The sequence below is a fragment of the Triticum aestivum genome, chromosome 2B (genome assembly GCF_018294505.1).
Source record: "Triticum aestivum cultivar Chinese Spring chromosome 2B, IWGSC CS RefSeq v2.1, whole genome shotgun sequence".
Classification (NCBI taxonomy): domain Eukaryota; kingdom Viridiplantae; phylum Streptophyta; class Magnoliopsida; order Poales; family Poaceae; genus Triticum; species Triticum aestivum.
Window position 1 is genome coordinate 192,156,141 of NC_057798.1, and position 72,089 is coordinate 192,228,229.

The 72,089-nt window shown below is 46.8% G+C and overlaps 2 protein-coding genes and 1 long non-coding RNA gene across 32 annotated transcripts; 2 read left to right on the forward strand and 1 right to left on the reverse strand.

Annotated features, from left to right (window-relative positions):
- Positions 1–15,314: 15,314 nt before the first annotated feature.
- On the forward strand, positions 15,315–20,162 carry LOC123044288 (uncharacterized hydrolase YugF). Its single transcript, XM_044466992.1, has 11 exons — positions 15,315–15,616; positions 15,720–15,817; positions 15,975–16,072; positions 16,178–16,227; positions 16,576–16,671; positions 16,860–16,949; positions 17,231–17,320; positions 17,847–17,942; positions 19,380–19,445; positions 19,556–19,733; positions 19,826–20,162. The coding sequence occupies exons 1-10, from the start codon at positions 15,401–15,403 to the stop codon at positions 19,730–19,732; spliced, it is 1,077 nt and encodes a 358-aa protein (XP_044322927.1). The 5' UTR covers positions 15,315–15,400; the 3' UTR covers position 19,733; positions 19,826–20,162.
- Positions 18,473–36,844, reverse strand: LOC123044289 (uncharacterized). Of its 30 annotated transcripts, none has more exons than XR_006419932.1 (10): positions 36,522–36,844; positions 36,317–36,433; positions 36,198–36,250; positions 34,371–35,119; positions 25,617–25,713; positions 25,377–25,531; positions 24,462–25,005; positions 23,474–23,902; positions 23,203–23,395; positions 21,137–23,126 (listed from the first exon to the last, which is right to left on the reverse strand). It is a non-coding gene; the product is annotated as an uncharacterized lncRNA (long non-coding RNA). The 30 variants fall into 30 exon arrangements; XR_006419936.1 differs by having other exon boundaries at positions 21,137–22,134; positions 23,021–23,126; positions 23,203–23,902; XR_006419934.1 differs by having other exon boundaries at positions 21,137–23,524; positions 23,823–23,902; positions 24,462–24,557; positions 24,859–25,005; positions 36,522–36,842.
- A 473-nt stretch (positions 36,845–37,317) lies between these two features.
- LOC123041020 (phenylacetaldehyde reductase-like) lies at positions 37,318–37,695 on the forward strand. The gene is made up of 2 exons (XM_044463718.1): positions 37,318–37,423; positions 37,498–37,695. Exons 1-2 carry the CDS (start codon positions 37,318–37,320, stop codon positions 37,662–37,664), a joined length of 273 nt encoding a protein of 90 aa, XP_044319653.1. The 3' UTR covers positions 37,665–37,695.
- The last annotated feature ends 34,394 nt before the right edge of the window (positions 37,696–72,089 follow it).

Below are 72,089 nucleotides of genomic sequence, written 5' to 3' on the forward strand. Positions count from 1 at the left end.
TATTGTACCGGGACCACCGGAAGGGTCCCGGGGGTCCATCGGGTGGGGCCACCTATCCCGGAGGGCCCCATGGGCTGAAGTGGGACGGGAACCAGCCCCTGGTGGGCTGGTGCGCCCCCCTTGGCCCCCCTGCGCCTAGGGTTGGAACTCTAGGGGAGGGGGCGCCTCCACTTGCCTTGGGGGGCAAGGCACCCCCCTTGGCCGCCGCCCCCCCTAGGAGATCCCATCTCCTAGGGCCGGTGCCCCCCTGGGGACCCTATATATAGAGGGGGGAGGGCAGCCGCACCCTTGCACTTGGTGCCTCCCTTCCCCCTTGCTACACCTCTCCCTCCCACAGACGCTTGGTGAAGCCCTGCCGGGATCCCTGCTGCATCCACCACCACGCCGTCGTGCTGCTGGATCTTCATCAACCTCTCCTTCCCCCTTGCTGGATCAAGAAGGAGGAGACGTCACGCTGACCGTACGTGTGTTGAACGCGGAGGTGCCGTCTGTTCGGCGTTAGGATCTCCGATGATTTGGATCACGATGAGTACGACTCCCTCAACCCCGTTCTCTTGAACGCTTCCGCTCGATCTACAAGGGTATGTAGATGCACTCCTCTCTCTCGTTGCTAGATGAACTCATAGATTGATCTTGGTGAAACCTTAGGAAATTTTTTATTTTCTGCAACGTTCTCCAACAGTGCCCCCCTCCACCATAATCCACCTCGGTCATATCGTAGTGGTGCTTAGGCGAAGCCCTGCGTCGATAGCTTAATCAACACCATCATCACGTTATCATGCTGACGGAATTCTCCCTCGAAGCTCTACTAGATCGTGAGTTCATGGGACGTCACTGAGCTGAACATGTGCAGATCGTGGAGGTGTCGTACGTTCGGTACTAGGATCGGTCGATCATGAAGACGTACAACTACATCAACCACGTTGTCATAATGCTTTCGCTTACGGTCTACGAGGGTACATGGATGACACTCTCTTCTCTTGGTGCTATGCATCACCATGATCTTGCGTGTGCGTAGGATTTTTTTTGAAATTACTACGTTCCCCGATAGTGGCATCCGAGCCAGGTTTATGCGTAGATGTTATATGCACGACTAGAACACAAGTGAGTTGTGGGCGATACTAGTCATACTGCTTACCAGCATGTCATACTTTGATTCGGTGGTATTCTTGGATGAAGCGGCCCGGACCGACATTATGTGTACGCGAGACTGGTTCTACCGACGTGCTTCGCACACAGGTGGCTGGCGGGTGTCAGTTTCTCCAACTTTAGTTGAATATTCGAGTGTGGCTACGCCCGGTCCTTGTGAAGGTTAAAACAACACATACTTGACGAAATATCGTTGTGGTTTTGATGCGTAGGTAAGAATGGTTCTTGCTTAACCCGTAGCAGTCACGTAAAACTTGCAACAACAAAGTAGAGGACGTCTAACTTGTTTTTGCAGGGCATGTTGTGATGTGATATGGTCAAGACATGATGCTATATTTTATTGTATGAGATGATCATGTTTTGTAACGGAGTTATCGGCAACTGGCAGGAGCCATATGGTTGTCGCTTTATTGTATGAAATGCAATCGTCTTGTAATTGCTTTACTTTGTCACTAAGCGGTAGCGATAGTCGTAGAAGCAATAGTTGGCGAGACGACAACAATGCTACGATGGATATCAAGGTGTCGCGTCGGTGACGATGGTGATCATGACGGTGCTTTGGAGATGGAAATCAAAGGCACAAGATGATGATGGCCATATCATATCACTTATATTGATTACATGTAATGTTTATCTTTTATGCATCTTATTTTGCTTAGATCGATGGTAGCATTATATGATGATCTCCCACTAAATTTCAAGGTATAAGTGTTCTCCCTGAGTATGCACCATTGCCGAAGTTCGTCGTGCTGAGACACCACGTGATGATCGGGTGTAATAAGCTCTACGTTCACATACAACGGGTGCAAGCCAGTTTTGCACACGCAGAAATACTCAGGTTAAACTTGACGAGCCTAGCATATGCAGATATGGCCTCGGAACACTGAGACCGAAAGGTCGAGCATGAATCATATAGTAGATATGATCAACATAGTGATGTTCACCATTGAACACTACTCCATTTCACGTGATGATCGGACATGGTTTAGTTGATTTGGATCACGTGATCACTTAGATGATTAGAGGGATGTCTATCTAAGTGGGAGTTCTTAAGTAATATGATTAATTGAACTTTAATTTACCATGAACTTAGTCCTAATAGTATTTTGCAAATAATGTTGTAGATCAATAGCTCATGTTGTTGCTTCCCTATGTTTTATATGTGTTCCTAGAGAAAACTAAGTTGAAAGATGATAGTAGCAATGATGTGGACTGGGTCCATGATCTGAGGTTTATCCTCATTGCTGCACAGAAGAATTATGTCCTTGATGCACCGCTAGGTGACAGACCTATTGCAGGAGCAGATGCAGATGTTATGAATGTTTGGCTAGCTCAATATGAAGACTACTTGATAGTTTAGTGCACCATGCTTAACGGCTTAGAATCAGGACTTCAAAGACGTTTTGAACGTCATGGACCATATGAGATATTCCAGGAGTTGAAGTTAATATTTCTAGCAAATACCCGAGTTGAGAGATACGAAGTCTCCAACAAGTTCTATAACTAAAAGATGGAGGAGAATAGATCAAGCAGTGAGCATGTGCTCAGATTGTCTGGGTACTACAATCGCTTGAATCAAGTGGGAGTTAATCTTCCAGATAAGATAGTGATTGACAGAGTTATCTAGTCACCATCACCAAGTTAGTAGAACTTTGTGATAGTATGCAAGGGATGACGAAAACAACTCCCAAGCTTTTCATGATGATGAAATCGATGAAGGTAGAAATCAAGAAAGAGCATCAAGTGTTGATGATTAACAAGACCACTAGTTTCAAGAAAAGGGCAAAGGGAAAGAAAGGGAACTTCATTTAGAATGGCAAGCAAGTTGTCACTTCCGTGAAGAAGCCCAAAGCTAGACTAAAGCCTGAAACTGAGTGCTTCTACTGCAAAGGAAATAGTCACTGGAAGCGAAAATGCCCTGAATATTTGGTGGATAAGAAGGATGGAAAAGTGAACAAGGGTATATTTGATATACAGGTTATTGATGTGTGCCTTGCTAGTTTTTATAGTAGCCCCTGGGTATTTGATACTTGTTCAGTTGCTAAAAATTAGTAACTCGAAACAGGAGTTACAAAATAAATAGAGACTAGTTGAGGGTGAAGTGACGATGTGTGTTGGAAGTGGTTCCAAGATTGATATGATCATCATCGCACACCCCCTATACTTTCGGGATTAGAGTTAAACCTAAATAAATGTTATTTGGCATTTGCGTTGAGCATGAATATGATTTGATCGTGTTTATTGCAATACGGTTATTCATTTAAAGTCAGAGAATAATTGTTGTTCTGTTTACATGAATAAAACCTTCGATGGTCATACACCCAATGAAAATAGTTTGTTTGATCTCGATCATAGTGATACACATATTCATAATATTGATGCCAAAAGATGCAAAGTTGATAATGATAGTGCAACTTATTTGTGGCACTGCCGTTTGGGTCATATCGATGTAAAGCGCATGAAGAAACTCCATAAAGATGGACTTTTGGAATCACTTGGTTATGAATCATTTGATGCTTGCGAACCGTGCCTTTTGGGAAAGATGACTAAAACTCCGTTCTTCAGAACAATGGAACGAGCTACTGACTTGTTGGAAATAATACATACCGATGTATGCGGTCCAATGAGTGTTGATGCTCGTGGCAGGTATCGTTATTTTCTGACCTTCATAGATGATTTGAGCAGATATGAGTATATCTACTTAATGAAGCACAAGTCTGAAACATTTGAAAAGTTCAAAGAATTTTAGAGTGAAGTGGAGAATCATCGTAACAAGAAAACAAAGTTTCTACAATCTGATCGTAGAGGAGAATATTTGAGTTACGAGTTTTGCCTTCATTCAAAAACAATGTGGAATAGTTTCACAGATCACGCCACATGGAACACCATAGCGTAATGGTGTGTCTGAACGTCGTAACCGCACTTTATTGGATATGGTGCGATCTATGATATCTCTTACTTTACCTCTATCGTTTGGGGGTTATGCTTTAGAGACGGCTCCATTCACGTTAAATAGGGAACCATCTAAATCCATTGAGACGACGCCTTATGAATTGTGGTTTGGCAAGAAACCAAAGTTGTCGTTTCTTAAAGTTTGGGGCTGCGATGCTTATGTGAAAAAGCTTCAACCTGATAAGCTTGAACCCAAATTGGAGAAATGTGTCTTCATAGGATACCCAAAGGAGACTGTTGGGTACACCTTCTATCACAGATCCGAAGGCAAGACATTCATTGCTAAGAATGGATCCTTTCTAGAGAAGGAGTTTCTCTCAAAAGAAGTGAGTGGGAGGAAAGTAGAACTTGATGAGGTAATTGTACCTGCTCCTTTATTGGAAAGTAGTTTATCACAGAAACCGGTTCCTGTGACACCTACACCAATTAGTGAGGAAGCTAATGATATTGATCAAGAAACTTCACATCAAGTTACTACTGAACCTCGTAGGTCAACCAGAGTAAGATCCGCACCAGAGTGGTACGGTAATCCTATTCTGGAGGTCATGTTACTTGACCATGGCGAACCTACAAACTATGAGGAAGCGATGATGAGCCCAGATTCCGCAAAATGGCTTGAGGCCATGAAATCAGAGATGGGATCCATGTATGAGAACAAAGTGTGGACTTTGGTGGACTTGCCCGATGATCGGCAAGCCATAGAAATAAATGGATCTTCAAGAGGAAGACATACGCTGATAGTAGTGTTACTATCTACAAAGCTTGACTTGTCGCAAAAAGTTTTTCGACAAGCTAAAGGTGTTGAATACGATGAGATTTTCTCACTCATATCGATGCTTAAGTCTGTGCGAATCATGTTGGCAATTGCCACATTTTATGAAATCTGGCAAATGGATGTCAAAACTACATTCCTTAATGGATTTATTAAAGAAGAGTTGTATATGATGCAACCAGAAGGTTTTGTCAATCCTAAAGGTGCTAACAAAGTGTGCAAGCTCCAGTGATCCATATATGGACTGGTGCAAGCATCTCGGAGTTGGAATATATGCTTTGATGAGTTGATCAAAACATATAGTTTTATACAGACTTGCGGTGAAGCCTGTATTTACAGGAAATGACTGGGAGCACTACAGCTTTTTTGATAAGTATATGTGAATGACATATTGTTGATCAGAAATAATGTAGAATTTTTTGGAAAGCATAAAGGAGTGTTTGAAATGAGTTTTTCAAAGAAAGACCTCGGTGAAGCTGCTTACACATTGAGCATCAAGATCTATAGAGATAGATCAAGACGCTTGATAAGATTTTTCAATGAGTACATACCTTGATAAGATTTTGAAGTAGTTCAAAATGAAACAGTCAAAGAAGGAGTTCTTGCCTATGTTGCAAGGTGTGAAGTTGAGTAAGACTCAAAACCCGACCATGGCAAAAAATAGAAAGAAAATGAAAAGTCATTCCCTATGCCTTAGTCCTAGGTTCTATAAAGTATGTTATGTTGTGTACCAGACCTATTATATACATTGCTCTGAGTTTGGCAAAGGAGTACAATTTTGATCTAGAAGTAGATCACTGGACAACGGTCAAGAATATCCTTAGTGAGGACTAAGGAAATGTTTCTCGATTATGGAGGTGATAAAAGAGCTCGTCGTAAAGAGTTACATCGATGCAAGCTTTTACACCGATCCAGATGACTCTAAATCTCAATCTGGATACATATGGAAAGTGGGAGCAATTAGCTAGAGTAGCTCCGTGCAGAGCATTGTAGACATAGAATATTTGCAAAATACATATGGCTCTGAATGTGACAGACCCATTGACTAAACTTCTCTCATGAGAAAAACATGATCATACCTTAGTACTGTTTGGGTGTTAATCACATAGCGATGTGAACTAGATTATTGACTCTAGTAAACCCTTCGGGTGTTGGTCACATGACGATGTGAACTATGGGTGTTAATCACATACAGATGTGAATAATCACATGGTGATGTGAACTAGATTATTGACTCTAGTGCAAGTGGGAGACTGAAGGAAATATACCCTATAGGCAATAATAAAGTTGTTATTTATATTTCCTTATATCATGATAAATGTTTATTATTCATGCTAGAATTGTATTAACCGGAAACTTAGTACATGTGTGAATACATAGACAAACATAATGTCACTAGTATGCCTCTACTTGACTAGCTCGTTGAATCAAAGATGGTTAAGTTTCCTAGCCATAGACATGAGTTGTCATTTGATTAACGTGATCACGTCATTAAAGAATGATGTGATTGACTTGACCCATTCTGTTAGCTTAGCACTTGATCGTTTAGTTTGTTGCTATTGCTTTCTTCATGACTTATACATGTTCCTATGACTATGAGATTATGCAACTCCCGAATACCAGAGGAACACTTTGTGTGCTACCAAATGTCACAATGTAACTGGGTGATTATGAAGGTGCTCTACAGGTGTCTCCGATGGTACTTGTTGAGTTGGCATAGATCGAGATTAGGATTTGTCACTCCGATTGTCGGAGAGGTATCTTTGGGCCCTCTCGGTAATGCACATCACTATAAGCCTTGCAAGCAATGTGACTAATGAGTTAGTTGCGGGATGATGCATTACGGAACGAGTAAAGAGACTTGTCGGTAACGAGATTGAACTAGGTATTGAGATACCGACGATCGAATCTCGGGCAAGTAACATACCGATGACAAAGGGGACAACGTATGTTGCTATGCGGTTTGATCGATAAAGATCTTCGTAGAATATGTAGGAGCCAATATGAGCATCCAGGTTCCGCTATTGGTTATTGGCCGGATACGTGTCTCGGTCGTGTCTACATAGTTCTCGAACCCATAGGGTCCGCACGCTTAACGTTCGATGATGATCGGTATTATGAGTTTATGTGTTTTGATGTACCGAATGTAGTTCAGAGTCCCGGATGAGCTCGGGGACATGATGAGGAGTCTCGAAATGGTTGAGCCATAAAGATCGATATATTGGAAGGCTATATTCGGACGTCGGAAAGGTTCTGAGTGATTCGGGTATTTTTCGGGGTACCGGAGAGTTACGGGAATTCGTCGGGAGAAGTATTGGGCCTTATTGGGCCATACGGGAATATAGGAGGCGGGCCAAAGGGAAGGAGTCCCCCCCATGGGTCCGAATTGGACTAGGGGAAAGGGGGCGGCGCCCCACCTTGCCCTTTCCTACTCCCTCTCTCTTTCCCTCTTTCTTCTCTCCTACTCCGGAAAGGAAAAGGGGAATCCTACTAGGACTTCGGAGTCCTAGTAGGACTCCCCACACTTGGCGCGCCCCCTGTAGGGTCGGCCTCCTCCTCCTTCCTCCTTTATATACGTGGGCAGGGGACACCCCAAAGGCACAACAGATACGCAAGTTGATTATTGATCTTTAGCCGTGTGCGGTGCCCCCCTCCACCATAATCCACCTCGGTCATATCGTAGCGGTGCTTAGGCGAAGTCCTGCGTCGGTAGCTTCATCAACACTGTCATCACGCTGTCGTGCTGAAGAAACTCTCTCTCGAAGCTCTACTGGATCGTGAGTCCGTGGGACGTCACCGAGCTGAATGTGTGCAGATCGCGGAGGTGCCGTACATTCGGTACTAGGATCGGTCGATCGTGAAGATGTACGACTACATCAACCACGTTGTCATAACGCTTCCGCTTACGGTCTACGAGGGTACCTGGACGACACTCTCCCCTCTCGTTGCTATGCATCACCATGATCTTGCGTGTGCGTAGGAATTTTTTTGAAATTACTACGCTCCCCAATAGTTCTGCATGAGCTAATCGTGTGTGGGCAAGTAAGGGCGGGTTGCCTGGTTCATATAACCGCAGTTCGGCGCTTCACCGCAGTGGGAGCCATGCGCCGACTGTTCTTCCGTGGGATCATTGCATGAGAAGACTTGGCACGGCGTTTGTGCTCGGGTCCGTCCCTACAGCGTTGATAAAACCAATGGCTGAGCTCTGTCTGACGGGCCGGCCCCGTTCATGTCACCTCCTGGGGTCGTTCTTGTCTGGCCTTCTCATGCGATAACCTCCGGAGGGTCATTCAGCGCATGACCCCCATTGCCCCATAGGTGTCTTACACGTGCCCCGTGCCGCAAAAATCAGGCGCAACCCGCCTTGAGGTAGGGCCTCGTGAGTCCCGCATTGGCTCACGAGTTCCTAGATAAACCTCCTCCGGTTCTGCCGTGCTAGCCACGTGTATGAACAGGGTTGTACATACCCCAGAGACTCCCCCAGAGGGAAATCCCACCCGCGCACCAGTGGAAGCCCCATGCTTTGCGCTGGCGGATGACATAGTCGAGGAGCAACTATGCCCACGCACCGGTGGAAGCCCCATGCTTCGCGTTGGTGGACGACACGGCCGAGGAGCAGCTATGCCCATGCTAAAGTGGAAGCACCATTCTCCGCACTGGTTAATAAACAACTGTGGGCACCCTCGCAGCCGCACCAACCTCAGGACAGCCTCTCGGCTCTTAGCCCGGCAACACCTCACAACTTTTCCCTTGGAAGGATCGCGCGAGGGGGCTGGACACGGGGGCTCCATGCTCAGGCCAGGCCTGGCACCCGCCACCCTACCAGGTCCGGGTACCTGGTCTTCTTGCGTTCCTCCCCAGGCGAAAGCTTGTGAGGAAAGGTATGGAGGACTCTGACTGCTCGCCTTTCCTTCATGAGGGTCGTTCATACGTCAAGGGGGACACATGGGCATCACGACTCAGGGGCCTCACTAGTCACGTAGCACCTCGCCCCTTGGTCTCATCCTGGTGATCCGGACGCCCCAATGGCGGTCGAGGTATGCGTGGGGCTGGGCCCTGCCGATGCAGAACGCTAAGGCCGTTCGTATGTCAAGGGGGACCCCTGAGCATCACGACTCAGGGGCCTCACTAGCCACGTAGCCCCTCGCCCCTTGGTCTTGTCCTGGTGATCCGAACGCCCCAATGGTGGTCGAGGTATGCGCGAGGCTGGGCCCTGCCGACGCAGAACACTAAGGCAAACATGAAGAAAACCAAGCACGAGAAGAAAATCATGGAGTTCTAACAGATTACAAAACACATAGTGTTTCAGAAATTTGAGCAGAAGTCTTACGCCTCCACGAGGCACGGTAAATGATTGCAGGAATAAAATCAGGAAGAAGCGCCACCATCGCCTTAGCCATCGCCGCCGCTCGTCCTGGTTGCTGGGAGCCCGTCGTCGACATCGCTGCCACCATCTTCGCTGCCACCGATCCCGGCCGCCATGGCCCCAGGGTCGGGAACGCAGAGGAACTTCCCCAGCAATGTGTCCACTGGCCCCTTCACAGCCTCGGTGGTAGCAGTATGAGACTCTGGAGCCACCGGTTCGATCATTGCGCTGATATCGAAGCCTGGGTCCCGGAGCTGGAGGTGCCTGAAAATGTGAGTCACGGCCCGGTGAAGAGTGAGCGGCACTCCCCCTCCACCCAGGAGTCCACTCCCGCGGCGGCACCTTCAAGTGCCTTAGCAAGCTTTGGGAAAAGCCCGGCAAGGCTGTCCTCACGAGTCGCCAGCGGCTCTTCGTACCCTCCCCTGCAGATGGAGCATAGCGCCTTGCGAGGCCTGAGCTCGAGGGAGAGGAAGACCTCACGTTCCATGGCCGCTGTTTTCTCGGCAGCGGTGAGGGTCTTCTCCCTGGCCTCCAGCTAGGCCGTCGCCTCGGAGACGTGCTGGGCATGGGATGCCTGGGCCTTGTCCACCTCCTCCCTCAGCTTGCTCAGGTGGTCCCACCCCACAGCTTGGTCGATGGTCACCTGGGCTAGCATGGCCTCGCGATCAGCGAGCTTTGCTTCGCTTTGCGGGCCTTGAGGTCCTCCTTGTGCTGCAAAAGCCATTGGGTGTGCATGGCATGCCCCTCCTAGAGGATCTTCAGCTCTGCCTCTACCTTGAAGCAACATTCCTTGGCGGACGTGGTGCTAGACAGCGCCGCGTCACGGGCCTTCAAGGCTCCGCCGGCCTCCCTCTTGCTCTTCGTGGCAGTGGCCTCGGCCTGGCCCCAGGCTGTCCTAGCGAATGTGTTAGCCTGGAGCCACCCTAATACCAGCCCCATGCGTTCCCTCGTGAGGCACCTGTCGGCGTCTTGGAGGTCGGCCTGGAGCTGATTTAGCACGGCATAGGCTTCCGCCAAGGCCCCGAGCCCAACGAGGGGGCCGCGGTCCGCCAACGCGAGGGCCTGGGAAGGAGGCGACACCAGCCCACCGGCTGGCGCCATCGTCGGAGAAGCAGCAGTAAGGACAACTTGCAACACTGGGGGCTCAGAGCCCCCCTCAGGCACGACGAGGACAGGAGGCTCCGTGGCCACCACGCGGGTAGACTCCTCCTGAGGTTTCACCACCGCGTCCTGGGGGCCCTACTCCGTTGTGTGGGGACGCGAGACGACCTCTTTTGCCTGTGCCGGAGCTGTCAGGGCTAGGGAGAGCGCTGGCGCCTCCGAGGTCCCGGATCCTTCCCTCTTCTTCTTCACCATGATGCCCACCCTGGTCACCAGGGGGAGCGCAGTGGGCACGACATCAAAGGACGACAAGCAAAACAAGGTAAGGTACTTACCTTGTCGGGGGCGATGTACGCCCTTGTCCTAGTCGGGGCTGGGGCACCTCCGATCTTCCTGGGCATGGCCTTTGCCGCGTCTTGGGGGTTGGCGAGGCGCTCGTCGGCCGGCCTCGATGTGATGCTGACGCTTGGCTAGGTAGGGGTGATGCCCTGAGGAGGGGGTGCCGCCCCGCCCTTCTTCGGGGTCGCTTGGCCTGATCTTCGCAGGGCCTGGGGAGTGGCCATCGACCTCGTGAGGACCCCGGTGGAGCGCGGGGGTTTCGCGGTCGGGGGCTCGTCGGCGTCGGTGTCGTCACCAAGCTTCTGAAGGAGCTCGCTCTGCGACAGACGGGATATCTCTGCCACATCATCCTCGGTCGCCTCTGAGTCCCTTTCGCTGTCCTCGCCAGTGCTGTCGCGGAGGACACTAGCACCGGAGAATTAGGGCGCTCGGGCGGCACGAGCCCCAAGTCGTTGAAGACAGGCATGGCGGCGCCCAGTGCCTCCCTGTCATCGCCGTGGTACAACAGGACATAGGAATCTGGAAGGTTGTCGGGGTCGCTGCCGAGTAGGAAATTCATGGCTTTGTCTAGCTCCTTGCCCGTCAGACTCCCTGAGCGCAGCCAGATGTCGTCCCACGCGCCTTGGAGCTCCCACATGGGGTGCGAATGCGACTGAAGAGGCGCCAACCGTTGCATCAGGAATACATTCACAAGCATACCCCCCGTCAGCATCCGGGGCTCCACGTCCGCGGTCATCTTCCTCATGACGGGCTCGGCCCGGGGGTCGGAGATCTTCTCATGACCCCATCCTTCAAGCTTCTCCGGCAGCTCGGTCGACAGCTCCAGCCGGTCGTTGAGTCCCCCGACGTCCATGAAGACCCAGCGATGGCGAAAGCCTTCTACCTTATTCCCGGCCCTCATGAGCACATTGCTCTTGTGGACCACGGCGAAGGATAGGCATCCAGAGCGCTACGCCGGGTCATGCAGCCGCAGGTAGAAGAAATGTCGAAGAAGCGGCACAGTGGGCCTCACGCCCACAAACGCCTCACAGTAAAAGGCGAAGATGGACAGAAGGAGGATAGAAATGGGCTGGAGGTGGAGAGCCTAGACCTGATAATGGTCGAGGACGGCGCCGAAGAACTCGGAGAAAGGTGGGATGAGTCCCGCGAAGACGCCGTGGAGGAAGAAGGGCTAAACCATCCGATGTGGAAGAAGAATGAAAGCAGAACTAACAACATTGGACACATCTATTGTGGAAGAAGAATGACTTCAAGATCCTTTGATGGACTTGCCATTGGTTGAGAAGTCAATTCCGGCTATCTTTGTGAACCACGACAATCAAACCGTTATTATCAAAGTAAAGAATTCAAAGGACAACATAAAGTCCAACATGCACATAAGAATGAGATTAAAAGTTGTCAAAAATTTAAAAAACTCTAGGGTGATAGCGTTGGATTACATTCAGCGGCTAAGAATCTGGTAGATGCCTTTACCAAAAGGCTATCACATGTTGTGATAGACAATGCATCGAGAGAGATGGGTATGAGGCCCACATGAGTTGCCATGGTAGTAACCCAACCTATCGGAGATCCCGTGAAGTAGGATCTGAGAAAACAAGACAGTGGTGAACTAAGGAGGATAGTAACTATACTAAGCCACTCCATTGGAGATGCAATACTCTCAAAATCTGTATGGTAGGTTGACTGATGTCTTAATGTGTTTCAAAGATGATACAAGCACGATAGTATCTTACATAGAGATCTTTGAAAGAACACACCTATATGAGCTCGACTGCTGGTCATAGTCTATGAGATTGGGGTGATCTTTAGCAAGCTCATGAATATGCCAGAAGTGTGACTAATATGTTCCACCTGAGGGGTCAGCCTTCAACATCTAGTACTAGTAAGACATGTGGTGAAACTTCTTTACGCCAAACTAACAATTTAAGGCATAGTCCATTGTTCAGTTATGAAGGAGTGTAGCTACTTGCTCTAGGTGGAGTTCAACCTTAACATGTCTCCACTGAAATACTGGTATGTCAAAATAGTGTTTGAAACAAAGGAAAAAAAAATGGGCCCTTGAGATCTGGTAGGGGATTGTTGAAATATTAGGGTAGTCCTAGGGCACATCTAACAATTTCTGAAAATCTCCGATGACCCATGTGGGCTATATGGCACTACGTGTGGTGTGTGAAGTTTAGCCTTATACCGCTAGTTGGAGAGGAGTTAGACCTCCTCATACGGGATTCTCTTCGACATGATATTGAAGCTTGAGAAGAGAAGTGGTTCCGCACGCTCCTCCTATGCCGCCCGCCTCGCCTCGCCTCGTCACGACGCACCGCGGGTTGCGGGAATGTGCCGAGACGAGCCGAGCTCATACCTATGCGCTTATTTTTGTCGGTCAGGAACGAAAAGTCTTTAACAACCAGGCCACGTTCTGAGACGTCGGATCGTAGGTTGTTACCGACTCGGACGTGAGTCCAGCCCACGTCTCTCCACGCGACTGCGCCTATATATGTGAGGTGTCTGCCAACCCTAGCCGTCACACGAGACATATCGCATCTGCCTTCACGGTCGTTGTCGTTCCTTTGTTGGTGATGCCGCCGGTGATCCCATCCCATCCAACGCGTACACCATTGATGGAAGACCAAGCCTCCGAAAACCCGCCTCTTCGGATTCTGTACGGAAAAGGCACGATTAGTTTTTTGGGGAGCGTCCCCTACGCGACTGCTTGCCGCCGTTCGTCCACATCCGCTGCATCCATGGGCGGAGCTACAGGGTGGCCAGGGTGGGCCGCGGCCCACCCTGGGATTTTGGGTTAACCTATATACCTATGGATCTGTTACTGGGCTAGAGAGAGAAAAAAAATAGCCCAATAACCCGAACGCAGCCCAACTGATGCAGCCACAACACACTCCTCGTCCAGATCGAGCCAGCGACTACATCGAGCTAGGAGGATCCCTTTCCCTTTTCCGCCCCCCTGCGAGCTGCTTGCGCGTGCGCGTGCGCCTCTGCCCTGCACGTATGCGGTGCCGCGTCCCTGCCCCTGCCTGCCTGACGCCCCTACTAAGCCGGCCGCGGCCGCCCAGTGCCCCAGTGCCCCTGCCTGTCCTACGGTAGCAACTCAGCTGAGCCCGATTTAAGGTATGAACTGCCCAATTTCCGATTCCTAATTTCTAATTTATGGTTTATTTGTTCTGTGCTATGCTATCCAATAGATAACCGAACACCTGCATAATTTTGCACATCATTTCTCCCCCAAATAGCTTTATTATTAGAAAGTAATTCTTATTGCAGAATTGTTGAAGAAATGAAGAGGACCAGATACATTGTTTTCTTTTTCAAAGAGAAGCTATGAAGAAAGGGAAGAAGAAGGCAGAGGCTATGCCAGATGTGGCCATCGAAATCTTGTTGATCTCTCGGTTGAGCTTCTTCAAACAGGGAGACATATTATTCATAATTGGGTGTACTTGCTGCTAAAGTTGGTACCGATTCTATTGGTGGCCACGACAAATATTGAGAGAGCATTTTTAGCTATGAGTTTAGTAAAGAGCAAGTTGAGAAATGAGATGGGTGATAACCTTTTGAATGATTGCCTAGTCACATACATTGAGAGGGATATTTTCTCCGAGGTAAATGAAGATGATATAATTTATACCTTCATGGCATTGCAAAAGCGTAGCCCAGAAATATAGTCTTTTTGAACTTCTCAAGGTATGTACTATGCTCCATCTAGTATACCATGTAGGCTTCTTTATGCAAAACTTGGACTTAATTGAGAATTACTTAGACTTAGTTGAGAATTTTAGTGTGTTTGTAAGACCATATTAATCTATTTCTATGTGATATTAATAATTAGTTAGAACATTCACATGTCATTTTTTTCGTTTTTTGGGAAGGGCGGACCACCCTGTTCTCAAATGCTAGCTCCGTCACTGGCTGCATCATCTACATTTGCATCGTCTTCATCGTCACCATGTCCGCTGAAGTCGAGCGTGTTGTCGCTGAGAAGCTTGAAACCGAAAAGAAGGCCATTGATGACGCCACCGCTGCTACCGCCACTGCCGCGGCCTCTACTTGGCCGAATGGAGGGCATAATTCGTTTATCCTGCTTTTATTGATTCTGTTTTAGCCATGCTAATGTTATACATAGATATATCTGCTATTAGCGTAGCATGCGCTTTGGTGATTCGATATCAACGTGTTTATTTATGCCAATGTCTATGTTAGTAATTTATTCGTTGATTAATTTATTAATGAAAAAATTGCTACTCAGCACACTCCACATACATGGACGTCGGTCGCGATCGTCGCCGGCCGCCACGTGATGCGTGCATGTTTGTGTGCCACGCAGCGTGGCACTTTCCGCGCCCATACGCTGGACGCGCGTCGTGACGGTGCTACAGGGTTCGTCGGCGGGTCACACCCGTGAAGGACCCAGCTCAGCTCAGCTCAGCTCAGGAATCGATGTGTCGGTACTTGGAGTTTGCCGAGAACGGTTAACGGCCGAAGGCTGATTGCACTGCCGAAGCAAAGCTCGGACGCGATCGCCGGTGGAAGGCCCGTTGCGTGCCACCGTTTCCGTGCAATTTTGCACGCCCACCACGCGTGTCGACGTAGCGGCAGCAGCACAGGCTGCCAGGCGGGGGCCACGAGGTGCCCACCGCCCCCTTGGCGCCCCATAACATCCGCTCAACCCACACACTCCAACGAGCGCGCGGGGCGACCGGCTAACTCCACCAATGCCGCCGCTGCTCACCCTCTCCACCTCGCCGGCGCTGCCGCCCCCGGCGCCACGGAGGGCCCGGTTCAGGGTCGCGGCCTCCGCCGACGTCGGCGCCACCGGCCGAGCCGCCGCCGCCAACGACTTCCCGCCGTTCCTGCCCAGGGCGGTCGAGCGCATCCGCGACGGCGCCGCCCTCCGCCTCACCAAGCGAATCGAGCGCGTGCCCGTCCAGGCGAGATAGCTTCTCCGCAAACTGCCGTAATTTTGCTTTTCTGTTGATAATCTGCCGTAGTAACACCCGTGCTGAATTTTTTCTTAACCGATTCCCACTCCAGACCGGCTTCTCCAAGAGCCCGATACCGAGCAGCTGCGTGAGGCCACTCAAGCAGCAGCAGAGCGCCGATCCGGTCGTGCTGCTCCACGGCTTCGACAGGTTCGTGCAATGCAACACCAAATTTTGGGGCGCTGCCTATCTTACCGTTCGACCTGCAATGTCTAATTCCGGTCTCAATGGGGTGCTGCCACAAGAGTCTTCTTCTACTTTTACCATGCATTTAGCAGGATGGACACTCTAAAAGTGTTAGATGCAGTTCTTGTTTAGAGTGGAGGTATACCTACCCTTTGCTGGAGGATGCTGGGTTGGAGACTTGGGCTGTGGACATTCTTGGATGGGGCTTCTCTAATTTAGGTATGCCCTCACTCTGCTGCATATCGTTGGAATTGGTTCTATAATTGTGCTTGCCACAGTTGCAAGTTGTGACAACTTCTGATATATTGATCGATTGGATCGTAGAAACAAGGCCACCCTGTGATATTGTGTCTAAGCGCGAGCATCTTTATCAGGTATACAAGTTAACTACTACTGCTGGTGTACATGTAGATAATGTCCATGTGATGAGTTCAGTTCCTACTTCCTAGTCTCCAAATGTCCTGTTTAATTCAGAGTGGGTTTGATAAGTAACTGAAGTCTCAGCCTTGCTCAGAGCTGCACAAAAACTAGCTTCTATTCCAAAATAAGGACTGGGTTTCTGGATTATGTATTACTGCGCTTTTTTTAAGCAAGTTTTCAGCTTGCCTTTCCTTGTTTAAATATGCTCAGTCTTTTAAGACCAGTTTTTATGATTTTGTAGTAAAACTGTTTTTATGATTACAGTGGTAATATCCTTACATCTTGATAAACTCTTTGTGTAGTTCTGGAGATCCTACATCAAAAGGCCTATGGTACTAGTTGGGCCTAGCCTGGGTGCTGCTGTTGCCATTGATTTCGCAGTCAACTATCCGGAAGCGGTACCAGCATTTTAAGAAATACTCTGTCCTCTTCATTTCTTACCTAGCAGTCTAGCACGTAGGAGTAGTACCAAAAACTAAAGATATATATTTTTAATGCTGTCACTGATGCGAATTGTATGTACTTTTCTGTAACTGGACAAATCCGCAAGCTTTGTTACAAGAAGCCAACTTCATCTTCATCGCAGGTATCAAAATTAATCTTCATTGGTGCAAGTGTATATGCGGAGGGCACAAAAGATATGACCAGAATGCCTAAATTTGTTCCATATGCTGGGGTGAGTGTTTTACTGAGCTGCATGCTTTGCTTCAACGTAGCTTTATTTCAGTGTCGAATCATTCTGTTTCTGTTGATATCTTTTGCTGTTACTGTTTAGTTTTTGTGTCCTGAACTCCTGATGCCCATGCTTACTGTATGCATATTTATTTTACTTTATGATGATTATGCTTGTCCTAAAGAATGCTCATATTGTATTATTATCTTTTGTTTGTGTCAAACCGATCCAGTGGTATGTTCATATGTTTTGGCTGGAATACAGTGTAATTCTTTGCTCCCCAGGTTTTTGTACTGAAGAGTCTTCCTCTACGACTATTCGCTACACGCTTGGCATTTTATAATATTCCAGATGGATTCTTTGATTGGGTGCAGGTAAGTATCTGTACATTCCTTACTGAACGGAACAACTATCATATTCTGGTTGTTGGTCTATCAGTTAACTCCACTTTATGAGGCGTACTCATACCTTTCTAGTATGCGGTTTTCTCTATCATTCTTCAAGAAACTTTTTTTTCTTGAACACACACGTAAATGCGTGTTGTTGTGTATTAGTAAGCTAAAAGACAAAAAATGCCAAAAAAATGCCCAATGTGCAAGTACTTAACAAGTTAACTGTCATGCTGCATTTGATGTGTCAAAAACATACAAACCTTTTTTTGCTTCATGCTGCAATATTGTAATTGAACTGCAAAAACATCTTATATTTAGTTATAGAGGTAGTGCTTTGCATCCCAATCATATATTTCTTGCCAGTCGAATTCTGCTTAGGTATACCTGATATCCTGTTTTTAACAGTGTGCAGGTATCACCGCGCGCAATTGGAACCATTTAGTTTCCTCTTTACTTTTGGGTTACAAGTCATGTGTTTTTTCTTGTATTAATTTATTATTCATTACAGATTGGCCGTCTACACTGCCTGCTTCCTTGGTGGGAAGATGCTACGGTTAATTTTATGATTACTGGAGGTTATAATGTCATAAACCAAATAAAGCAGGTTCTTTTCTATAAACATCCAAATTATGATTTTATCCTCTGTTCACATATGCTAAATGTTGCTTATTCCTTATCCAATTCCGTTGTCTTCATATCATTCATGGTGCTGTAGGCTCGTAGGACCTATCAGTCAGTAACCTTCTCGTTTTATTTAGATGAAGGAAGAGAACACTCTCCCTGTCTCTGCATCCAAATATGCACACAACAAACTTGTTACAAAATCATTAAAATATGTGTCGGATGACCACTGTTGGAGGCTGTAGCCTTGTTTGCTGCAACAAAACTTCAGTGATGTGAATATTACTGGTCATGCAAGACACCAAATAAATGCTATCGATGCTGATTCAGAGTTTCCCTTTTTCTCATTTTTTTCTGAAACATTCTCTTTTTTCTCAGTATTGTTCCTTTACTATCTGAAGTCTTTTGGTTCTTCTAATATAGATAGTTCAAGTGCTGATAGTGCTTCCTTCAGCACTAGCAGAATCTGTTGCATAAAAAATGGCAATTTTTTGTAAACAACGGGCCCTTCTGTTGATTTACACTAAAGAAACTGCCACGGTATAACTGCCTTACAGAGCTTAACCAAAGCAGAAATAAACACTAACATCTCCTGTTATTACAAAACATAGAGCATCAGCTAAGCTGCAAATGGGTCTCTAGCAAAGCTGTAAAAACATCACTTTCACCCTATGATCCTTCTTGTTGCCGGCGCCCATCAATGCATTCGTGCATATGCCTCCATGATCACCTTGGGCAGTATCACTCCAGCCTAAATGTTTATTCGGTCTTGTTCTTTCTGCAACATCGCCCAGGAGTCAATGTGGCTGCACAAGTTAAAGATGACAGCTAAAGATCATCAGGAAATTTATGTTTGTACATATTATTCGATCTTGTACTCCCTCCGATTCATTACTTGTCTTAGATTTGTCTAGATACGAATGTGACATGTTTTAGTGTTAGATAGATCCGTATTTAGACAAATCTAAGACAAGTAATATGGATATGAGGGAGTATTTTATTATGTTTGTACATATTATACATTAATGAAAATATACCGTAGAATAATTATTCTACAGTTTCAGGGTTAAGAAAAAGGATCATCAGGAACTTTATGTTTAAAATACACAGGTTTGCGTGTTTCCCTAATTGTTCAGCACACTGCAGCTACCTCACCGAGCACCAGTTTCTGCTGAGATAAAAGGAGAGATGAAATTCATCCCCCAACCATATCATCAATTGTATTAGCTTGAAGCTTTGTATATATAAACACCAATTCATAATGATATGTCATTCTCATTTGCTGATTATCAATTATAGACTCTATACTTCTGCTACTAGCATTTGAATTGCTGGATATCACAATCTGGCGCAGAAGAAAAATGAAATGGGTTGTACAACCGAGTAATAATTCTGACCAGTGTCCTGTTTTCGTGGACAGGTAAAGCAAAAATGCCTGGTCTTATGGGGAGAGGATGATGGAATTATTAGTAATAAGCAAGCATATGTAAGTTTGCCTGATGATGCGAAAATGCCATGCATGGTCTAATTTGCAAGATATATGCATGTCTCAGATACAAATGCACGCCATTCTAAACGTGTTGTGGCGCTCTGCAGCGGTTACAGCAGGAACTCCCAAGCGCAATTTTAAGGCAGGTAGGGCAGTGCGGCCACATTCCTCATGTCGAGAAGCCAAGGGAGGCGGCAAAGCATGTGCTCGACTTTCTCGGGGGCGATGGTGTGGACAAGGCGGACCAGGTTTCTTCCCTGTCATCAGCTCTGGTATCAACATGAGGTATGCCATTCCTCATTGAAAGCCCTGCTTCTCCACCGTCCTGCTGCCGGTGAGCCATCGACGTCTTACATGCACCGCCCAATGTGCTGCAGGACCCGGTGAACAGAGGACCGGACCCCTCAGGCTAGCGTGCACGAGGTAACATGTACATGGCGCACCTGTGCTGTTTACGCTCGCCCCAGCGGCATCCTGCCTGCGTTCTGGACCGGCTTGGAGCAACCGAGTTGATCAACATACTTACAGGCCCCAAATTCACCTCACCCGTGGAGATGGAAAAGGTTGCACTAGACTAGCGAACTCAAACAGCTATTCAGAGGCAGAAATGTGTCTCTGACTCTGCTCGTCCGTCAGCTCCTCTTCTTTAGGGGTGTGTCCGGATCTCAGCCGAATATTCGGCCGCAGGGAACGAGTGTGAAATTTTCCAAGATATTTCTGATGAGTTTTGAGCACTGAAATTAATCCTGGGTAGATTATGAGGGAGTAGAGGAGGAAGAGATATTCCAGTCATTTTCATTTTTTTATTTTTTATTTTTCTTTCAACCTCTACTTTGCTACTGACCAATTGGTCCCTCTCGTGAACCCACCAGTCAGGCTGGCAACGCCAGCTCGCGGGACGCGCGCACGCAACTCCCTGCCTCTTCACGTTTTACTCCTACTCCTACTCCACTACCTCCCTCCTCAATCCATTTCCTCTTCCTCCTGGATCCTCTTTCTGGTCGAGCTCGCCAGGGACACCGTCGCTCGCCGCTGCAACGTCAGCCATAGGAATAGGCGGGATCCACCAGCCCTCCGTCCGGCTCGACGTCCACGCCCCACGGTCCAACATGCAGGCCCGCAGGACGCCGCCGTGAATCGCTTCATTTTTCCAGTGAGTCCTTGATCCTAGGTAGTTTTCCTAACTCTATTCAGCTCCGGCTGTCGTTCTGGTTCGATTCCTGGACACCGAGCATGCAACAAACTTTTGGACCGAGGCCGCCTTCCTCTGTTTCGTCAGCTGCCGTTGCGACGCCACCGCGGTCGTCCTCCTCCCCGAGTAACTCCAGGAACCATGACGGGCTCTGCGTCTCCTCTGGACCAAGGATTCGAAGCCGCAGGTCTCTCTTACTTATTCCATATTTGCAGGGTGAGAAGCTGTCACTGCCTTCTTGTGCCTTCTTTTCTTTGTCAGCGTCGTTTTTTCTCATTCTAGCCGTTGCTGGAGACGGTTGTGGCGCTGCCACCTGAGACCATTTTGGTCCGGGCCACATGGTTAGGCCACAAGCTTGTTGCTGCTTACTGCTGTTTGATGCTGCTACTTTTGTTGTTTGCTGTTTGTTGGCCGCTCGCTATTGCTCTGCTTGCTACTGCTCGTGGGCTACCTGTACTTCAGAGAAAGAGAGAGCATTTTGCTATACAGAGTACTATGTTATGTTGAACCCTACTGTTCATCAATCCGGCAGTTTGCTTGTGTGCTTGTCTAGCTAGCTTGCACACGCGTAACTTTCCTGGGTGATTTGATCTACCAAGTTCAGAAACCAACATATTAGGCTAAGTCAAGTTGTCGCTGAGTACGAAAGTTTACTCTAATATTTGATTTATTAAGAAAATCGAAAAAAAAATGCTCAGCTTGCTGACTTTGTAAAATCCATAAAAAATATAATCATTCCAGTTCTGTTTGGAGTAGTACTGCTATGGAGTTGGGATGGTTTAACCTGTACTGTAGCCATAAAAATGAACATATCCAGGATTGTTGTTTAGAAACAAAAGATAATGTACTCTAAAAAAATACATGTATTTAAAATTTTAAAAGCATATTTAACTTGTACTGGTGAATAAGTGATTTAAACTCATCCAACTTAGTTTTGAAAATGAACAAATCCCTCTCATGACATAATTTAATACATCATATTTATGCATACATTGCCAATTCAATTTTCTGGTACGCAATAGTTAAAAAATAGGAACTGCTAGTACATCATACATATACGTAGTATATCAAAAAGCATGGCTAGAGTTCTTTTGTTATTAAAATGCTCCCATGTTCAAAAAATAATAAAATATTAAAATGCTCCCTCTTGTGAGTTTAATAGCAGCTTAGGATAAAATCCTGGATCGCTAGAGTTGCTGCTCAATCCATTAGTTATGAAATACCATTAACTTTTTGTGTTAATAGCTGTTTTGGTAGAAAATAGAAGCTTCAGCTAGCACCAAGTCATAAACTGATAGTAGATAACTCCAAGAAGAAGTAGGTTATCAGTTTGTCGTGGACCTTCTCATAAACAATGCTGCCATGCTCTGAAGCTTCTCTATACTTTACCGATCTGTACTTCTGGTGGGCAAATGCGAAGTGCCTCTCTTCATCACCAGCTACAGCCGCTCCTTCAGCTGCAGCCATGGAAATTGCAGCCCAAACAAACATGCCCTAAGTAGTACTAAGAAATTAGTTAGAAATAATATGTAATGTATATATAAAATAACCAAGAGATATGAAAATTCATATACATATTTTATTTTATAATAGTTCTTTATCTAAGAAGATACATAATTCCATGTAACCACATTTCCAACCACCATATAACAGATTATGGTGCCATTTCATTAATAATAATGAAGATTATCAAGAAATGACCGGAAGAGATGAACAATAAAATAAAGTAGCATCTCTATACGGGCATCAAACATATCATCCATGCTGACGTAATAAGCACATACATGTAGCATTTGCACTGAACAGAACATATGAAGATGAATAAACAATGTCATACAATATTAATGCAAGGGTATCATGGACAGATCGAAATGAAAATAGGGCCTATATAAAATCCTCTTTGAAATTATAATCGGTGACCTATCATTCAATAAGTTATGGTTGAAATAGTAAATGTATACTCCTTCCGTTCCTAAATATAAGTCTTTTTAGATATTTCAATAAGGACTACATACGGATGTACATAGACATATTTTAGTGTAGATTCACTCATTTTGCTCCGTATATAGTAGATACATTCATTTAAGGGACAAACTTGGGAAAAGCTTTTTTGGACAGAGGGAGTATATCGAAAAGGTGTGTATGATTGATAGTAGAGTCATGATGGCTTGTGTTATAATAAGCAAGCAGGGAAAAAGAATGAATTAGAAATAACAAGCCTGGGTAAAAGTTGTTGTTTTGTAGACCAGAAACAAAGGCGCCATACTGCAAATCAGATAAATGTTTTGGAATGGCTAAAGAGTAAAGATAACATGAAAAAAATAGTGACTTTGGGCCAACATAGCAGAAGCACGGGATTACTGATTTAGTGTCGCCTTACTTCTTAAAGCACAAAATAGCACGGCTACACAACCTTGCTTTGAGCAAAGTGAGCATAACAGCTACCCGCTACCCATTAAGCGTAGTTATGAAGGAAAAAGGACAACCTAACCATAATTGCATAATGAATTATTTTCCAGCAGAAACAACATCATGTTGGCCAACCTGAAAGAAAGGACTCACCTTTAATGAAGAAGGAAGCCGAACACACTCACATTATAACAGCAACAGGAGAATTTCCAAGAATTTCTGGACTACAAAAATTCATAGAAACTCCATTATGTGGGACAAACTCACAATTGGCGAGCTTGGTGAGCAATTACACAGGGACACGATTAAGCAAGCAGACTTAAGACCTGATTCTAACAATTGCCAACTGTGAAATAATACAATTAGTGAGTGAAATATTACATGCTAAGCAAGCCAACTCAAGAAACTGATTCTAACCAATTACCTTTAGACAAGTAGTCTAAATTTCATGTGACATGTGGTGTTCATTGAATAACTGATAAAAACAGAGGAAACAATAGAAGATGGTAAGAAATAATTTTATGTTGCAGAAATGAGAATACTTAATGAAGCATTGGGGCATAAGAATAGATAAATGAGTCCTTAGTTAACTCTTTAGCAAGATCTGCACATCAATCCAAAAGTAAGAGCTGTCTATTGCTGATCACTTGCTACACCGATGAAACATTCATCCGAATATTATCACTCACTAACCGGCAAATTGGCACACACAAAACACACATCATGCATGAGGTAATGGCTCTATAGGCATCGACAACATCACCGATCCATACCTGCGCACGAATTGATGAACAAAGGTGAGGGCACACATGGCTAGCATGGCAGGAGGAAGCATTGGCAGGGAAGGCAAGAGCTGCAACCAAGGGAACCGTAGAGAATATCAGTGACAGGCACAACAAATGGAAGAAATTAAATAAGCTAATTCTTTTAGCATTCAGCAGAACTGTACAAAGAACCGAATGCCACCACAAATTGAACCTAACAAGCCCACCATATTAGTATATACAATAATCAAGCGTCATTGCAACTTTCATTTAGGGGAATCTAAAAGAGAGAAATAAATATACCAATCAACATGGAACATCCGGTTGTGCTTGTTTGCATTTTCAAATCACCGTGTTGATCTTAAAATATTCCAGAAGATAAGAACGGAGGCATAGGCATCACAAAATATTTGAATGATGAGAGAGGGTCCATGCTAAAATTTGCCTTGAATGATTGGGGTGTAGAGAAATTTGGGAAGCTACATCATTGTTCAGGTTTACTTAGAAACCAAAGGATATTTCTCCCTATCATATCCAGCAAGAAGTTTAGTGCGGATGCACCAAACACCATGAATCTGATCCTAGTCCAGCATAAACTTGCCATTCAACAAGAGAAAATCGAAGAAGCGGCCTAGAGGGAGCACTCACCGGTATGGTACTTCTCGACCGACAGCATCAGCATGCACTGTCATGCCATCCCCAGCTTACGCATCATGCATAGTATCATCTTCAAACAAATTTAACCTGTAGAGAATAACATTTTTTGATCGATAGGTAAGAGCAGTGCTAAAATGTTCATGGGAAATCCTCTTTTGAGTTGTACAAATGGTGAGACATTATTAAAGACACAAAGAATAGCATTAAGTATACAAGCGTGACAAATGGCACCAAACTCTTGAGGTTTTCAATATCTGCTGAAATTGGGGTATTGGAGTAAAAACTCAGTTCTCACATAATTTTCAATTGCACACAAAGAAACCTTGACGTGGACAAAATAAGCGCTAAGACTCTAGTTCAAAGATAGGAGCACCGGAACTTAACTTACGGAAATTACTTCAGATATTCGGCTCAGATTGGCTGCTAGTTATGATGGAAAATATCCAAAAGGAAGAAATAACTCTGGCCTTCTTCTTTTGTGATGCTAAACAGCAGCATATGATGAATGATATGACAATGGAACAACCATGGTGACCTGCACAAATTGTTACATACATACTAAGGCATTAGTTCAAGTAAATTAGTCATTTTGAATCGGTACAGTACTGCATGTTGATACAAGAAAAACTGGTTCCTGAAGAAAAGAGTTGTGACCTCTTAAGGCAAGACAAAAAGAGAGGGAGAGACCAATAAATTACTCAATGATGAAAGGACAGACCCAGTGCATAGAAGCTCCCACACAAGGTGGGGTCTGGGGAGGGATTATAGGAACCTAGTCTTACCCCTGCAAAGTGCAATGCAGAGAGGCTGGTTCGAACCCAGGACCTCTTGGCACAAGTGGGGAGGACTTCACCACTGCGCCAGGCCTGCCCTCTACTCAATGATGAAAGAAGCCAGGTAAATTACCTGTGAGATTTGACCACATGACAATGTCAGCAATTGATAGACCATAATCAACAAAAAAGGTTCGAGTTGCCAAGTATCCATCAAGAAATGAGCAAGCAGATTCAAATTCAGAGCCCGAGAGAATGAGTTGGTGCGTACTTGAGCCATTGGTCAACCTACAGATTTGCAAACAATAGCAACTCAGGACACAGTGAGATCATAGTGAAAATCAATGACAAACACCATAAAACCAGAACATACTTGTGCTGCCTGAATATCGTCCTGGACATAGAAGCTGGAAACAAATGCAGCACGTGCAATGTACCGGAGAATTGTGTTGACACCATGTATAAAATCCCTGTGCACAATCATGATAGCTTCACTGAGATACTACAAAATACCATACAAAAATACTGTCATATCTCACAAATAAAACTCTTTTGGTTGACACATGATGTTCTAACAGTCGTCAGTGCCATCAACACAATTTTCTCGAACCAGGAATATTAGGATGAGGAGATTAAAATAAGAGCCAATCTTCAGAGTTAACTACAATAACTATTCAAACATATATAACTCTTCAAAAAAAAACTATTCAAACATATATCACCGTAATAAAGTGTCCACAGTTCGTGTATAAAGTAAAGGAAATGTGGTAATTAATCAGAGAGAGGGAGGGAACCTAAAAGGTATAATTGAACATTGATCACTTACCCAGAACTGAAGTGTAGTGTGGGCACTGAACCTGAGGCAAGGGTCGGATCAATGATTACGGAAACACATGCAATCTTTGCAGCCGAAATTGTCGGCGTTCTGGGAACGGGGGTCCCCAGACTTGTCTGCCTACGGCCTACGGCGTGGCTCAAGGGGCGGCCCAGCATGGCCCATCTTCAACAGCACGAACTCAAGACCCTCACGAGGGGCCAAGCCTCGTGGGATGGACGACAGGAGGCTTCCTCAGGCACAACCTTGTCAGGCTGGCTCACGAGGAGGCGGAGAGATCAAGGCGGGGTACCTCGCGAGGTGCCCATGACGCAAGCTATGACGACCAAGGGCGCCAGGCGGGCGCCAGCCCGCACAGTGTCCTTCTTTCCTCTTTGGTGCAAGGGGGGCAAGCGCAGGCGAGAGCATCAAGCAAAGGCATCCATTTCGGTGCAACAAGACCAAGACCAGCAGGACGGCAGGATGGAAGTCATCGTGGAGCCCAAGCCGGCATCACCACCAGAGCCATTGACAGGCAATGACCAACTTTAGTCAGGATAAGTGTACTAGATGTTCCCCTTCAAAATGGCCAATTGTTGGCGCCCTTCCTGCTCAATATTTGGAAAGAGGCTCAGGGCCTTTGCCTATAAATAGGACTAGCCACCCCCAGGGTAGAGGCATCAAAAGAGAGAGCGACTGAACTCCCCCTAGCAGTTTATCGCACCAGCCAAGAACAAACCCTCGCGAGGCTGTTCTTCCTTGTACTGTTCACCATCAGCCCAAGAGGCAAGCCACCACACCACAAACTAGAGTAGGGTATTACACCACAATGATGGCCCGAACTAGTATAAACCCTGTGTCTCTTATGTTATTCCCTTTTGTAGCTTAGATCCTAGCAAGGCGGTGAAGTGCAGGTAGGCAGAAGGCCAAATCTCCGCGCGCACCCCAGTGTTCGAATATATAGGGTCTGCCGGAACCCCAAATCCGACATTTGGCGCGCCAGGTAGGGGTGCGCCAGAATTTGTCTTCCACCGCCCTGTTCTTCACCGACCATCACGTCCATGTCGGACGCTCGTCGGGCCCGCACCGAGCGCCGAGCCGCTCTCGCTTCCCGCGTCGCCCAGACGGCCCCCGTTGGCGGCCACCCCGCCGTTCCTTGTCGCCCGCCGTCAACGCCACCACCGACCCGGCGGGGAACGAGCAACAGGCATCATCGCAGCATCCATCCATGAGGTGAGACGGCCGCACTGCCACTCCCTCACTCGCCCTGACCGGCTCTTCGTCCCGCGCGCCCCGCGCGGCCATGGAGGCTCGGGCTGCGCTCATCGCGGCAAACAAGCTCCTGCGCTACCGCCCGGTCAACGATGTCTACGAAGAATGGCTCGACCGCGTCGCCGAGCTCGTCCGTGCCGCAGGGGGCTCCCCCGCGCCGTCCTTCTCGCTGCACCACGCCCCGCCCTGCGCGGGCAATGAAGCTCCGGGGGCGCCTCAGCCGCCTCCCCCTCAAGAAGGCGCCCTGGCCCCAAAGCGCGTGGCTCCTGGACGGAACCCACCCCGTCCGACACCAGCGCAGCAAGAGCGGAGCTGCCAAGAGGTTCCTCGTCTCCAAGAAGCTGCCCGAGTGCTCCCTGCTCCTGTCCGTCGCGACCACGCTCCTGCTCCGGCGCACCAAGACCCCGCGCTGCTCCCAGCTGCAGCGCATGGGGGCCCGCAAGACCAAGCTCCTCGTTACCAGAGGCCTCCCGTGGCCACAGCAGGCTGCCGCGCCTTCACCACCGAGCTGCGCAGCGTCGCGTGGCCCTGCAAGTTTAAGCCAGACCTACCCCCTCGCTACGACGGCATGGCCGACCCTGCGGAGTTCCTCCAGCTCTACGAGCTGGGCATCGAAGCCGCCAACGGGGATGAGAAGGTCATGGCGAACTGGTTTTCCATGGCACTCAAGGACGGGGCTCGCACCTGGCTCCTAAACCTGGCCCCAGGCACAATCTCCTCCTGGGACGAGATGCGCACCCGTTTCATCGCCAACTTCCAAGGTACTCGGACCGGCCACCTGCCGTGAGCGACATGCGCCGCATCAAGCAGCAACTAGGGGAGACCCTGCAGAAGTACATCCAGCACTTCAACAACGCACGACTCAAGATTCCCAGAGTGACCGAGGAGGCCATCATCTCAGCCTTCTCCGACGGTGTGCGTGACGTCAAGATGAAGGAGGAGCTGGCGATGCATGAAGATCTGTGCACTTCCCTGGAGCTGTTCAACCTGGCAACAGGGCGCCTTTCCCTCCTCGAGCTGCCGGCCGCAGACCCGGAAGAGAAGAAATCCAAGGCCAAGGACGTGAAGCGCAAGGGGGCTGCCATGCTCGCGGCAGAACCAGACACCAAGCGGGGCAGAGATCAGCCCGAGTCTTTTAAGGGTAGCCGGTACTGTGTGTACCACGACCTCCACACCCACAACACCAACGAATGCCAAGAGCTCCGAGCCGTGCGAGAAGGAAGGGTCGGTCGGTGCCCCGACCGTAATGATCGTGGCTACGGCCGAGGAGGAGGAAGGAACGCAGGACGCTGGGAAGACCGCGACCCTCGCCAAGGGTGGCGCGACCGACCTCGCGAGGATCGCTGACAGGATCCGCCTCGCGAGGGAGACTGGAGGGATCAGCCTCGCGAAGAACGCCCGCAAGGAAACGCATGCCTCCCTCCGCTGCCTCCGCAACCAAGGAGGAATGAGGACCATCATCAGGACGAGGGGGCTGGGGGATTCCAGGAGCCACGCGCGATCGCCTGCATCCTGGGCGGAGCGCAGGCCCCAGCCTCTCAACGCATCTTCAAGCAGTTCGCCCGCAAAGTGAATGCAGTCCTCCCCAAGCTTGAAGCCACGCGCCCCCTCAGGTGGTCGGCGTGCACCATCACGTTCAGCTCAGCGGATCAGCTCAAGTGCGCGGCCACAGCTGGAGTCCTCCCAATGCTTTGCTCCCCGGTCATCAGTAACGTGCAAGTCACCAAGACCCTCATCGACGGCGGGGCAGGGCTCAACATCCTGTCCATAGAGACATTCAACAATCTCCAAGTGCTTTACGATCAGCTTCAGCCAACCAAGCCTTTCTCTGGAGTCACCGACGGCTCCACAGTCCCAATCGGGCAGGTCCGCCTCCCTATCACCTTCGGGGCCCGCAACAACTACCGCACCAAGCTCATTGACTTCGACGTCACTCACATCCGCCTGCCATACAACGCCATCCTCGGCTACCCAGCTCTCGCCAAGTTCATGGTCGTGACTCATCACGGCTACAACGTCCTCAAGATGCCAGGAAGCGGTGGAGTCATCACGGTCCCCCGTGAAGAAAGAGACGCAGTGTGCTCCTTGGAACGAGCTTTCCAACCCGCATCACTTGAAGACCCAGATCGCGGGAGCGGGATGCTCCCCGAAGCCGCTCCCAAGAAGAAGAAGACGTCACCAGGCCTGACCCCTCAGGAGGCAGGCCCCTCAGGGTTTGCGCCAGCTCAGGGGGCACCTCCTTCTGTCGCATAGGGAGGCGCGCCCGGCGCCCTCCTCAAGCAGGGCTCGGGGGCTCCCACCTGGAGGGCCACCGACCTTGAAGGAGCAAATCAAGGAGAGCCAAACCCTCAGGAGTTCGTCAGTCAGGGCACACAGGAATTGCAGGAGTCAAGAGTCATGAGTGGTAGCCGCCGCTTACCAGCCGCAGCTCCCCATCCAGGCGAGGATGGTGGGCTGCGCGTCTGCATCGACATCCCAGGGCTCAACCGAGCCGCCTCTCAGGAGCGCTTCTGGCCCTCACGCGTGGGGCACTGTGAAGGCCCACCCCACAGCTACATTTGCATGCCCTACGGCTTGCCGAACGCGGCTGCGGTGCGCCAACGCCTCATGAGGGGCATCCTGGAGGCTCAGGAGGCCAGGCGTTCCGCAGTCCTGGCGGAGATGGAGATGGTTTGCGAGGAGCCACCAGCGCCTCCGGAGCCCCCGAGGCTCCTGGGCCTGGGGGCTCGTGAAGATCGGCTCCCACAACCCGCTACGTTTGCTACTTCAACACCCCTTCATCGTCAACACTATCAGGTGACACCTTTCAAGTTTCATTTCCAGCTGGGAGCACCCCCAGGGCTGCATCATTCCCAGGCCGCGTGGGTCCGTCCCTGCGGCGTGTATCCCTTTTGTTCATGTTTTTAGCTTACCTTGTTGGGGGCGCCCCTCGAGCTGCATCATCCCCAAGTCGCTCGGGTCAATCCCGGCGGCATATATCCCTCTTGCAGTTATTCTCTATTTATGCATTCGACCCATCATGCTTGTTATTTGGTGCCTGTCCGTGGCACCCCTTCTTCCTTCGTGGCGGCCGCTTGCACGTTAAAGGGGGGCTACCTGAGCATCGCGACTCAGGGCTCCTACCGGCTCTCCAGCCCTCACCCTCTGGCTTTGTCCACGGCATCGCGCCCTGGCAAACCAGTGACGGTTGAGACTCACTCGAGGGCCGGGACCCGAGGACGTAGAGCGTCGACATCTAACCAAGCTTGCGCGTTAAAGGGGGGTACCTGAGCATCACGACTCAGGTCTCCTACCGGCTCTCTAGCCCTCACCCTCTGGTTTTGTCCACGGCATCGCGCCCTGGCAAACCAGCGACGGCTGAGACTAGCTCGAGGGCCGGGACCCGAGGACGTAGAGCATCGGCATCTGGCCAAATCTGCAGGAACACATCACCAGTTAAGGCCCAGTGCCAGGCGCAACCCACCTTGGGGTAGGGCCCCGTGAGTCCCGCGCTAGCTCGCGGGTGCCCCGATACACCTCATCAGGCCTTTAGCGCCTCGTCGCCTCTCCAAAGCAACTAACGGCTAACCGCCGCCTGTCATAGCGGACTTTCGCTCTTTTTGTGGTGGACCTGCAGGATCCCTCCAAGGAGAAGCGTCGGGCGAGGCCCTCACGCTGTCCTCTTCGCTCTCGTCCGCGTGAACCGCTTGCACGTTAAAGGGGATGTACCTGAGCATCGTGACTCAGGGCCCCTACTGGCTCTCCAGCCCTCATCCTCTGGCTTTGTCCACGGCATCGCGACCTGGCAAACCAGCGACGGCCGAGACCCGGTCGAGGGCCGGGACCCGAGGACGTAGAGCAGAAAGGGGAGTAGAGGCGAGAGGGAAGAGGCATGCAGGGACCTCGCCAGGCAACCCCTCGCTGGCCAATGTGCAAGCTTGGCACCGCACCAGGAAGCGTTTCCTGCCTCTCGAGATAAGTCACCCTCCAAAAACACTAGCCATCTCTGCACCGTCACCGCATCCAATGCGATCCCGTGTTAGCAACATCGCATTCCTTTCTCACCGAATGATAGCTGCTTGAGCGCCAAAGGGGACCTCCTGAGCATCGCGACTCAGGGGCTCTTACTGGACCCCGGGCCGCTCACCTCCTGGCCTTGACCACGGCATCGCGACCTGGCATACCAGCGACGGCTGAAGCCGCCTTGGGATTGGGACCTGTCGGCGCAGAGCACCAAGCCCTCGTGAGGTTCGAAAGGAAGAAACTAAGCTAAGACGGAATCAACATCTCACACTGCTTCACGATAAGGATCATATTAACAAAAGGGACTACAGACACCTTACAAGCCCCCATGGGGTATGTTCTTGGCTCCTCGCAGGGACAAAAGACGCGAATCCTAAAGAACCCTGACTACAGGAACTACGACGGCAAACGCCATCATCAACAGTGGGCTGCGTGAGGCCCGGCACCAGCCTCATCCAGATCAGAGGCGGTGGCGGTCTAACGAGCCCGTCCTGCTCCAAGAGCGGCGCAGGCTCGGGGGCTCGTAGCTGTCGTCGCTCGTCTCCGGAATCGCGAAGGGCTCGGCGGAGTCGCTGGATCCTTCGAGGCGTCCGCTGCCACCGGAGGAGCTGCTGGAAGGGCGAGCGGCAGGCCTAGTCCTCGTTGCTCCAGAGCTCCGGCCGCTGCCTCTGGGGCAGCACTCCAGCCGGCGCCCATCTTCGTCGAAGACCTTGAAGAGCATCATGGAAGCGCCGTCGAACTCCAACTGGATCACGAGGGCACCCCTCGTCCCGCAAACCCGGGCGATCTCGCCCCAGCCATGGGTCATGAAGACCTTACCTGGAGCTATGACCTCGACATCCGCATCGGTCGCGGGAGCTTGGCAATCGGCATGCTGCAGCCAGAGCCTGAAAGGCCCCCTCGGCGGAATCTCGAAGGCGAAGGAGGGAGGAAGGTGAATCCAAGATCGATGAGGCATGGCGGCATGGAGCACAAACTCTCGGGAGGAGCCCTCGGCGTGGACTCCAGGAGGGACAACGCGCACCGCCGTGACCCGCCGGCGCCGACGGCGGCGTCCTTCATGGCGCTCGGCATCAGCTCCTGCAGGGCCCTCAAGGTGGGCGTACAAAGGCAGCGGGAACCCTGGTGGTGGTCGCTCGCACCAAGTCCTCGACACCTCTTGCCGCGCGCCCTCATCTCGGCGGCAGAGGACCAACCGCTTCTTTGGCGGAAGCGGGTCAGGACCCTCTCAGGGGGCCTTTCCCTTCTCTTTCGCAGAGAACCGGCGTATCGAAGCCATTGCGGCAAGGCGAAGCAGTGGCGAAAATGGAGGAGAGGAGGAGGAGCAGCCGAGGAAGATGAACTGGAATGGCCCGCGCCGTTCCGTACTTATAGCCGGAGGAGGCCAACCGTCGGCCTCCATGATCGCGGATAATCATGACCAGTTTTTGCATGCAGGGACTTGTCAAGTCGTGTGGTTGCCGAGGCGTCGTGGGGAGCAGAGCCACCCACATCCAACCAACCGCCACACGGCGCCCGAGGCCGCAGGCTGTTAGGGCCCGCGACGCTTCGTGCTTGCCCCTTCGCCTCTCTGCTTAGCCAAGTCCGGGCGCGCCTTGGGCCCGGGGGCTACTGTCGGCATTCTGGGAATGGGGTTCCCCAGACTTGCCTGCCTTCGGCCTGCGGCGTGGCTCAAGGGGCGGCCCAGCATGGCCCATCTTCGGCAGCACGAGCTCAAGACCCTCGCGAGGGGCCAAGCCTCGCGGGGCGGACGACAGGAGGCTTCCTCAGGCACGGCCTTGTCAGGCTGGCTCGCGAGGAGGCGGAGAGATCAAGGCGGGGTACCTCGTGAGGTGCCCATGACACAAGCCATGACGACCAAGGGCGCCAGGCAGGCGCCAGCCCGCACAGTGTCCTTCTTTCCTCTTTGGTGCAAGGGGGGCAAGCGCAGGCGAGAGCATCAAGCAAAGGCATCCATTTCGGTGCAACAAGACCAAGACCAGCAGGATGGCAGGATGGAATTCATCGTGGAGCCCAAGCCGGCGTCACCACCAGGGCCTTTGATAGGCGAGGGCCAACTTTAGTCAGGATAAGTGTACTAGATGTTCCCCTTCAAAATGGTCAATTGTTGGCACCCTTCCCGCTCAATATTTGGGAAGAGGCTCAGGGCCTTTGCCTATAAATAGGACTAGCCACCCCCAGGGTAGAGGCATCAAAAGAGAGAGCGACTGAACTCCCCCTAGCAGTTCATCGCACCAGCCAAGAACAGACCCTCGCGAGGCTGTTCTTCCTTGTACTGTTCAACATCAGCCCAAGAGGCAATCCACCACACCACAAACTAAAGTAGGGTATTACACCACAATGGTGGCCCGAACTAGTATAAACCCTGTGTCTCTTGTGTTGTTCCCTTTCGTAGCTTAGATCCTAGCAAGGCGGCGAAGTGCAGGTAGACAGAAGGCCAAATTTCCGCGCGCACCCCAGTGTTCGAATCTATAGGGTCTGCCAGAACCCCAAATCTGACAGAAATGACGAAAAGTGGCGGTCTGTCCTGGAGGAATGCTAGTTTGACCTCCATTCGGACCATTGCCAGCCAAAGAGCAGAAATCTGCCAATGGCAGATAAATATTGTCAGCCAGACGGATCAATGAACAGGTCATGAGCCTACCTATAGGTTTAGAACCAGTGCTTTAGCAAGCAATTATTTGGCAGACATGGCAACCAACCACAAGGTCTTTAAGGATGACTGTAATGCATTAACACAACAATAGTTCAGTTTCTATAAGTGAATCAATGAAGCTTATTGTACAATCCTACATAATTTGGTCATAGTATATAACCAGAAGTAGTTATCTGAGAAAAACAGGGCACACTTTCTCTGGGCCTAACTTTCACAAATAATTTCATATTAATTACCGAATGCCAGCTACTAATGAAGTAAAACCAAGCACGGATGTGCTCTACCTTTCACAACTGCCATTAAATTAAGTAATTAATCATATTTAACAAAACATACAATGCTCCAAATTATCTAGGGAGACAAGCACAACAGAGGATATGCACCTGAAGCATGCTGAAGTTTGCTTTCCTCTCCCCCTCAAGGGCCAACCCAGAAACAGAATCAACAAACATATGTGCCTCCTCCATGTTAATATCAACATACGATAGGTAGCATCGGCATCCGCATTGGCACCCATGTATGTTGCAATATTTGTGTAGCATACAGTATATATGTGTAGTTTCCCATCTGAATTTTTCTTCACCTTGCAGTGTTCGGTGCCCAGCCGGTGTAACCCGAGGTTATCAGTAGTAGATGTCACGGAACTTGAAGAGCGCGAGGGCTTCTCGATACCGTGCAACAAGAATTCTTCGCATGCCGTCGGTCATGTCGAGGTAGTCATCGGTTAGCTGCACAATGTGGAGCTCATTGTTGCCCTTGGATGAATATATCAGGTAGGCCTTGAAAATGGTCATGTCTCTTCTTTCGTAGTTATGTGGGCGCTTACTGTAGAGATAAGTGAATGGTCCCATGGGAGAATCACTCGTTGCCACGCTGATTGAGGATTTGGTGTAGTTCGCATCGTCTATGTGCATCCACATCACGTATTTGCCGGTCCGGTTGTTATAGACCACCTTGGGTCTCTCCAAGACATTGGATTTGTGGAGGTCATGTGACAAATTATTTTCCTCGCCATGGAGCACAACTCCTTCGTTTCTCCAAGACAACAGGTCATTTGAAGAATAGCAACTTACTCCAACAATGTCAACCTCAAAAGTGGTTTGTCTTGGTTAGAATGACAAATTGGAAAATCCTACAGAAAATAAGTGTTGTATATAAGATGAAAATTGCAAATTACTACTTGGTAAGTTCAACTATTGAATATCAATAATTTCAGTATGTGAAACGCAAGCTAGATGTGTACGTAGTAGTGCATTTTCCCAACTGGGAAACATAAAAAACTATGTTGGTTCCCATGATCTATGAAGTGTAACTGCTCTGTACTTCAGGACCCAGGACAGTCAAGTAGAACTCTTCCAGAATTGTACTAAACTGAAATTTTCCTCACACCACATCAGAATCAGACCTCTCTGTTTTAGAAATATAGTACCACATCACTCATGAAATTGATTAGCTGATAATATTAGATGTTGTATCACTGGGAATAGGAGTGGCATTGGCATATGGTGGCTGACTTTTCATTTTCTTTAGCTACCATGCGAACCTAAATCTGGTGACATTGAAATGATATAGCTGGACAGAGTAGATACTAAATTCAGACAAAGTAAATAGTAAACAAAAAAGATCAGTCTTTTACAGAAAAGAATGGCATCAACCTATAAGTGTTCAAATAGTAATCATATTGCCACAATTTCATAAAAATGCAGTGGAGCCATGCTCGACTGTTTTGGGTTAAAGAAAACAATAATGATATGATAAATATGTCGAAGGTATTAGCTATTTATCATCTGCACATTTTCTATATTGTACTCCACTTACTATCCATCTTAGTTATCTCTGTTCATTGTCAAGGCCTTCCAGTAAGTTGTAGTAGCTAGTGGAAGATGGCATGTTGCAATGCTGGAGTTGTAAATCACACCAGTCCAATTTCGACAAAGAATATTTTTGTCAAGGCCTTCCAGTAAGTTGTAATAGCTAGTGGAAGATGGCATGTTGCAACGCTGGAGTTGTAAATCACACCAGTTCAATTTCGACAGAGAATTTTTGACTTTTAAATTTCCAGTTGGCCAACACTGTCTAAGGCTATTAACAATTGCAGGAGAACAATATCAATGTAACCAGAAAATGTACAAAAAATACATATGATTCTTCGCATATTGGATAACAACTTGTGTTGTTATATATATATCAGGTATCTAAAATACACTCACCTGGCCGTGCTGGGCTTCTTGGGCATGCATCCAGTGACTTCTGCCACCAAACCCTAAAACAATTAGAAAGAGCTCAGGGCACCATGGGAAGATGGGGAAAGTAGAAAGAAAGAGCTCACCTGTGCTGGCATCTCCTCCATGATCTGGGAGCTGTACTCAACCCCTCCTCACGAGGTGGGTGCTCGAGCAGCTGTCGTCCCGTGGCCCGCCTAGTTCGTGTACCCGTCTCCACGGTGCTGAACAGGAGAGATTGAAGGAAGAAGAGGAGCAGTGAGGAAGAAAAAATGATCGTGGAAGAGAGCAATAGAGAGAAGGAAATCTCACTGGCAACACACGAAGGACGAGCACGCGGCAGCAGAGGGTACTTCAAGAGGAAGCGCAGAGGAGGGCACGCCCGTGGCCGTTGCCTCACCAAGATGCGTGCCGCTGTCATCATCCGCACACTCCGACACACTACAGATGCCTGCCGCTGCTCACCCGATGACCCAACCGCGCTAACGTCGGGAGGAGGAGGAGGAGGAGGAGGAGGAGAGGCGGCGGCGGCACGGGAGAAAGAGGAGGAAGGTGAGGAGAAGCGGCGGAGGCACGGGAGAAAGAGGAGGAAGAGGAGGAGAGGCGGCGGCGGCTAGGAGGGAGGTCTGGAGGAGGAGGGAGGGTCGCTTGCGGGCTAGGTATTACTGGAAGAGTGTTGTATCCCACCCCTTCTCTGACCCGAACGCGCACGTGGAACGCACACTGCAGTGCTGGTCCATGCAAAAGGGTGGCCCAGTCGTCATCCACTCTAACCTGAATTCATAGCGTGCAGCAAAACGAACGTCCAGATGTTTAACAGCAAGGTGAAAAGGACGCTGCACGGTAAATCATTCGAACCAGATTCATCTCGCGATGCAGATGCGCTAGAACGGCGGGTACTCTAGGAGGTTTTATATGTTCAATATAATAGGCTGGCCGAGAAAATGCACCGGTGATGGGACTGGACATGTATTACGGCCTGACATACGGGCTCCACGAAACATCTTTGACCAACCAGTCCAGCGTAATTGCCCATGAACACTCTGGTCGGGAGAGTTGATAGCAGCAGGCAGCACCGCAAACCTATATACAGATGGCACCGGAGAAGATGAGCAAGGTGTGCGTCACCGAAGCGGCAGGGTACATATCTTCCTGGCTCGTCAAGAAGCTCCTTGAAAGAGGCTGCACCGTCCACGGGACCCTACGGAACCTCGGTATGCGCCCTCTCTCATGCCATGCCTGCCCCGTCGATCTTCTCTGTCTGAGCATTCTTGGTCCGTCGTGCCAGGGGATGAGAAGAAGACGAAGGCGCTGAGGGGGCTCACCGGCGCGGCGGAGCGGCTGGTGCTGTTCGAGGCGGACATCTACGACGCCGCCCCCTTCGGGCCGATCATCAAGGGCTGCAAGCTCGTCTTCCTCGTCGCCACCTCACTGCAGCACAACTCCGGCAGGTAACCCAGTCACTAGTTTCCCGGACAGTTGTGTCTTGATCATGAGGATAACAAGGGTACTGTTATTATTTATAAAAAATAAGGACTGTGCTAACTTCCTAACGTGATAAATTTAAGCAACAGATCCAAACACATTTCTATTTGATCCAACGAGAATTACTGGGGCATAAAAAATAGTTCCTCCAACCTTCTCTTCACATGCACATGCCTGCATGCAATAGGGGGAAAATTGATGTCATCTTAGATGCTTCGCTATTTCGAAACTTCAAATGTTTTATAGTGCAAGTTGATATATTCCGACGACTTTTTTATGCAAATAGTTATTAGTTTTGGGCTAAATAAGTTATCAACTCTGATGCATGTACATTATCATGCTCTTTATAGGTGAGTTACCGTAGTACATTTTCAACTTGTTTTCCGGGACAAACATTACCACCGTGTTTGTGCGTGAGTCACCATGTATGCGGTCCATATATTACCATGCTTTTTACAAATACGTTATCGAGGATATGTTTCAAACAACTTCTTTCCCCTTCCCCTATTTAAAGTTCAAAGTTACAACGGTGTTTTGTACGTGAGTTATCAAGTTTATAATGTGTACATTAACGGCTTTGCAGTGTGCTAGTTACCATGCCATGCACGAAAAAGTTATCGGGGGCATATTACATCACCCCCCTCCCGCCCATCAAAATTAATAGCACCAGAGTACATAAGTTATCAGGTCTATGATGTGTGAGTTACCGTGGCACTAACATTACAGTTACCGTGTGTATATTTCATCAGCCTCCCCCCTCGCCAAAGTTAACAAGACCGAGGCACATAAGTTATCAGATCTGCGATGTGTGAGTTATCATGTTATTCACACAATAGTTATCGGGGATACTTCATCCCCCTCCCCCCCTCCCCGCCAAAATAATCAAGAATGAGGTACATACATTTTCAGAGTGTCTCAAACTATGACATAAAAAAAGACTAGAAATCAAACTATTAATATATGCTGAAAAGTGACAAAGTATAAACAAGTAACTTCCTTGCTAGTTGGTTAGTGTGGTTAGTTTAGTGGTCTTAGTTGTTAGAGGTAGGCGCAGTTAAAAAGGGAATTAGGATCGCAAGTGGTCCGAGATTGTACAATCCAATCGTCATTAATTACGGAACATGGAGAAAACGAAAGGAAATCACGAAAAATCGTCAGATCAAAATAAAGAAGGTACTGTCACAGACATGACTCCGGTGGACACACGGTAACGCGACCAGCTACTATGGTGCCGATGGAAGCACACTCACCACCTGCAACTTTCACTTCTGGTTTTCGACAAGTCTATGTCTTTTTTACACAAACATTCAAAAATCTCTTCATCTTTCAGATTTTCCCAACAATTTTAGTAATTCCTAGCATCCAACCTTAAATAGACCCACATAAAGGAGGTACTCTTATCTATACCTACTAATAAAGAAGGTCACAGGGACAATTATCATCTGCCCCGAGCTCAAATACACCCACATAAACAATAAAATCCAAACAAGGCAAACATATATTTTAAAATCTGTTTTGTTTCTAGATGAACATCAACATATATCTTGTAGCATCCTATAGAAATTCACCTGGAAAGGACAGGCTTGGAGGCATGTACACAAAGCAAAAATTGGGACTCAAAAACAAACCACCATGGATGTCTTTGGTGGCAAAATTTTGCAGCATGTTAGAACACTTGTTGATTTTCATCCACAAAATGTTTCCAATTGTTTTGATTTTATTTTTCAGTTTTATCAAATTTACTGTTCATACGGGTGCATTTATGCTCAGGGTTAGAGTAACACTTTCGCCATCACATATACAACTCTGGTGGACATATGTTCACCAGGAAAAGCTATTTCGCGGTCAGCTGCTGACCAGCAAGGGTCTGGTCTGGTGGCACTATCGTAAGGACACTCACCACCCACAATTGCACTTCTTGTTTCAACAACAAAAAATTAACACAAACATTCAGAAATCTCTTCATCTTTCAGATTTTCCTAACAATTCTAATAATTCCTAGCATCCAAACTTAAATACACCCACATAAAGAAGGTACTCTTATATTTAACAAAATAAAGAAGGTACTATCACAGGGACATGGATCATCTGCTCCGACCTCAAATACACCCACATAAACAGTAAAAAAAGCAAACATATTTTTTAAAGAGTAAACAGTAAAAAATTCACCTAGAAAGGACATCCGTGGAGGCCTGTACAAAAAAAAAACAAAATTTGGGACTAAAAACACACATTTGGGGCACTCATTTTTTCTATTTTTTTGGTACAGACCACTATGAAAGCCTTTTGGTTGTGAAAATTTGCAGGATGTTAGAACACTTGTTGATGTTCATTCAGAAAACGTTTTAGATTATTTATTTTCTACATTATTTTTGGAATTTAAAATGAATACCGGGGCATTTGTGCTCGGGATTAGAGTAACACTTTCGCTGTTAGAGACACAACATTGGTGGACGTATGTTCACCTAGGAAAGGTTATTTCACAATCACCTGACCAGCAAGGGTCTGGTGCTCACTTTCAACAACTACCGTGGCACTGTCAGAAGGACGGTCCCAACACTTGCATGAAGTCAAAGTTCTTAGTTATGTGCTTTCACTTGTCACCATTGATATTGCCACCCTTCATATGATTGTCATCAGTTCCAACATTGCTTCTAGTGCCCTAAAAATGACCGTATTAGTGGTAGGAGATGAAATACCAGTGATAATGTAACGAAGTGGAAAATTTTCAAGGTACACAACAACATGCCAGTACATATAGATGATATATTTGTTTGCTAAATGTTTACACATTTACAACTTGCCAAAGGGATTACTTACACAACTCAACATATGGAAGGCCAAAAAGCACACAAAAACAATGGCAAAACATCTTGTGTAAGCAACAGGACTTCAGATGTTCTGATTTCTTGAGTTTCTCTTTGACATTCTTAGATTATAGTAAATAGCAAAGTTTGAAATCAAGATTTTTCAAAGTACCAAATTAACAACTTGGTTGCAAATATGTGAATATTAATGCGCATAGAATTGTGGTTCACTTTAACTATAGGGAAGGTGGGGAACGAGTCATTTACATGTACTCGTGAGGTCTCCCACCCTCGTGTCGCCCAGCTCGGGTGGCACGGGGGAACCCTAGCTGGAAAATTTGATCTTTTGCCACGCGCCGCCGCCGCCGGAGGGCCGGCCGGCGAAGCCATGCCGGACCCTAGGAAGGTGGCGGCGGGGCGGATCTGATCCTCACGCCCCTATTGTTGGGAAACGTGGTAATTTCAAAAAAAATTCCTATGCACACGCAAGATCATGGTGATGCATAGCAACAAGAGGGGAGAGTGTGTCCACGTACCCTCATAGACCGAAAGCGGAAGCGTTAGCATAACGCGGTTGATGTAGTCGTACGTCTTCACGGCCCGACCAATCAAGCACCGAAAGCACGACACCTCCGAGTTCTTGCACACGTTCTTTGCCTAGCACCGGGAGTAGGATTCCCCCCCTTCCAAGTTGGAGTAGGAGAAAGGGAAGGGAGAAGGAGAAGGAAGGAAGGGGGCGCCCCTCCCTAGTCCAATTCGGACTAGTCCATGGGGAGGGGTGCGGCCACCCTTTGGGCCTTTCTCTCCTTTCCCGTATGGCCCATTAAGGCCCAATACGAATTCCCGTAACTCTCCGGTACTCTGAAAAATACCCGAATCACTCGGAACCTTTCCGAAGTCCGAATATAGTCGTCAATATATCGATCTTTACATCTCGACCATTTCGAGACTCCTCATCATGTCCCCGATCTCATCCGGGACTCCGAACTCCTTCGGTACATCAAAAACACATAAACTCATAATATAACCGTCATCGAACTTTAAGCGTGCGGACCCTACGGGTTTTAGAACTATGTAGACATGACCGAGACACGTCTCCAGTCAATAACCAATAGCGGAACCTGGATGCTCATATTTTCTCCCACATATTCTATGAAGATCTTTATCGGTCAAACCGCATAACAACATACGTTGTTCCCTTTGTCATCGGTATGTTACTTGCCCGAGATTCGATCGTCGGTATCTCAATACCTAGTTCAATCTCGTTACCGTCAAGTCTCTTTACTCGTTACATAATGCATCATCCTATAACTAACTCATTAGCTACATTGCTTGCAAGGCTTATAGTGATGTGCATTACCGAGAGGGCCCAGAGATACCTCTCCGACAATCGGAGTGACAAATCCGAATCTCAAAATACGTCAACTCAACAAGTACCTTCGGAGACACGTGTAGAGCACCTTTATAATCACTCAGTTACATTGTGACGTTTGGTAGCACACAAAGTGTTCGTCCAGTAAACGGGAGTTACATAATCTCATAGTCATAGGAACATGTATAAGTCATGAAGAAAGCAATAGCAACATACTAAACGATCAAGTGCTAAGCTAACGGAATGGGTCAAGTCAATCACATCATTCTCCTAATGATGTGATCCTGTTAATCAAATGACAACTCATGTCTATGGTTAGGAAACTTAACCATCTTTGATTCACGAGCTAGTCAAGTAGAGGCATACTAGTGACACTCTGTTTGTCTATGTATTCACACATGTATTATGTTTCCGGTTAATACAATTCTAGCATGAATAACAAACATTTATCATGATATAAGGAAATAAATAATAACTTTATTATTGCCTCTAGGGCATATTTCCTTTAGTCTCCCACTTGCACTAGAGTCAATAATCTAGTTCACATCGCCATGCGATTCAACACCAATATTCACATCTGTATGTGATTAATACCCATAGTTCACATCGTCATGTGATCAACACCCAAAGGGTTTACTAGAGTATGATCATGTTTTTCTCGTGAGAGAAGTTGTGACGCCCGGGTAATTAAGCTACAGTAAACCACTGCTAAGGATGCCACGTCGCCTCGATTACAGTTGATAATCTCACGCCGGTTCGAAAACCAGTTCAAATTTCAAATTTAAAATAACGTCAAACGGTAAAGGTTTTCAAACATTAAAACTAAATTGTTCATCAAGTGGCAAATAATCCCTAACTAACTGAGGTGAAGAAACCACATTCGTTAGAAAGTTTAGATGCAATCGAATAATTAAAACAGCAGGTAAAAAAATGAAATAAATGTCTTTTGCATTTTATAAAATAATAAACTATTTATTTTGTTGCCCCTAAGTTAATGGGTCAGTAGCATAATTATTAACGCTAAATTAGTAACTACTTTTATAATTTATAAAACTAATACAAATGAGAAATTAAAAGAAAACAGGTAAGAAATAAGATAAGAAAAAGAAAGTAAAAGGAAACAAAAAAAGAAACACAACCCTCTGGCCCAACTGGGCCTTGGCCCAGCTACGCTACCAGGCCGAACTCACCCCCACTCCCCTGTTCCTTGTCCCCGTGGCTGTGGCCGATGCCCGCCACGGCACCGGCCGGCGCCGTGGCGGCCATCCGCCGGCGCTCGCGACCTACATAACCACGGCCACCCCCAAACCCTAACCTTTTCCCTCGATCCCCCTTCTCTCCTCGAGCCCGACGCCCGCCCGCGCCCCGGGCGCCCGACGCCAACGCCGTTCGTCCTCGCCGGAGTCGCCTCACCGCCACCGTCGCCCGTCTCCGCCGTCGTCCCCGTCTTCCCCCTCAACGGACTCCTTCGCGCCTCGCTTGCCTCCGTTCGACTACGACGATGAGCTCGAGCCGGGAAGGACTTCTCCGAGCAGATCGAGCGCGTCTTCATCCTTCGGTCGCCGGCGTTCTTCCTCAAATCCGGCCACCCCTGCGCTACTAACCTTTCGTCGGGCCATCCTGTGCCTTCCCAGTGAGCTGCCATTCTTTTCCCCCTATTTCCCTTACGCATGTATCGCCGTAGCCGCGCCTGTTCGCCTCGGTCGCCCTGAACCGGAGCTCTGCTCCCGCTCGTGCTCACCCGCACCTCGTCGCGCCCTCTGCCTCCAGTGCACGCACGCTAGCCTGTTGTCGCTCCCGCCCGCGTGCGTTCCCGCTGCTGCCCTGCTGCTCGCCGCGGTCGTCGCCCTCACCCTCCCGCAGCCACACCGGAGCTCTGCTCCCCCGCGCCCACTCGCCGCCCCGCCTCTGCGTCACCGCACCCGCGACCATTGGCCTCACCTGCCCGCGCGTACCGCCGCCCCTGGGACGCATCCGGCCGTGCGCGGCGTTGCCTGGCCGCGCCTGCGCCATGCCGTTGCCCGCTGCTGCTCTACTGAACTTGCTGCTGCTGTTGAATGCTACTGTAGGCATAGCTAGCTTGGCTACTTCTACACTGACTACCCCTCTTTACTGCAGCAAAACAATAACAAAAGGAAATTAAATGTGAATGAAAATTGTGTGAACTGAAAGTACACTTGACAAACTCTATTTTATCCCACTGAACCAAATCCTTTTGATGATTAGATTAAATCCTACAAAAATCACAAAATGGCATCTTATGTTAATAACTCCTAGCCTACTAACTTGTGTGTGTTGTGTGTGTGCGTCGTGTACGTGGCCGGAGTAGTGGCCGGCCCTTGCTTAGATTAGTACTACTTAGTGTTAATTAATGGCTAGAATAGTCTATATACGGATGACATGTGGCTCTTTCTTTTTAAAAAGCCTATGACAAGTTGGGCCCAATGCACTGTTCATTGGTTGACTAGTAAAGATGTTGACTGAGTCAACCCAACTCCTTGACCCCACATGTCTTTGAGTGTGACTAGCCCCTGCTGAGTTTAAAAGGACATTTCATTGTTTATTTTTCGAATTAAATAAATTAAAAAATTCTTTAAACTTTAGAAAATCATAGAAAATAAACCGTAAGTCGGATGAAAAAGTTTTATACATGAAAGTTGCTCAGAATGACGAGACGAATCCGGATACGCAGCCCGTTCGTCCACCACACACCTCTAACATATCAAACACGCAACTTTCCCCTCCGGTTCATCTGTCCGAAAACGCGAAACACCGGGAATACTTTCCCGGATGTTTCCCCCCTTCGTCGGTATCACCTACTACCGCGATTGGGCACACCTAGCATCGTTACTTGTCATGTCATGCATCGATATGCATTTGTTTGCATTGTATTCATTGTTTCTTCCCCCTCTTCTCTCCGGTAGACCACGAGACCGACGCTGTTGCTGCCCAGTTCGACTACGGAGTTGACGACCCCTCCTTCTTGCCAGAGCAACCAGGCAAGCCCCCCCCCTTGATCACCAGATATCGCCTATTCTACTCTATACTGCTTGCATTAGAGTAGTGTAGCATGTTACTGCTTTCCGTTGATCCTATTCTGATGCATAGCCTGACATTGTTGCTACACCTGTTGATACCTTACCTGCAATCCTAAATGCTTAGTATAGGATGCTAGTTTATCATCATTGGCCCTACATTCTTGTCAGTCTGCCTTGCTATACTATTGGGCCGTGATCACTCGGGAGGTGATCACGGGTATATACTATACATACATACATACTATACAGATGGTGACTAAAGTCGGGTCAGCTCGAAGAGTACCCGCGAGTGATTCACGGATTGGGGGCTGAAAGGACCTTGTCCCGACGGCCCTCTGTGTGGATCTTTGTGGCGGAGCGACAGGGCAGGTTGAGACCGCCTAGGAGAGAGGTGGGCCTGGCCCTGTTCGGCGTTCGCGGACACTTAACACGCTTAACGAGATCTTGGTATTTGATCTGAGTTGGCTACGAGCCTATACGCACTAACCATCTACGCGGGAGTAGTTATGGGTATCCCGACGTCGTGGTATCAGCCGAAGCACTTCAGACGTCAGCGACGGAGCGGCGCGCGCCGAATTGGACTGGAACGCCACTAGGCTAGGTCTGCTTTCGGCCGCCCTCGCAACGTGCAGGTGTGCTATGGGCGATGGGCCTAGACCCCTGTGCGCTTAGGTTTAGACCGGCGTGCTGGCCTCTCTGTTGTGCCTAGGTGAGGCTGCGACGTGTTGATCTTCCGCGGCCGGGCATGACCCAGGAAAGTGTGTCCGGCCAAATGGGATCAAGCGTGCTGGGTAAGTTGGTGCACCCCTGCAGGGAAGTTAATCTATTCGAATAGCCGTGATCTTCGGTAACAGGATGACTTGGAGTTGTACCTTGACCTTATGACAACTAGAACCGGATACTTAATAAAACACACCCTTCCAAGTGCCAGATACAACCGGTGGTCGCTCTCCCTCAGGGATACGAGGGGAGGATCGCCGGGTAGGATATGTTATGCGATGCTACTTGGAGGACTTCGACCTACCCTCTTCTGCCTGTTGCAAGACAAAGGTGACCAGAAGCGTAGTCTTCGATAAGACTAGCTATCCCCCCTTATTCTGGCATTCTGCAGTTCAGTCCACTGATATGGCCCTTTACACATATACCCATGCATATGTAGTGTAGTTCCTTGCTTGCGAGTACTTTGGATGAGTACTCACGGTTGCTTTCTCCCCCTTTTTCCCCCTTTCCCTTCTTTCTGGTTGTCGCAACCAGATGCTGGAGTCCAGGAGCCCGACGCCACCGTCGACGACGACCCCTACTACACCGGAGGTGCCTACTACTACGTGCAGCCCGCTGACGACGACCTGGAGTAGTTTAGGAGGATCCCAGGCAGGAGGCCTGCGCCTCTTTCGATCTGTATCCCAGTTTGTGCTAGCCTTCTTAAGGCAAACTTGTTTAACTTATGTCTATACTCAGATATTGTTGCTTCCGCTGACTCATCTATGATCGAGCACCTGTATTCGAGCCCTCGAGGCCCCTGGCTTGTATTATGATGCTTGTATGACTTATTTATGTTTTAGAGTTGTGTTGTGATATCTTCCCGTGAGTCCCTGATCTTGATCGTACACATTTGCATGCATGATTAGTGTACGATTGAATCGGGGGCGTCACAAGTTGGTATCAGAGCCGACTGCCTGTAGGAATTCCCCTTCCAACTCCTTGGCCGAAGTCGAGTCTAGGCTTTACAAAACTTTTACTGACATGGTTGTGCGGCCCATGGGCCCACGTCGTCATTGGGTGGTATTAGGATCTTTTACTCCTTGTCTATACTCTGGGACTCTGATCTCTCTTCTATTCGGGTTAAATGGATTTTTCTAAATCTAACATTAGGATCTCGTTATCACTTTCACCCGGAGAGCCCCTTATTACTGATGATCGTCTGCTGCACGTGAAGACCCTGAACATACTCCCCGCTGTAACCCGAGAATTTGTGTCCGTTGCTTTTGCAATTCCCTACCACCAAAATATCCCTATGGATAAATACATACATCTGTCATTCTTACTTTTGTTCCCAATTGATCTTGTCATTGGAAGATACCCTGAAATTCTCTCTATTGATCCGAGAATACTTTGTGCCTACTGCCTTGCAGTTCCTTTCCACCTGAATACCCCTACGGATAATTTCTCGCCCTTATCGAGTATCCACTCATCCCCAGTTGTTCATGTGTTTCACAATGGTCTTTGAAATACTATTTGATCCTCCAAAATTCCTCAGTAGCTTATTGCTCTGCAATACTTGTCTGCTTGCATTATGGATGCTTTCCATATGTCTGGCAATATTCGTTAGTATCCTTAGACACCGTCATTTTAATCCTATTGATTCAACATGTGTGCGAATGCACACAATCATCAATCGACCCTTCTAAATTATCTTTCCGGCTCAGACGTCATTCTGGACATGAGCTGGTTCTGGACCAAACTATTTGTCATCAATTGTGCCTCTGGTCTATTCAACTTATCCATCCTTGATCAGAGTGTCTGCTTCTGATCCCTTGTTTTGGAAATCATAATTCCTTTGTTATCTAAGCATCGAATTATTCAGATGTTCTATAATCTGATGCCCGTGCAATCTTTCTTCCTCTGATTGAGTACAGATACTCACATCAGCTCCGTTGTGGATCGCCCGATCCATTGTTGGATTTCATCCGACATCGTCCTTCATATTCAATAACCTTGTGAGCCTTTCCACGGGTGTATATTGCCTTTGGTAAATTGTATCCTCTGCTTGGCCAACCATGCTCTGCTTTCGAGCTTGTGTATTTACTTTTGAAACTTGTGGTATATGTTCTAAGATGCCCCGATGGGTTGAACCTATGCCTTCCTTAATATGTGTGAACTCGAAAGTTTTCACGAGTCATACTCTTTTGGTATTTTGCCAGATAAAATTTCAACACTACAGCTTCATCGAGCGTGAGAAGTGAATGAAAGATTATACATTGAAGAAGTGGGAGTCGACCTTGAACCTTGTGTTCATGCCCATGGACACGATGTAGATCTTATCATTAAAAGCTTCTCTTAAATTAATTATTCCCTTGGTATAAGTTCAACTTATATCTGGGATCTGGCCTTTTGCAATCATGGTTCCGGCCATGTTCTCCTTTTAAATACCATTTCTTGGACAAGTTGAAGTACTTGTCTTCTGCAGATCATTGCACCTGTCCAACCTTTACTTTGCTCTACCGTTGAGTATTAAACTCTGGTATCTCAAGAATATCATGGAACTGCATAACTTATTATGAGTTCTTCAAGTATTATATCTCACTGATTCTAATTTTCCCCGGGTTCTGAGTTGTTAGACACTCAAGGACATTGATAAGTGAATCAATTCCACACTCCGATTCAATAAAGTAATCTCCGTTGATTATGAGTTTAATAATCCTTCAAGTGATTCCTAGCCTGATCGGCTATATCATTACCATGTTAAATTTTAACTGTGCTACCCGGTCCTTCTTCCCGTAGCACAATTATTTGACGATGAGCTAAGCTTACGTTGATCTTCCTCCTCATATAACTTCGCCTTAAAAACAGTGAGCTTGATTTCGAGTTTGTGTCGTATCTGTGGCTCCAATAATCTTTTGTTGCATCAGTCCTTTTGCTTGATGCATTCGTTGTTCAATTGCTTCTTCGTGGATTCTCTCGACAACAAATTGTCGTGATCATCATCAACATTTTGACTCCTTCCAGGATATCAATGGAATTCTTGATGATAAGTGCCATCCTCGTTCCTTGGTAATTTCAGTTACCATCAACAACATCCTTACCTTCCTTTCATCACAAACTTGTTCATGTTATGGATGCAACTTACTATCCAGCCCGTATTATGATCTACCTTGAAGTATTACTGCCTTTTGTCAAGGATGTTGTGAGAATTTCACCACCTCTTAAGAATTCTTGTTATTGTGATGCTTCTCGCCATCACCATTCTTTTCTTGGTCCCCGTGTTGAGTGAACTCTGTTGTGCGAATTCAAAACTTCTAGCAACCCTATTGCTTTGAAGTGAATGGCCGATAGTTTCATTCTAAGTCTTTTGGTTATCAAATCACCATTCTAACATTGATCGTGCTACTTAGTCCATACTTCTAGGTGCACTTTCGATCAATTTTTAATTGTGGATGTTTTTCCTCGAGCATACATCATTGTATCATTTGATCTGACTAATGTTATCTCCTTGTTCACATAATTGTGGGAATCCATCTTTTTGGAAATCTCAATGAATTGTCGCTGAGTTCATCAGCCACCTCCCCATTCTCTCCTTGGTTTAATGATGAACTCTTGTCTCGGAACTCACTTCCATAGTTCATTTCCCGAGAATCTCACATTGTCATCTCGTTAATTGGTGTCGCACCTTCTCTTCTCAGGCATCCTAAGTCTGAGGTATCATGACACCAATCGGATCTGAATCTCGGTCAGATATGATGGTTGGGACAACTTTCCAGGAGTTATGATGTTGGTCCTTTGATGACCCAGTATTATGATGTCATGCCTAGCCCCCCTGGCTGGAGGACCTATCATTATAATTTCTTTTTCAAGGATAACTATTCTTCCATGAGGAAATAGTAAGACTTATTCTACAAGTTATTCCTGATGGATCCTTTGTGTTTCCAAAGTCTAATCTTCACTTGATGACCATGTCAATGCTATTTCGAAGCATGTCTATGGTACTCCAATTTTCAACAAGAACATTTGAAGCCCAATGCTAAATGTTTCTTGCTCAATTATCCAAACACCGCTGTATGGGTAATGTCATGAAATTTCTCTCCCCTTTCCTAAAGGGTTCTCTACAATTATATCTTGTCATGGATATCATGCTCTGTTTGACCTTGGGAAGGATATACCCCTGAATTATGTGTTTAAACCCCTTTTCCTTTCCATTGTTTTGTTTAATCTTTCTTGTGATCTATATGATCTAAGCTGCAATAATTCACTTCTTATGTAAACACCGTGTTGTGTCATTTTGTCATTAAGACCCTGTTACTATTGTTAATGACATTTCGGTAACTACCGATGGACGAGAACTTTGCCTATTGGTCTGCCTCGTTCAACGAGCAGGAAGATGGTTCTCTTTGTCCCTCACCCTTGGTATCGGCATTGTTGCCAACATAACTGATAGGCTATCCTCTGACATGCCTTGCTTACATGATCGTGCAAGACATCATCGCCCTTTCTACTTTTAACCCACATGGTGGGCCCATAACCCACAGTTCCACAGGATCGAAACCTGACTCTCCTGTACAACCTGTTGTCAAAGTTATTCCTCGTGCTTGACTTTGTATGTAATTCACGAGCCACTTGCCTATTGATCTATTCTGGTATCGGACACAATACTTATTCCCGTTGCTCTGAACCCCTTTCGCACTCTGCTTCAGGCAATGAACGATTGCCTATCCGCTTGAAACTTCTTATTGCATCGTCTTACTTTGCTCTCGATGTGTGTCATTTGTTCAACTCGAGAGATACTCATATGTTCATTCTTGGGATACCCCCAGATGAATTTCCCTTATAACATCCTATCATTGTAGAGTTGCCCCTTACCTATTCGTAAGTACGATGGAGTTCCCCGAAGAAAGGACGACAACTTCATCATGATGCTTTGGAATAAAGAATTGAAGACATCAACGAAAGGGATTAACTTCTTCGAGAAGAATCATTAGAATTTCGTAACCTATTCTTCCCCCTTACTCCCCTCTTAAATCTCGGGACGAGATTTCTTGTAGTGGAGGAGAATTGTGACGCCCGGGTAATTAAGCTACAGTAAACCACTGCTAAGGATGCCACGTCGCCTCGATTACAGTTGATAATCTCACGCCGGTTCGAAAACCAGTTCAAATTTCAAATTTAAAATAACGTCAAACGGTAAAGGTTTTCAAACATTAAAACTAAATTGTTCATCAAGTGGCAAATAATCCCTAACTAACTGAGGTGAAGAAACCACATTCTTTAGAAAGTTTAGATGCAATCGAATAATTAAAACAGCAGGTAAAAAAATGAAATAAATGTCTTTTGCATTTTATAAAATAATAAACTATTTATTTTGTTGCCCCTAAGTTAATGGGTCAGTAGCATAATTATTAACGCTAAATTAGTAACTACTTTTATAATTTATAAAACTAATACAAATGAGAAATTAAAAGAAAACAGGTAAGAAATAAGATAAGAAAAAGAAAGTAAAAGGAAACAAAAAAAAGAAACACAACCCTCTGGCCCAACTGGGCCTTGGCCCAGCTACGCTACCAGGCCGAACTCACCCCCACTCCCCTGTTCCTTGTCCCCGTGGCTGTGGCCGATGCCCGCCACGGCACCGGCCGGCGCCGTGGCGGCCATCCGCCGGCGCTCGCGACCTACATAACCACGGCCACCCCCAAACCCTAACCTTTTCCCTCGATCCCCCTTCTCTCCTCGAGCCCGACGCCCGCCCGCGCCCCGGGCGCCCGACGCCAACGCCGTTCGTCCTCGCCGGAGTCGCCTCACCGCCACCGTCGCCCGTCTCCGCCGTCGTCCCCGTCTTCCCCCTCAACGGACTCCTTCGCGCCTCGCTTGCCTCCGTTCGACTACGACGATGAGCTCGAGCCGGGAAGGACTTCTCCGAGCAGATCGAGCGCGTCTTCATCCTTCGGTCGCCGGCGTTCTTCCTCAAATCCGGCCACCCCTGCGCTACTAACCTTTCGTCGGGCCATCCTGTGCCTTCCCAGTGAGCTGCCATTCTTTTCCCCCTATTTCCCTTACGCATGTATCGCCGTAGCCGCGCCTGTTCGCCTCGGTCGCCCTGAACCGGAGCTCTGCTCCCGCTCGTGCTCACCCGCACCTCGTCGCGCCCTCTGCCTCCAGTGCACGCACGCTAGCCTGTTGTCGCTCCCGCCCGCGTGCGTTCCCGCTGCTGCCCTGCTGCTCGCCGCGGTCGTCGCCCTCACCCTCCCGCAGCCACACCGGAGCTCTGCTCCCCCGCGCCCACTCGCCGCCCCGCCTCTGCGTCACCGCACCCGCGACCATTGGCCTCACCTGCCCGCGCGTACCGCCGCCCCTGGGACGCATCCGGCCGTGCGCGGCGTTGCCTGGCCGCGCCTGCGCCATGCCGTTGCCCGCTGCTGCTCTACTGAACTTGCTGCTGCTGTTGAATGCTACTGTAGGCATAGCTAGCTTGGCTACTTCTACACTGACTACCCCTCTTTACTGCAGCAAAACAATAACAAAAGGAAATTAAATGTGAATGAAAATTGTGTGAACTGAAAGTACACTTGACAAACTCTATTTTATCCCACTGAACCAAATCCTTTTGATGATTAGATTAAATCCTACAAAAATCACAAAATGGCATCTTATGTTAATAACTCCTAGCCTACTAACTTGTGTGTGTTGTGTGTGTGCGTCGTGCACGTGGCCGGAGTAGTGGCCGGCCCTTGCTTAGATTAGTACTACTTAGTGTTAATTAATGGCTAGAATAGTCTATATACGGATGACATGTGGCTCTTTCTTTTTAAAAAGCCTATGACAAGTTGGGCCCAATGCACTGTTCATTGGTTGACTAGTAAAGGTGTTGACTGAGTCAACCCAACTCCTTGACCCCACATGTCTTTGAGTGTGACTAGCCCCTGCTGAGTTTAAAAGGACATTTCACTGTTTATTTTTTCGAATTAAATAAATTAAAAAATCCTTTAAACTTTAGAAAATCATAGAAAATAAACCGTAAGTCGGATGAAAAAGTTTTATACATGAAAGTTGCTCAGAACGACGAGACGAATCCGGATACGCAGCCCGTTCGTCCACCACACACCTCTAACATATCAAACACGCAACTTTCCCCCTCCGGTTCATCTGTCCGAAAACGCGAAACACCGGGAATACTTTCCCGGATGTTTCCCCCCTTCGTCGGTATCACCTACTACCGCGATTGGGCACACCTAGCATCGTTACTTGTCATGTCATCCATCGATATGCATTTGTTTGCATTGTATTCATTGTTTCTTCCCCCTCTTCTCTCCGGTAGACTACGAGACCGACGCTGCTGCTGCCCAGTTCGACTACGGAGTTGACGACCCCTCCTTCTTGCCAGAGCAACCAGGCAAGCCCCCCCCTTGATCACCAGATATCGCCTATTCTACTCTATACTGCTTGCATTAGAGTAGTGTAGCATGTTACTGCTTTCCGTTGATCCTATTCTGGTGCATAGCCTGACATTGTTGCTACACCTGTTGATACCTTACCTGCAATCCTAAATGCTTAGTATAGGATGCTAGTTTATCATCATTGGCCCTACATTCTTGTCAGTCTGCCTTGCTATACTATTGGGCCGTGATCACTCGGGAGGTGATCACGGATATATACTATACATACATACATACTATACAGATGGTGACTAAAGTCGGGTCAGCTCGAAGAGTACCCGCGAGTGATTCACGGATTGGGGGCTGAAAGGACCTTGTCCCGACGGCCCTCTGTGTGGATCTTTGTGGCGGAGCGACAGGGCAGGTTGAGACCGCCTAGGAGAGAGGTGGGCCTGGCCCTGTTCGGCGTTCGCGGACACTTAACACGCTTAACGAGATCTTGGTATTTGATCTGAGTTGGCTACGAGCCTATACGCACTAACCATCTACGTGGGAGTAGTTATGGGTATCCCGACGTCGTGGTATCAGCCGAAGCACTTCAGACGTCAGCGACGGAGCGGCGCGCGCCGGATTGGACTGGAACGCCTGCTAGGCTAGGTCTGCTTCCGGCCGCCCTCGCAACGTGCAGGTGTGCTATGGGCGATGGGCCCAGACCCCTGTGCGCTTAGGTTTAGACCGGCGTGCTGGCCTCTCTGTTGTGCCTAGGTGGGGCTGCGACGTGTTGATCTTCCGCGGCCGGGCATGACCCAGGAAAGTGTGTCCGGCCAAATGGGATCAAGCGTGTTGGGTAAGTTGGTGCACCCCTGCAGGGAAGTTAATCTATTCGAATAGCCATGATCTTCGGTAACAGGACGACTTGGAGTTGTACCTTGACCTTATGACAACTAGAACCGGATACTTAATAAAACACACCCTTCCAAGTGCCAGATACAACCGGTGGTCGCTCTCCCTCAGGGATACGAGGGGAGGATCGCCGGGTAGGATATGCTATGCGATGCTACTTGGAGGACTTCGACCTACCCTCTTCTGCCTGTTGCAAGACAAAGGTGACCAGAAGCGTAGTCTTCGATAAGACTAGCTATCCCCCCTTATTCTGGCATTCTGCAGTTTAGTCCACTGATATGGCCCTTTACACATATACCCATGCATATGTAGTGTAGTTCCTTGCTTGCGAGTACTTTGGATGAGTACTCACGGTTGCTTTCTCCCCCTTTTTCCCCCTTTCCCTTCTTTCTGGTTGTCGCAACCAGATGCTGGAGTCCAGGAGCCAGACGCCACCGTCGACGACGACCCCTACTACACCGGAGGTGCCTACTACTACGTGCTGCCCGCTGACGACGACCTGGAGTAGTTTAGGAGGATCCCAGGCAGGAGGCCTGCGCCTCTTTCGATCTGTATCCCAGTTTGTGCTAGCCTTCTTAAGGCAAACTTGTTTAACTTATGTCTGTACTCAGATATTGTTGCTTCCGCTGACTCGTCTATGATCGAGCACCTGTATTCGAGCCCTCGAGGCCCCTGGCTTGTATTATGATGCTTGTATGACTTATTTATGTTTTAGAGTTGTGTTGTGATATCTTCCCGTGAGTCCCTGATCTTGATCGTACACATTTGCATGCATGATTAGTGTACGATTGAATCGGGGGCGTCACAGAAGTTTAGTCAACGGGTCTGTCACATTCAGAGTCGTATGTATTTTGCAAATATTCTATGTCTACAATGCTCTGCATGGAGCTGCTCTAGCTAATTGCTCCCACTTTCAATAAGTATCCAGATTGAGACTTAGAGTCATCTGGATCGGTGTAAAAGCTTGCATCGATGTAACTCTTTACGACGAACTCTTTTATCACCTCCATAATCGAGAAACATCTCCTTAGTCCTTACTAAGGATATTCTTGACCGATGTCCAGTGGTCTACTCTTAGATCAAAATTGTATTCCTTTGCCAAACTCAGAGCAAGGTGTACAATAGGTATGGTACACAACATAGCATACTTTATAGAACCTATGACTGAGGCATAGGGAATGACTTTTCATTCTCTTTCTATTTTCTGCCACGGTCAGGTTTTTGAGTCTTACTCAACTTCATACATTTGCATCACAGGCAAGAACTCTTTCTTTGACTGTTCCATTTTGAAATACTTCAAAATCTTATCAAGCTATGTACTAATTGAAAATCTTATCAAGCGTCTTGATCTATCTCAATATATCTTGATGCTCAATATGTAAGTAGCTTTACTGAGGTCTTTCTTTGAAAAACTCTTTTCAAACACTCCTTTATGCTTTCCAGAAAATTGTACATCATTTCTGATCAATAATATGTCATTCACATATACTTATCAGAAAGGCTGTAGTGCTCCCACTCACTTTCTTGTAAATACATGCCTTTCCAAAAGTCTGTATAAAACCATATGCTTTGATCAACTCATCAAAGCGTATATTCCAACTCTGAGATGCTTGCACCAGTCCATTGATGGATCGCTGGAGCTTTGCACTTTTTTTAGCACCTTTAGGATTGACAAAACCTTCTCGTTGTATCATATACAACACTTCTTTAAGAAATATACATTTAAGGAATGCAGTTTTGACATCCATTTGCCAGATTTCATAAAATGTGGCAATTGCTAACATGATTCGGACAGACTTAAGCATTGTTACGAGTGAGAAAATATCATCGTATTCAGCACTTTGAACTTGTCGAAAACCTTTTGCAACAAGTCGAGCTTTGTAGATAGTAACACTACTATCAATGTCCGTCTTTCTCTTGAAGATCCATTTATTTAACTTGGCTTGCTAATCATCGAGCAAGTTAACCAAAGTCCACACTTTGTGCTCATATATGGATCCTATCTCAGATTTTATGGCCTCAAGCCATTTCGCGGAATCTGGGCTCATCATCGCTTCCTCATAGTTCGTAGGTTCATCATGGTCTAGTAACATGATTTCCATAACAGGATTACCATACCACTCTGGTGCGGATCTTACTCTGGAAGACCTAGGAGGTTCTGTAGTAATTTGATCTGAAGTTTCATGGTCATCATCATTAACTTCCTCACTAATTGGTGTAGGAATCACTGGAACTGATTTCTGTGATGAACTACTTTCCAATAAGGGAGAGGGTACAATTACCTCATAAAGTTCTATTTTCCTCCCACTCACTTCTTTTGAGAGAAACTTCTTCTCTAGAAAGGATCCATTCTTAGCAACGAATATCTTGCCTTCAGATCTGTGATAGAAGGTGTACCCAATATTTTCCTTTGGGTATCCTATGAAGACACACTTCTCCGATTTGGGTTCGAGCTTATCAGGTTGAAACTTTTCACATAAGCATCGTAGCCCCAAACTTTTAAGAAACGACAACTTTGGTTTCTTACCAAACCACAGTTCATAAGGCGTCGTATCAACGGATTTCGATGGTGCCCTATTTAAAGTGAATGCAACTGTCTCTAATGCATAATCCCAAAACGATAGTGGTAAACCGATAAGAGACATCATAGATCGCACCATATCCAATAAAGTGCAGTTACGACGTTCGGACACACCATAACACTGTGGTGTTCAAGGTGGCATGAGCTGTAAAACTATTCCACATTGTTTTACATGAAGGCCAAACTCGTAACACAAATATTCTACTCCATGATCAGATCGTAGAAACTTGATTGTTAGGATGATTCTCCACTTCACTCTGAAATTCTATGAACTTTTCAAATGTTTCAGACTTGTGTTTCATTAAGTAGATATACTCATATCTGCTCAAATCATCTTGTGAAGGTCAGAAAATAACGATACCCGCCATGAGCATCAACACTCATTAGATCGCATACATCAGTATTTATTATTTCTAACAAGTCAGTAGCTCGTTCCATTGTTTCGGAGAACGGAGTTTTAGTCATCTTGCCCATAAGGCACGGTTCGCAAGCATCAAATGATTCCAAAAGTCCATCTTTATGGAGTTTCTTCATGCGCTTTACACTGATATGACCCAAACGGCAGTGCCATAAATATGTTGCACTATCATTATCAACTTTGCATCTTTTGGCATCAATATTATGAATATGTGTATCACCATGATCAAGATTCAGTAAACCATCAACATTGGGTGTATGACCATAGAAGGTTTTATTCATGTAAACAGAATAACAATTTATTCTCTGTCTTAGATGAATAATCGTATCGCAATAAACATGATCTAATCATATTTATGCTTAACACAAACACCAAATAACATTTATTTAGGTTCAACACTAATCTCGAAAATATAGGGAGTGTACGATGGTGATCATATCAATCTTGGAACCTCTTCCAACACACATCATTACTTCACCCTCAACTAGTCTCTGTTTATTCTGTCACTCCTGTTTCTAGTTACTAATCTTAGCAACCGAACAAGTATCAAATACTCAGAGGCTACTATAAACACTAGTAAGGTACACATCAATAACCTGTATATCAAATATACCCTTGTTCACTTTGCCATCCTTCTTATCCATCAAATATTCAGGGCATTTCCGCTTCCAGTGACCATTTCCTTTGTAGTAGAAGCACTTAGTTCCCGGCTTTGGTCCAGCTTTGGGCTTCTTCACGGGAGTGACAACTTGCTTGTCATTCTACTTGAAGTTCCCTTTCTTTCACTTTGCCCATTTTCTTGAAACTAGTGGTCTTGTCAATCATCAACACTTGATACTCTTTCTTGATTTCTATCTTCGTTGATTTCAGCATCACGAAGAGCTCAGGAATCGTTTTCGTCATCCCTTGCATACTATAGTTCATCACAAAGTTCCAGTAACTTGGTGATGGTGACTAGAGAACTCTGTCAATCACTATCTTATCTGGAAGATTAACTCCCACTTGATTCAAGCAATTGTAGTACTCAGCGATCTAAGCACTTTCTCACTAGTTGAGCAATTCTCCTCCATCTTTTAGGCAAAGTATTTGTCAGAGGTCTCATACCTCTTGACACGGGCATGAGTCTGAAATACCTATTTCATCTCATGGAACATCTCATATGTTCCGTGACGTTTCAAAAACGTTTTTGTAGTCCCGTTTCTAAGCCATAAAGCATGGTGCACAAAACTATCAAGTAGTCATCATATTGAGCTAGCCAAACATTCATAACATCTGCATCTGCTCCTGCAATAGGTCTGTCACCTAGCGGTGCATCAAGGGCATAATTCTTCTGTGCAGCAATGAGGATAAACCTCAGATCACGGATCAAGTCCGCATCATTGCTACTAACATCTTTCAACATAGTATTCTCTACGAACATATTAAAATAAACATATGAAAGCAAGAACGCGAGCTATTGATCTACAACATAATTTGCAAAATACTACCAGGACTAAGTTCATGATAAATTAAAGTTCAATTAATCATATTATTTAAGAACTCCCACTTAGATAGACATCTCTCTAATCATCTAAGTGATCACGTGAACCAAATCAACTAAACTATAACCGATCATCACGTGAAATGGAGTAGTTTTCAATGGTGAACATCACTATGTTGATCATATCTACTATATGATTCACGCTTGACCTTTCGGTCTCAGTGTTCTGAGGCCATATCTGCATATGCTAGGCTCGTCAAGTTTAACCTGAGTATTCTGCATGTGCAAAATTGACCTGCATCCGTTGTAGATGGACGTAGAGCTTATCACACCCGATCATCACATGGTGTTTGGGCACGACGAACTTTGGCAACGGTGCATACTCAGGGAGAACACTTTTATCTTGAAATTTAGTGAGAGATCATCTTATAATGCTACCGTCAATCAAAGCAAGATAAGATGCATAAAGGATAAACATCACATGCAATCAATATAAGTGATATGATATGGCCGTCATCATCTTGTGCTTGTGATCTCCATCTTCGAAGCACCGTCATGATCACCATCGTCACCGGCGCGACACCTTAATATCCATCGTAGCATCGTTGTCCTTTCACCAACTATTGCTTCTACGACTATCGCTACCGCTTAGTGATAAAGTAAAGCAATTACAGGGCGATTGCATTGCATACAATAAAGTGACAACCATATGGCTCCCGCCAGTTGCCGATAACTCGGTTACAAAACATGATCATCTCATACAATAAAATATAGCATCATGTCTTGACCATATCACATCACAACATGCCCTGCAAAAATAAGTTAGACGTCCTCTACTTTGTTGTTGCAAGTGGAGCTGAGCAAGAACCGTTCTTACCTACGCATCAAAACCAGAATGGTAGTTTGTTAAGTTAGTGTTGTTTTAACCTTCTCAAGGACCGGGCGTAGCCACACTCGGTTCAACTAAAGTTGGAGAAACTGACACCCGCCAGCCACCTATGTGCAAAGCACGTCGGTAGAACCAGTCTCGCGTAAGCGTACGCGTAATGTCGGTCCGGGCCGCTTCATCCAACAGTACCGCCGAACCAAAGTATGACATGCTGGTAAGCAGTATGACTTGTATCGCCCACAACTCACTTGTGTTCTACTCATGCATATAACATCAACGCATAAAACCTAGGCTCTCATGCCACTGTTGTGAAACATAGTAATTTCAAAAAAATTCCTACGCACACGCAAGATCATGGTGATGCATAGCAATGAGAGGGGAGAGTGTGTCCACGTACCCTCATAGACCAAAAGCAGAAGCGTTAGCATAACGTGGTTGATGTAGTCGTACGTCTTCACGGCCCAACCGATCAAGCACCGAAAGCACGGCACCTCCGAGTTCTTGCACACGTTCAGCTCGATGATGTCCCTCGAACTCCGATCCAGCCGATTGTCGAGGGAGAGTTCCATCAGCACGACGGCGTGGTGACGATGATGATGTTCTACCAACGCAGGGCTTTGCCTAAGAACCGCTATGATATTATCGAGGTGGACTACGGTGGAGGGGGGCACCGCACACGGCTAAGAGATCCAAGGGATCAATTGTTGTGTCTCCATGGGGTGCCCCCTCCCCCGTATATAAAGGAGTAGAGGAGGGGAGGGTCGGCCCTCTCTTGGGCGCGCCATAGGGGAGTCCTACTCCCACCGGGAGTAGGATCCCCCCCCCTTCCAAGTTGGAGTAGGAGACAGGGAAGGGAGAAGGAGAAGGAAGGAAGGGGGTGCCCCCCTCCCTAGTCCAATTCGGACTAGTCCATGGGGAGGGGTGCGGCCACCCTTTGGGGCCTTTCTATCCTTTCTCGTATGGCCCATTAAGGCCCAATACGAATTCCCGTAACTCTCCGGTACTCCAAAAAAATACCCGAATCACTCGGAACCTTTCCGAAGTCCGAATATAGTCGTCCAATATATCGATCTTTGCGTCTCGACCATTTCGAGACTCCTCGTCATGTCCCCGATCTCATCCGGGACTCCAAACTCCTTCGGTACATCAAAAACACATAAACTCATAATATAACCGTCATCAAACTTTAAGCGTGCGGATCCTACGGGTTCGAGAACTATGTAGACATGACCGAGACACGTCTCCGGTCAATAACCAATAGCGTAACCTGGATGCTCATATTGGCTCCCACATATTCTACGAAGATCTTTACCGGTCAAACAGCATAACAACATACGTTGTTCCCTTTGTCATCTCAATACCTAGTTCAATCTCGTTACCGGCAAGTCTCTTTACTCGTTACGTAATGCATCATCCCGTAACTAACTCATTAGCTACATTGCTTGCAATGCTTATAGTGATGTGCATTATCGAGAGGGCCCAGAGATACCTCTCCGACAATCGGAGTGACAAATCCTAATCTCGAAATACGTCAACTCAACAAGTACCTTCGGAGACACTGATAACCCATAAGTGTAGGTAATCGCAACAACTTTCGAGGGTAAAGTATTCAACCCAAATTTATTGATTCAACACATGGGGAGCCAAAGAATATTCTTGAGTATTAGCAGTTGAGTTGTCAATTCAACCACACCTGGATAACTTAGTATCGGCAACAAAGTATTTAGTAGCAAAGTAGTATGATAGTAATGGTAACAGTAGCAAAAGGTAAAGATAGTAATAGCAATATTTTTGGCTTTTGTAGTGATTGTAACAGTAGCAACAGAAAAGTAAATAAGCGAAGTACAAGATGTGAAAAGCTCGTATGAAATGGATCAGTGATGGATAATTATGCCAGATGCGATTCCTCATGTAATAGCTATAACATAGGGTGAAACAGAACTAGCTCCATTTCATCAATGTATAGGCATGTATTCCGTAAATAGTCATACGTGCTTATGGAAAAGAACTTGCATGACATGTTTTGTCCTACCCTCCCATGGCAGCGGGGTCCTAGTGGAAACTAAGGGATATTAAGGCCTCCTTTTAATAGAGAACCGTACCAAAGCATTAACACATTGTGAATACATGAACTCCTCAAACTACGGTCATCACCGAGAAGTATCCCTATTATTGTCACTTCGGGGTTGTCGGATCATAACACATAATAGGTGACTATAGACTTGCAAGATAGGATCAAGAACACACATATATTCATGAAAACATAATAGGTTCAGATCTGAAATCATGGCACTCGGGCCCTAGTGACAAGCATTAAGCATAGCAAAGTCATAGCAACATCAATCTCAGAACACAATGGATACTAGGGATCAAACCCTAACAAAACTAACTTGATTACATGATAAATCTCATCCAACCCATCACCGTCCAGCAAGTCTACGTTGGAATTACTCATGCATGGCGGTGAGCATTATGAAATTGGTGATGGAGGATGGTTGATGATGACAATGACGATGAATCCCCCTCTCCGGAGCCCCGAACGGACTCTAGATCAGCCCTTCCGAGAGAGATTAGGGCTTGGCGGCGGCTCCGTGTCGTAAAACGCGATGAAACTTTCTCTCTGATTTTTTTCTCCCCAAGACGGAATATATGGAGTTGGAGTTGAGGTCGGTGGAGGTCCAGGGGGCCCACGAGATAGGGGGGCGCGCCCTTAGGGGGGGGGCGCCCCCCTGTCTCGTGGAAAGGGTGTGGGCCCCCTGGTGTATTTCTTTCGCCCAAAAATTCTTATTAATTCAAAAAAGTGCCTCCATGGATTTTCAGTACATTCCGAGAACTTTTATTTTCTACACATAAAACAATATCATGGCAGTTCTGCTGAAAACAGCATCAGTCCGGGTTAGTTTCATTCAAAAACATGCAAGTTAGAGTCCAAAACAAGGGCAAAAGTGTTTGAAAAAGTAGATACGTTGGAGATGTATCAACTCCCCCAAGCTTAAACCTTTGCTTGTCCTCAAGCAATTCAGTTGATAGACTAAAAGTGATAAAGAAAAACTTTTACAAACTCTGTTTGCTCTTGTTGTTGTAAACATGCAAAGCCAACATTCAGGTTTTAGAAAATATTATGAACTAACCATACTCACAATAGCACTTAGGTCTCACAATTACTCATATCAATAACATAATCAGCTAGCGAGCCATAATAATAAAACTCGGATGACAAGATTTTCTCAAAATAATCATAATAGGATATAACAAAATGGTATCTCGCTAGCCCTTTCCGAGACCGCAAAACATAAATGCAGAGCACCTTTAAAGATCAAGGACTGACTAAACATTGTAATTCATGGTAAAAGAGATCCAGTCAAGTCATACCCAATATAAACCAATAGTAATGAATGCAAATGACCGTGTGCTCTCCAGCGGGTGCTTTTTAATAAGAAGGGTGATGACTCAACATAAAAGTAAATAGATAGGCCCTTCGCAGAGAGAAGCAGGGATTTGTAGAGGTGCCAGAGCTCGATTTTGAAACAGAGATTGAATAACATTTTGAGCGGCATCCTTTCGATGTCAACGCAACAACTATGAGATGGTTGTATCTTCCATACTACATGCATTATAGGCAGTTCCCACGCAGAATGGTAAAAGTTTATATTCCCCCAACCACCAACAAGCATCAATCCATGGCTTGCTTGAAACAACGAGTGCCTCCAACTAACAACAATTCTGGGGGATTTTTGTTTAATTATTTTGATTTGCTTTGATATTTTTGGATCATGGGATTGGGCATCCTGGTTACCAGCCCTTTCTCGTGAATGAGGAGCTGAGTCCACTCCTCTTGAGAATAACCCACCTAGCATGGAAGATATAGGCAGCCCTAGTTGAAACATGAGCTGCTCGAGCATACAAAACAGAATTTCATTTGAAGGTTTGGAGTTTGGCACATATCAATTTACTTGGAACGGCAGGTAAATACCACATATAGGAAGGTATAGTGGACTCAAACGGAACAACTTTGGGGTTTAAGGATTTTGGATGCACAACCAGTATTCTCGCTTAGTACAGGTGAAGGCTAGCAAAAGACTGGTAAGCGACCAACTAAGAGAGCGACAACAGTCATAAACATGCATTAAAATTAATTCACACTGAATACAAGCATGAGTAGGATATAATCCACCATGAACATAAATATCATGAAGGCTATGTTGATTTGATTCAACTACATGCGTGAATATGTGCCAAGTCGAGCCACTCAATTCATTCAAAGGAGGATACCATCCCATCATACCACATCATAATCATTCTAATAGCATGTTGGCACGCAAGGTAAACCATTATAACTCAAAGCTAATCAAGCATGGCACAAGCAACTATAATCTCTAAAGGTCATTGCAAATATGTTTACTTCATAATAAGCTGACTCAGAAACGATGAACTCATCATATTTACAAAAACAAGAGAGGCCGAGTTCATACCAGCTCCTCTCATCCCAATAAGTCCATCATATGTCGTCATTATTGCCTTTCACTTGCACGACCGAACAATGTGTATAATAATAAGAGTGCACGTGCATTGGAGTAAGCTGGAATCTGCAGGCATTCAACTCAAGAGAGACCACAAGTAATATGGGCTCTAAGTTAAATAAATAATCATGCATATGGGAGCCACTAGACATTTTCAATATGGTCTTCTCGACCCCCAAAGGAAAGAAAAGAAAATAAGACTATTTACACGGGAAAGCTCCCAACAAGAAACAAGAAGAACTAGAAATCTTTTTGGGTTTTCATTTTAATTTCTACTACAGGTATGGAAATTAAACTAACTAATTTTTTTGTTTTTTCTCAAGGTTTATCAAACACACAAGAAGAAAACTAGAAAAAGGAATTTTAAACTAACATGGATAATACAATGAAAGAGTATGAGCACCGACAACTAGTGTGTGAACATGAATGTAAAGTCGGTGAGAAATACGTACTCCCCCAAGCTTAGGCTTTTGGCCTAAGTTGGTCTAATACCAGGGACCGCCTGGCTGATATCCATAAGTGAAACCGGGGTCGTACTGAGATGCAGCGGCAACCGCCTCCTGAGCTGCAGCGTGTTGGCGAGCTGCCTCCGCTCTCCTCTCGTGTTCAGTTGCTTCCTCCCTGGTGACAACATATCTTCCTTTTGCCTGATAATAAAAAGGTAGGGAGCAGGAAGAGTAACATGGATGACGTTGCGTCTGTCATAGGCTAGTCGATACTGGAGGAATTGTTCGTTCCTCCCAAGAAATTGATGACTGACCATAGCTTCATAATCCAAATAAATAGGAGGTATTATCATATCTCCCTCTCATGGGGCTATACCAAGATAATTAGCCACACGGGTTGCATAAATTCCTCCAAATAAATTTCCCTTTCTACTATTATTCTGCAACCTACGTGCAACTATTGCCCCCAAGTTATAACCTTTATAACCTAACACAACACTCTTGAGGATACTCAGATCAGGGACACACATGTGACATGCTTCATCCTTACCATTAATACATCTACCGATGAAGAGAGCAAAATAATGTATAGCAGGAAAATGAATGCTCCCTATGGTAGCTTGTGCTATGTCCCTAGATTCTCCTACTGTAATATTAGCACGAAAAGCTCTAAATTCAGATTTGTGAGGATCATTAATATTACCCCACTGCAGGAGTTTCCAAGCAGTTGTGAAATCCTCTAAATCCATGGTATAAGATGTTGGGGAACGTTGCAGAAAATAATTTTTTCCTACAGTTTCACCAAGATCCATCTATGAGTTCATCTAAGCAACGAGTGAAAGGAGAGATGCATCTACACACCACTTTGTAGATCGTGAGCGGAAGCGTTCAAAAGAACGGGGTTGAAGTAGTTGTTCTCGTCGTGATCCTATCACCGGAGATCCTAGCGCCGAACGGACGGCACCTCCGCGTTCAACACACGTACGGTCAGCGTGACGTCTCCTCCGTCTTGATCCAGCAAGGGGAAGGAGAGGTTGATGATGATCCAGCAGCACGACGGCGTGGTGGTGGATGCAGCAGAACTCCGGCAGGGCTTCACCAAGCTGCTGCGAGAGGAGGACGAGGTGTAGCAGGGGGAGGGAGGCGCCAAGACTTGGGTGCGGCTGCCCTCCCCCCTGCCCTCCTTTATATAGGCCCCCAGGGGGGGCGCCGGCCCTGGGAGATGCAATCTCCCAAGGGGGCGGCGGCCAGGGGGGTGGAGTGCCCCCCAAGGCAAGTGGTGCGCCCCCCCCCACCTAGGGTTTCCAACCCTAGGCGCAGGGGGGCCCAAGGGGGGCGCACCAGCCCACTAGGGGCTGGTTCCCCTCCCACTTCAGCCCACGGGGCCCTCCGGGATAGGTGGCCCCACCCGGTGGACCCCCGGGACCCTTCCGGTGGTCCCGGTACAATACCGGGTGACCCCGAAACTTTCCCGATGGCCGAAACAGCACTTCCTATATAGTTTTCTTTACCTCCGGACCATTCCGGAACTCCTCGTGACGTCCGGGATCTCATCCGGGACTCCGAACAACATTCGGTTTGCTGCATACTCATATTCATACAACCCTAGCGTCACCGAACCTTAAGTGTGTAGACCCTACGGGTTCGGGAGACATGCAGACATGACCGAGACGGCTCTCCGGTCAATAACCAACAGCGGGATCTGGATACCCATGTTGGCTCCCACATACTCCTCGATGATCTCATCGGATGAACCACGATGTCGAGGATTCAAGCAACCCCGTATACTATTCCCTTTGTCAGACGGTATGTTACTTGCCCGAGACTCGATCGTCGGTATCCCAATACCTCGTTCAGTCTCGTTACCGGCAAGTCACTTTACTCGTACCGTAATGCATGATCCCGTGACCAGACACTTGGTCACTTTGAGCTCATTATGATGATGCACTACCGAGTGGGCCCAGTGATACCTCTCCGTAATACGGAGTGACAAATCCCAGTCTCGATCCGTGTCAACCCAACAGACACTTTCGGAGATACCTGTAGTGCACCTTTATAGTCACCCAGTTACGTTGTGACGTTTGGTACACCCAAAGCACTCCTACGGTATCCGGGAGTTACACGATCTCATGGTCTAAGGAAGAGATACTTGACATTGGAAAAGCTCTAGCAAAACGAACTACACGATCTTGTGCTATGCTTAGGATTGGGTCTTGTCCATCACATCATTCTCCTAATGATGTGATCCCGTTGTCAACGACATCTAATGTCCATAGTCAGGAAACCATGACTATCTGTTGACCAACGAGCTAGTCAACTAGAGGCTTACTAGGGACGTATTGTGGTCTATGTATTCACACGTGTATTACGATTTCCGGATAATACAATTATAGCATGAATAAAAGACAATTATCATGAACAAGGAAATATAATAATAATCCTTTTATTATTGCCTCTAGGGCATATTTCCAACAGTCTCCCACTTGCACTAGAGTCAATAATCTAGTTACATTGTGATGAATCGAACACCCATAGAGTTCTGGTGTTGATCATGTTTTGCTCGCGAGAGAGGTTTAGTCAACGGATCTGCGACATTCAGATCCGTATGTACTTTGCAAATATCTATGTCTCCATCTTGAACATTTTCACGGATGGAGTTGAAGCGACGCTTGATGTGCCTGGTCTTCTTGTGAAACCTGGGCTCCTTGGCAAGGGCAATAGCTCCAGTGTTGTCACAGAAGAGTTTGATCGGCCCCGACGCATTGGGTATGACTCCTAGGTCGGTGATGAACTCCTTCACCCAAATTGCTTCATGCGCTGCCTCCGAGGCTGCCATGTACTCCGCTTCACATGTAGATCCCGCCACGACGCTCTGCTTGCAGCTGCACCAGCTTACTGCTCCACCATTCAACATATACACGTATCCGGTTTGTGACTTAGAGTCATCCAGATCTGTGTCGAAGCTAGCGTCGACGTAACCCTTTACGACGAGCTCTTCGTCACCTCCATAAACGAGAAACATGTCCTTTGTCCTTTTCAGGTACTTCAGGATATTCTTGACCGCTGTCCAGTGTTCCTTGCCGGGATTACTTTGGTACCTTCCTACCAAACTTACGGCAAGGTTTACATCAGGTCTGGTACACAGCATGGCATACATAATAGATCCTATGGCTGAGGCATAGGGGATGACGCTCATCTCTTCTTTATCTTTTGCCGTGGTCGGGCATTGAGCCGAGCTCAATCTCACACCTTGCAGTACAGGCAAGAACCCTTTCTTGGACTGATCCATTTTGAACTTCTTCAAAATCTTATCAAGGTATGTGCTTTGTGAAAGACCTATGAGGCGTCTCGATCTATCCCTATAGATCTTGATGCCTAATATGTAAGCAGCTTCTCCAAGGTCCTTCATTGAAAAACACTTATTCAAGTAGGCCTTAATGCTGTCCAAGAATTCTATATCATTTCCCATCAAAAGTATGTCATCTACATATAATATGAGAAATGCTACAGAGCTCCCACTCACTTTCTTGTAAACGCAGGCTTCTCCATAAGTCTGCATAAACCCAAACGCTTTGATCATCTCATCAAAGCGAATGTTCCAACTCCGAGATGCTTGCACCAGCCCATAAATGGATCGCTGGAGCTTGCATACTTTGTTAGCATTCTTAGGATCGACAAAACCTTCCGGCTGCATCATATACAGCTCTTCCTTAAGATAACCGTTAAGGAATGCCGTTTTGACGTCCATCTGCCATATCTCATAATCATAGTATGCGGCAATTGCTAACATGATTCGGACGGACTTAAGCTTCGCTACGGGAGAGAAAGTCTCATCGTAGTCAATCCCTTGAACTTGCCGATAACCCTTAGCGACAAGTCGAGCTTTATAGATGGTGACATTACCATCCGCGTCCGTCTTCTTCTTAAAGATCCATTTGTTTTCTATCGCTCGCCGATCATCGGGCAAGTCAGTCAAAGTCCATACTTTGTTTTCATACATGGATTCTATCTCGGATTGCATGGCTTCTAGCCATTTGTTGGAATCTGGGCCCGCCATCGCTTCTTCATAGTTCGAAGGTTCACCGTTGTCTAACAACATGATTTCCAGGACAGGGTTGCCATACCACTCTGGTGTGGAACGTGTCCTTGTGGACCTACGAAGTTCAGTAGCAACTTGATCAGAAGTACCTTGATCATCATCATTAATTTCCTCTCCAGTCGGTGTAGGCACCACAGGAACATTTTCCTGAGCTGCACTACTTTCCGGTTCAAGAGGTAGTACTTCATCGAGTTCTACTTTCCTCCCACTTACTCCTTTCGAGAGAAACTCTTTTTCCAGAAAGGATCCGTTCTTGGCAACAAAGATCTTGCCCTCGGATCTTAAGTAGAAGGTATACCCAATGGTTTCCTTAGGGTATCCTATGAAGACGCATTTTTCCGACTTGGGTTCGAGCTTTTCAGGTTGAAGTTTCTTGACATAAGCATCGCATCCCCAAACTTTTAGAAACGACAGCTTAGGTTTCTTCCCAAACCATAATTCATACGGTGTCGTCTCAACGGATTTAGACGGTGCCCTATTTAAAGTGAATGTAGCTGTCTCTAGAGCGTATCCCCAAAATGATAGCGGTAAATCGGTAAGAGACATCATAGATCGCACCATATCCAATAGAGTGCGATTACGACGTTCGGACACACCGTTACGCTGAGGTGTTCCAGGCGGCGTGAGTTGTGAAACGATTCCACATTTTCTTAAGTGTGTACCAAATTCGTGACTTAAATATTCTCCTCCACGATCCGATCGTAAGAATTTTATCTTTCGGTCACGTTGATTCTCTACTTCATTCTGAAATTCCTTGAACTTTTCAAAGGTCTCAGACTTGTGTTTCATCAAGTAGACATACCCATATCTACTCAAGTCATCAGTGAGAGTGAGAACATAATGATATCCTCCGCGAGCCTCAACGCTCATTGGACCACACACATCAGTATGTATGATTTCCAATAAGTTGGTTGCTCGCTCCATTGTTCCGGAGAACGGAGTCTTGGTCATTGTGCCCATGAGGCATGGTTCGCATGTGTCAAATGATTCATAATCGAGAGACTCTAAAAGTCCATCAGCATGGAGCTTCTTCATGCGCTTGACACCAATGTGACCAAGGCGGCAGTGCCACAAGTATGTGGGACTATCGTTATCAACTTTACATCTTTTGGTATTCACACTATGAATATGTGTAACATTACGTTCGAGATTCATTAAGAATAAACCATTGACCATCGGGGCATGACCATAAAACATATCTCTCATATAAATAGAACAACCATTATTCTCGGATTTAAATGAGTAGCCATCTCGTATCAAACGAGATCCAGATACAATGTTCATGCTCAAACTTGGCACTAAATAACAATTATTGAGGTTTAAAACTAATCCCGTAGGTAAATGTAGAGGTAGCGTGCCGACGGCGATCACATCGACCTTGGAACCATTCCCGACGCGCATCGTCACCTCGTCCTTCGCCAGTCTCCGCTTATTCCGCAGCTCCTGCTGTGAGTTACAAATGTGAGCAACGGCACCGGTATCAAATACCCAGGAGTTACTACGAGTACTGGTAAGGTACACATCAATTACATGTATATCAAATATACCTTTAGTGTTGCCGGCCTTCTTGTCCGCTAAGTATTTGGGGCAGTTCCGCTTCCAGTGACCCTTCCCTTTGCAATAAAAGCACTCAGTCTCAGGCTTGGGTCCATTCTTTGACTTCTTCCCGGCAACTGGCTTACCGGGCGCGGCAACATCTTTGCCGTCCTTCTTGAAGTTCTTCTTACCCTTGCCCTTCTTGAACTTAGTGGTCTTATTGACCATCAACACTTGATGTTCTTTCTTGATTTCAACCTCTGCTGACTTCAGCATTGAAAATACTTCAGGAATGGTCTTCACCATCCCCTGCATATTGTAGTTCAACACAAAGCTCTTGTAGCTCGGTGGGAGCGACTGAAGGATTCTGTCAATGACCGCCTCGTCCGGGAGGTTGATCTCCAGCTGGGACAGGCGGTTGTGCAACCCAGACATTTTGAGTATGTGCTCACTGACAGAACTGTTTTCCTCCATCTTACAACTATAGAACTTGTCGGAGACTTCATATCTCTCGACCCGGGCATGAGCTTGGAAAAACCATTTTCAGCTCCTCGAACATCTCATATGCTCCGTGTTTCTCAAAACGCTTTTGGAGCCCCGGTTCTAAGCTGTAAAGCATGCCGCACTGAACGAGGGAGTAATCATCAGCACGTGATTGCCAAGTGTTCATAACGTCTTGGTTCTCTGGGATGGGTGCTTCACCTAGCGGTGCATCTAGGACATAATCTTTCTTGGCTGCTATGAGGATGATCCTCAGGTTCCGGACCCAGTCCGAATAGTTGCTGCCATCATCTTTCAGCTTGGTTTTCTCTAGGAACGCGTTGAAGTTCATGTTGACATGAGCGTTGGCCATTTGATCTACAAGACATATTTTGCAAAAGTTTTAGACTAAGTTCATGATAATTAAGTTCATCTAATCAAATTATTTAATGAACTCCCACTCAGATTAGACATCCCTCTAGTCATCTAAGTGTTACACGATCCGAGTCGACTAGGCCGTGTTCGATCATCACGTAAGACGGACTAGTCATCATCGGTGAACATCTCCATGTTGATCGTATCTTCCATACGACTCATGTTCGACCTTTCAGTCTGTGTGTTCCGAGGCCATGTCTGTACATGCTAGGCTCGTCAAGTTAACCCTAAGTGTTCTGCATGTGTAAATCTGTCTTACACCCGTTGTATGTGAACGTAAGTATCTATCACACCCGATCATCACGTGGTGCTTCGAAACAACAAACTTTAGCAACGGTGCACAGTTAGGGGGAACACTTTCTTGAAATTATTATAAGGGATCATCATACTTACTACCGCCGTTCTAAGTAAACAAGATGCATAAAACATAATAAACATCACATGCAATTATATAGTAGTGACATGATATGGCCAATATCATATAGCTCCTTCGATCTCCATCTTCGGGGCTCCATGATCATCTTCGTCACCGGCATGACACCATGATCTCCATCATCATGATCTCCATCATTGTGTCTTAATGAAGTTGTCACGCCAACGACTACTTCTACTTCTATGGCTAACGCGTTTAGCAATAAAGTAAAGTAATTTACATGTCGTTCTTCAATGACACGCAGGTCATACAAAAATAAAGACAACTCCTATGGCTCCTGCCGGTTGTCATACTCATCAACATGCAAGTCGTGATTCCTATTACAAGAACATGATCTCATACATCACAATATATCATTCATCATTCATCACAACTTCTGGCCATATCACATCACATGACAATTGCTGCAAAAACAAGTTAGACGTCCTCTAATTGTTGTTGCATCTTTTACGTGGCTGCAATTGGGTTCTAGCAAGAACATTTTCTTACCTAACGTGATTTTGTCAACTTCTATTTACCCTTTATAAGAACCCTTTTCATCTAATCCGCTCCAACTAAAGTAGGAGAGACAAACACCCGCTAGCCACCTTATGCAACTAGTGCATGTCAGTCGGTGGAACCTGTCTCACGTAAGCGTACATGTAAGGTCGGTCCAGGCCGCTTCATCCCACAATACCGCTGAAGCAAGAAAAGACTAGTAGCGGCAAGCAAGTTGACAAGATCTACGCCCACAACAAAATTGTGTTCTACTCGTGCAATAGAGAACTACACATAGACCTAGCTCTGATACCACTGTTGGGGAACGTTGCAGAAAATAAAAAATTTCCTACGGTTTCACCAAGATCCATCTATGAGTTCATCTAAGCAACGAGTGAAA

What these genes read in the sequence shown, in the direction of transcription:
- LOC123044288 (XM_044466992.1), top strand. Translation starts at nt 15,401, where the DNA reads ATGCCGCCGCTGCTCACCCTCTCCACCTCGCCGGCGCTGCCGCCCCCG. An exon ending in CAGTCAACTATCCGGAAGCG is followed by an intron (nt 16,672 to 16,859) that starts GTACCAGCATTT and finishes TCTTCATCGCAG; the next exon opens with GTATCAAAATTAATCTTCAT. An exon ending in AATTTGTTCCATATGCTGGG is followed by an intron (nt 16,950 to 17,230) that starts GTGAGTGTTTTA and finishes TTTGCTCCCCAG; the next exon opens with GTTTTTGTACTGAAGAGTCT.
- LOC123041020 (XM_044463718.1), top strand. Translation starts at nt 37,318, where the DNA reads ATGAGCAAGGTGTGCGTCACCGAAGCGGCAGGGTACATATCTTCCTGG. An exon ending in CGGGACCCTACGGAACCTCG is followed by an intron (nt 37,424 to 37,497) that starts GTATGCGCCCTC and finishes CCGTCGTGCCAG; the next exon opens with GGGATGAGAAGAAGACGAAG.